Below are 57009 nucleotides of genomic sequence, written 5' to 3' on the forward strand. Positions count from 1 at the left end.
ATTCCTTGATTTGCACAACATGAACAAATGATGATTTGATTTGAACATGTACAAATTGTACGTAAGACAATAGGATCTTAATAATTAATTGAACAACTGCAAATGATAAAGAACACAATGCTCAGATGGTCCAGGGTGTGTTAACATTGTGTTATATTCTCCATTTCAGTGGTTTGGGTTTAATAGGTGTGGACCAACTGAAACACAAGCACAACCTCAGAAAATTGAAATGTGGTTTGTTTCTGGCCTTTTGTAAGTACAGTGAACAAGAACGTCTGAAATGACCACCTGATTAACTCACCTTGTAATGGGAGGAGACTGAGAGAGGTCAGTGTGGAAGGGAGGAACGATGGCAGGAAAGAGGAGGAGTCTCATTTTCACGATAACCTTTCAGCTGGCAAAGGTATCTTGAGAAGAGAAAGATCATTTGTGTCAGAGAGAAAGGTGGAGAATCCAAACAAACAAAGGATCTCTGTAACTTGGTTCTAATGTGAAGGCACAGTGGACTAACAGGCTCAGAGACAGGTAATAACCATGGCTTCCTCTCTAATCACTGTCATTATTTTGTAGATGAATACGCATTTTGTAAAAAAGTACTTAGTGCAGCATGAAACGGGTCAACTAATTTATTGAATGGCAAATTATTTTTTCCAGTACAAGATACAAGATACAAGATAATTTATTGATCATATGCAGGTTAACACAGAGTCAACAGTGCAATGAAATGCTTAGGATGAGAAGGACTGTTCAAACTCGCAGGAAGTACTAATAGCATGCAATAAAAATACAGAAAATATAAGCATATGTAAAAAAAAAATAATAATAATAGTCAGCAGTAGTTAGGTTGTAGTATTCACAGGTTGTAGTATTGTTCATATTGCACATAGTATTATTGCACATGACATATTGCACAGTTGTGTAGCAAGTTATTGCACAGGTAATAATAAATAGTAAAAACTGAGATGAGTTATGAAAGGTAAGGTGGTGACATACAAGATACAGTCACATTGATAACAGCAATAGACATATAGTGTTAAAGAAGTGGCTTAGTGCAGTGTTATTATCATAGTTCTGTGTTATTTAGACTTCAGTAGTCTGACAGCCTGTGGATAGTAACTGTTCCTGAGTCTTTTGGTACGGGCTGGCAGACTCCTATACCTCCTGCCAGAGGGTAACAGTTCGAATAGTCCTTTTGCGGGGTGAGTGTGATCCTTAATGATGCTGCATGCCTTACGCTGGCACCGACTGTGGTAAATGTCCTGGATGGTGGGAAGACTGCTGCCAGTGAGGTCCTCAGCTGTGCACACCACCCTCTGCAGTGCTTTCTGACTCTGGCTGGTGCAGCTCCCGTACCACACTGTGAGGCAGCCCGTCAGCACACTCTCGATGATGCACCTGTAGAAGTTCGTGAGGATGGTGGTGTTCGTGCCAAACTTCTTCAGCCTTCTCAGAAAGTAGTGTCTCTGCCAGGCTTTCTTAACCACAGTGTCTGCATGTACGGTCCAGGATAACTTCTCGGTAATGTGGACGCCGAGGAACTTGAAGCTGCTGACCTGCTCCACCTCAGTGTTGTTGATGTGGATGGGGGAGTGCTGACCTCCACGCTGTCTCCTGAAGTCCACTATCATCTCCTTAGTTTTGCTGACGTTCAGAGAGAGGTTATTCTCCTGGCACCAGCTGGTCAGTGATTTCACCTCATCTCTGTAGGCAGTCTCGTCATTGTCAGTGATGAGGCCCAAGATGGTGGTGTCGTCAGCAAACTTGAGGATCACGTTAAAGCAGAGCTTGGCTGTACAGTCATACGTGAAGAGGGAGTAGAGAAGTGGACTGAGAACACAGCCCTGAGGAGCACCTGTGCTGAGGACAAGTGTGGAGGAGAGGTGTCTGCCGATTCTCACCGCCTGTGGTCTGTTAGTGAGGAAGTCCAAGATCCAGCAGCATATGGACTTCTCCAGGCCTAGGGCAGTGAGCTTGGTGACCAGTTTGGAGGGGATTATGGTGTTGAATGCTGAATGCATTAGTAGTAAACTAGTAAACATTAGTAGTAAACTACTACTGCATTAGAATGCAGTAGTGTTTTTTCCACATCATGCTGCTCTGTGTTATATATATATATATATATATATATATGAGAGAGAGATATTCACCTATGTTCATAAGTAGTTGGACAGTGACAGAAGTCATAGGTTATACATGAGTTGTATTTGCATCTGTACAGATGAGACAGCCCCCTTCTTTTGCCAAAACACCATGGAAATGCTGACACACATCAGACGAGCCTACCAGGATCCAGGGAAAGGAAGCAGGTAGGTGGGGTGAAACTTCAATATCTCAGATATGCAATTTCATTATGAAATCACTCATACTAATCAATAATAAATATTTTGCTGAACAGTATATGCTTTAGGTCAGGGGTTTTCAAAGTGTGGGCAAGTGAGCTTCCCCTCAGAATAAATGAATAGCTGCCCCCCCACCAACACACATGCACACAATTTCAACATTTTGTGTGTTTCTTTTTATTCTTTTACACATCTTAAACACATTTTAAATATATTTATGTGTTTTTAAGGAACTGTCTATGCATTTACACATTTTACACCCTTCGTAAGTATTTTTTTTAAATATTTACGAAAATATATTTTTAAGGAACTTTCTATTCTTTCACACGTTAACATTTTAAACATGTTTAAAAAAAACTTTCTATTTGTCTATTTTGTACCTTTTGTCATATTTTAAACATCTTTTTTTAACATTTAAGCAGCTCTGTGTGTTTTAAACATCTTTGACATAACTAACACATTTTAACATAACTCACACATTTTAACTGTGAGGCACGCCTCACAGTTTGAAAACCTCATTTATCCGGGCTTCTTGGTTATTGAGATATACAAAAAAAGGTGTTTTCAGATCATGCTTTACTTTACTTTTGACCAAACTGCTCCAGAATCTAATCACCTTGAGGTATGACTATCTATGTAAGCAATATTCCCATCAAGTTTAAAAAAAAAGTTATTTTTCAGTTGTCCATGGGCACAAAAATGCAGGCACACCCACATGTGTGCACCAGTGCAAACACTCACTCACACTCATCTTCAACTGCTGAGTCCAATTAAGGGTCGTGGGGGGCTGGAGCCTATCCCAGCAGTCTTAGAGTGTCAGGTGGGGTAGACCCTGGATAAGACGCCAGTCTGTCGCAGGGCCACCCGGTGCAAACAAAACCACGCTAAAGCTGCTTCACTGACATGCAGTATAATTATGTACGTTACATTGTTTGGAAATATGAGTACACATGATGTGTAATCAGTCATGCTAATTATACCATATGAGGACATAATATGCAACAAAAGTCATTTTATTAATTCATAATTGATTATAATATTGACTGATTTTCAAAGATAGCAGCAATTACAACTTTAAGCAGTCTTAAAGACTAGATACAAAACATTTTGTAGCTAATTCCATTAATAAACTGTGTGGTACCAGTCTTCAGTAGATTACCATGTGATAGTCAAACTCTTAGAGCTCATTTGGCTTCTAAATTCTCATCATGTAATGTTTTGAACTTTGTTCTGTATTCCAGATATGTTGATGTTGTCTTGATCATGCAGTATTTTATGAGCCCATCCATCCATCCATCCATCCATCCATCCATCCATCCATCCATCCATCCATCCATCCATCCATCCATCCATCCATCCATCCATCCATCCATCCATCCATCCACATAATGCTTAGCACTTGCATCAGGCATTTTAGCTACATGGTGCATTTCTCCGGCCATTATCCAGCACTCAGATGCATCGTTCTTGATAATCCCAGCAACTAGAGAAGGCCAAGAGGACGTCCATGTTTCACTTGGCTGTGGCAGTAGATGGCTACTTTCAAAAGGTGAGGATGGACTGGTTGTCTGAGTGTTTGCTATCCAGGGCCCAAGAGGTTTCCAAGTTTTAAATCAGTGGCATCTGTAGAAGGCCTGGTTTGTCAAAGAGATAGTGACATATAAAATGGTGTCATCAGCATAAAAGTGAGCGTTAGAGTGCTTTACCATCCAGGCACCTGTGAACAGGCCCAGATCCAGACCGGTTTGGACCGATGCAGTTGCATCAGTCAAATTGTTTTACACGTCGTTCGTCATCGGTAAAAAAAAAAAAACAAACTCTTGAATAATCCCGAATAGTGCCGAACGTGTACCCGCGGTGAACACAGCTTTTTGGTGGTTTTCATGTCAACCTATAGTCCGTAAATTATACGGAGTTTCAGAGTCATACGGGCGTACAAATAAAGTCGGGTATTCAGGGTTTGGTCTGCAGTGGCTCTGTAATCAACCGTTTCTGCAGCGCGACTCCACTTTGAAGCCGTGAAGCATTGAAGCAATGCTTTGACTCTTTGATTCACCGCTCTTCAGAAGCAGTAAGTCCACTTCTTAACCCCTCTCAAAGCCATTAAAATATCATGAGTCACTTTTGTGTGGATTAAAGTCACTAACTGGGACTCTTGTCTTGTTGCAGTCAAGAAACGAGAATCGTCCTCCGTTCCGTTGTCACAGCTTCAAACGCTGCACGGCCAAGACAGAGTCCACTCAGAATTAATAACTTCAAAACGAATTGCCACTTTAAATAAAATGACACCTTTTCAAATGTTGTAATACAGACAAGAAACTACAATCGACTAAAACGTTTTTTTTTCCTCTCAAAATGAAATGTGCTGTATTTCTTTACAAATTACACCCTGAAGTGAAGCACAGCAGCTGCAGGAGCTCAGCTTAGATATATGGAAAGACATTCATGCCAATAATGTCTGAAAGGAAATGCTTTTGACAAAAACTACAGATTTTGTTTATTCCTATTTATGTCCAGAGATCAAGGATCCACCATGTAGAGTTTATTATGTCCAAAGTTTAAGGATCCAGTGACCAATTTATTTACTTTAAGACTCAATATGTTCAATTTCAATTCAATTTCAATTTAATCGGCTTATAAAGTGCCAAATCACAGCAAAATCTGTGATATGTGTACAATTGTGATGTATTTGTTTTAGTATATTTAGTCATGGACATGATGAATATTGTTACCTGCTGGACTGTTTCTAATTTTGATTGTTATCAATGGAAAATGTCTTCTGTGAACTGTCTGTATCTCAATATATTATTATTAAGAATATATGCAGTCATATTTTTATAGATTTTATCAACTGGAAAAAAATCAGATATAGATCAGGTATAATTGAAACATTTAGGCAATGAATTTGATCCTGTTTACAGTCAATTTTTGTTATAGTGTTGTTTTTTTAGGACATCATATTTATACAAATAAGAAGTGTTCACTATGGTCCATGAAGTATGATAAATATATTAAAAGAGGTGTGACAGCATATGTTGCACACAAATAAAATGAAGATTATTGAATAACAAGACACGTACGAGTTTTATTTTATCATTGGGCAAAAATGCATCTGTCAGATTTTCACTCTGGATCCAGCCCTGTATGAACACAAATATTGTGATTTGTTTATACGTAATCATGGGTCATGTGCTTTTGGGATCCCAAGCTTGTACTCACAGTGCACTTTCTTCTTCTTTTGATGACAAGCTGACATTTCCACCAAAGGCAGAAGTACTGTTGAAGTAGAAGTATCTGGTTACACTCATAGAGAGCAGTGTGGAGACACCTGTCACTGTGTGCCGAGGACAACCTGTTCTCCCCAAACAGGTTGGAAAGAGAGAAAGTGAGAAATGAGAGAGAGGTTTGGTGAATCAACCCATTGTCCGCTTCTGTGCGGCTTTCATCTGAATCCGGTCCAACCTCTCTAAGGAGAATGAAGCTCTTTGAGTTGATATCTTATTTCACAGCATTAGCTGACAGAAATAGTGAGAGATGGAAGGAAAAAAGAGACCCGAGGTTTAATGCTCAGTTCAGTATTAGGCAATTACAACATTTACTACTCATTTCAGCATTTCTGCGTGCTTTCAAAAACTGGGTTCTTCTCTATGAAAAGCTAATGCTGTTCTTTATCTTACCAGAGTAGGTTTGTCTCTGCCAAAACTGAGTGAGAACAGTAGATGCTGGGGCAGTCTGGATCCTGCATCCTCACCTGATCTGCTGAGTACCAGGAGTACATGTCGACCTGTACCTCTTAGACAAAGGTACATGCTGTAGCTGCATTTGGACAGATATAATCTGTAATCGGTTTTGCAACGAATAGTACCTTTGAGGGGGGGTCATATTATACAAAATCAGATTTATCAACCATATAGGGGAAACCGGGGCACAGTGGATCAGAAATGCTGTTTTGTGGCAGCATAAACACATTATGCATAGGTTTAGATCATTCTATTGTGGATTTAATACAGCAAATTATTGTTTATAAGGCTGTGTTATTTATTTCTCCCCAAGTGTAATTTGCTGGTGTTTAACATCAGTTTTAAAATTTTTGATTCACTGTGCCCCAGGTGCATGTGACACACATGAGTCATGTTATCAAATAGCTGATAGTCTGGAGAAGACATAACACATGCTCATCAGTTGGACGGGGTAGTCTTCTAACTAATAACAATTATTTTGGGCCACCTTTCCTCTGTTGTGAGAAATAAATACAAAAACACTGACATCCACAAAATTTACTTCTGATAGGAAAAAAACTGACTTCACTTGCCACTTAGTTTTACCCTTAATGTATCCAAAGACACTAATTTATAAGGGGGATGTCTTTATGCATAAAAATATGGCATAACTGCTGCAAACATATATGTAGCTTTGCAGATATAGTTACTGATTCACTGTGCCCCTTGATTCAGCATGCCCCGGTTTCCCCTACAGCAAAATAATGTTGGGTTTCATATTGCACAAACTCCCACAATTCTGGTTGTAACTGAAAGAACTCAGCTTCTTACTCACATGAGACTGATATGTACAGATGTGTTTAAAATAATAGTGTGTTTCAAGTGAGTAAAGATCAAAATCTTTATAATAGCTTTTATTTGCATACACGCAAATGCATTGCTAACACTGCACATTCTATTCCAAATCAACACATGAAGAAAAATTTGTCAAAATTATTACTTTACAGAAAGTGAAGAAAAAGTAATATTTGGCTGTTCAAAAAAAAACAAAAAAAACAGCAGTGTCTGCATTTTTCCTTCTGTGACCCTTATTACACCCTTACACGTAGCCTTTATTTAAAGATGAAGGCAGCAAATGTACATGCTGGTTGTGGTGCATGAAAATCTATGAAAATCTGAGTAAAATGCATCATTCCAGACACTGTTCAGAAGAACAACATACCCTTATTAAAAAGTTGTTCAGACAGTATAAAACATATAAAGAAGTGCAGAAAATGATAGGCTGCTCAGCTAATATGATCTCAAATGCTTTAAAGGAAATGTTTCACGTTTTTTAACGTCCGAGTTAGCAAAACAACATCAAAGCATTCATAATTGTAATTCTATCCGTGAACATGGATGTGGAATTTCTCCGTGACATTGTTTTTCACAGCCTACCTATTCACACAGATATATATATTTTTTTTCTGTCCATCCATCTGTCTGTCTGTGCTCAGCATGAGTCCAGTCCTGTTACTGCCAGAATCTTCAAATTCACAGGGAACATTCTTGGGACACAGACCTTGCACAAATTTAAAAATGGCTAACCTTGATCTATTTTAAGAGGTATTTTAAGAGGTTAAAAAGTCACCTTCTGTTTCATATTTTTATGTGATGATGAATCATGCAAATTATATATATATATATATGTGTGTGTGTGTGTGTGTGTGTGTGTGTGTGTGTGTGTGTGTGTGTGTGTGTGTGTGTGTGTGTGTGTGTGTGTGTGTGTGTGTGTGTATACAGTTGCTTGCAAAAGTATTCAGCCCCTTTGTATTTCACACATTTTAATTTGTTTATGGCATTTCAAATACAAAAAGTAAATCAAGCTTCTCAGCATAAAAATTTCTAAAATTATCTTCCTTAGACTCAAACTGAAAGTAAACCTCTACAACTTGATACAAATTAATTAAAAATATAAAAGTCAAGATGATGGGTTGCATAACTGGGCTCGACAATAGCACTGGTCCGATGGCCCGGCAGCCTTTTTTACACATTCCGGGCCACCACGGGCCAGTGAAGTTCATATTTCACTGGTCCGTACGGGCCAGTAAGAATTAAAATCGCTTTGGGCAAATTTATTAGTCTTACCGTGAAGAAATCTGTCAAAATACATGTAGAAATTGAACATTTTCGCTACATCGTCCGCCATGTTTGTTGTGGTAGCTACGGCGCATGGGTGGGGCCGTCTTCGTCTCTTTCCGCGCCATGTTCCGAACATTGCCGAAGTGCAGACGAACCTGCAGACAAACTTCATCTGCAGGAGCATCTTCTGATGTGGCGCGAATTTTGCTTCGACATCGACGCATCATTTTCGCTTACGCAAGATTGATCGCAGTGAATATTATGAATTTCTGATGAAGAGCTGGCTCTAGAGCTGCAAGAATTAGAAAATAAAATGGAGGAAGAACTCTCGTCTTTAAGGTCGAAGGACATGTTCCTCAGCCAGGATGAGGTTGATGAAGAGTGTATGGATGAGTGTTTGGGGCGTGAGAGGGTAGAAGGACGTGTCATGCATGAGGAGGACATGTGCACCAAATTATAAATAATCAAATCTCAAGAAACTGACTCAAGAGACTGTCATGGTTACTTGAAATAATTTGGAATAATTTGTCACAGAAATAAATTTGTACTGGTGAAATTTACTGGGTCAGTGCGGCGGCTGTCGGTTTGGTGCGGGCGTGAAAGTATGGGCCAGTGATATTTTCATCCGGGCCAGTAACATTCAAATTCTACTGGCCCTGTGGGCTAGTGCATAAATTGCCTTATTATCAAGCCCTGCATAAGCAATCAGCCCCTTTGGTACAGTACCTGTAAATATTCAATTTAATTGCCAGCTTTCTTCAAACAAGTCAGGGGATGGATACGTGAACAGAAATACAAAGAGTGTGGCACTCCATGGTAAATCTGTGTGGTCGATCTATGAAATTTTTGACATTATAGTTTCAGATAGTATTGCAATTTTCCAACTCTAATCATTATATTTTACTGTTTCACAGGGAATTGTGGCCAGCAGACCAAGAATAGCAATGTTTACAACTGCATAAGCATTGTGACTGATTCTTGATGCCCAAAGTAATGATAAATAAGAGGTCATGATTGTCACAAAGGATGACTGACGGGTTCATTGAGATTTGTGTTAAAATTATTAGCATTTTTGCTAGTCACTGGTTCTTCTATATTTGATCCTATAATTATCCTAATATAAGTCACTAAAATAGCTTGGTAGCTTGAGGGTTAAATAAGTCAAGAGTTCACATGAGACAAAACAAGTAAGTTTAAATATCTTTCATGAATACTTGCAGCAAGGCAACAACAGTCACCATACAGTAAAAAGTTATTCACTGGGCTCACACCCTCTTATATAGGAGGAGCATGATACTGTCAGTACAACATATCAATTATGCAGGCATGAATGGGTGGCTTCATCGGTTTCGGCATGTATGGTGAAACTGTCTCTAGAACACATCTGTTGTGCAGGCATCTATGTGTCATCTGGTTTCGGCATGCATGGATAGTTTTGTTGGGTTTTAAAAAATTAGCCTGTGGTGGGGTCACAGTTTGCACAACCTGCATCCAGAAAGACAATCAATAATTTCTTGCATAGGCACGATGAGTAATTCATGAGTGTCAGCAGTTTCTGTATGCAAAAACCATTCTGTTGCAAAGATGCTATGACAAGATTATACATTTTCCAGACAGCAAGATTGTTCTTTTTGGGTCTAGCAGCTGCAGACAGTTTGTCAAATGACCCCCAAAACTTGAATTCAAGCCACAGGATGCTGTGAAGACAGTGAAGCATGGTGCAACAATCAATCAATCAATCGATCAATTTTTTTTTATATAGCGCCAAATCACAACAAACAGTTGCCCCAAGGCGCTTTATATTGTAAGGCAAGGCCATACAATAATTATGTAAAACCCCAACGGTCAAAACGACCCCCTGTGAGCAAGCACTTGGCGACAGTGGGAAGGAAAAACTCCCTTTTAACAGGAAGAAACCTCCAGCAGAACCAGGCTCAGGGAGGGGCAGTCTTCTGCTGGGACTGGTTGGGGCTGAGGGAGAGAACCAGGAAAAAGACATGCTGTGGAGGGGAGCAGAGATCGATCACTAATGATTAAATGCAGAGTGGTGCATACAGAGCAAAAAGAGAAAGAAACAGTGCATCATGGGAACCCCCCAGCAGTCTAAGTCTATAGCAGCATAACTAAGGGATGGTTCAGGGTCACCTGATACAGCCCTAACTATAAGCTTTAGCAAAAAGGAAAGTTTTAAGCCTAATATTAAAAGTAGAGAGGGTGTCTGTCTCCCTGATCTGAATTGGGAGCTGGTTCCACAGGAGAGGAGCCTGAAAGCTGAAGGCTCTGCCTCCCATTCTACTCTTACAAACCCTAGGAACTACAAGTAAGCCTGCAGTCTGAGAGCGAAGCGCTCTATTGGGGTGATATGGTACTACGAGGTCCCTAAGATAAGATGGGACCTGATTATTCAAAACCTTATAAGTAAGAAGAAGAATTTTAAATTCTCTTCTAGAATTAACAGGAAGCCAATGAAGAGAGGCCAATATGGGTGAGATATGCTCTCTCCTTCTAGTCCCCGTTAGTACTCTAGCTGCAGCATTTTGAATTAACTGAAGGCTTTTCAGGGAACTTTTAGGACAACCTGATAATAATGAATTACAATAGTCCAGCCTAGAGGAAATAAATGCATGAATTAGTTTTTCAGCATCACTCTGAGACAAGACCTTTCTAATTTTAGCGATATTGCGTAAATGCAAAAAAGCAGTCCTACATATTTGTTTAATATGCGCTTTGAATGACATATCCTGATCAAAAATGACTCCAAGATTTCTCACAGTATTACTAGAGGTCAGGGTAATGCCATCCAGAGTAAGGATCTGGTTAGACACCATGTTTCTAAGATTTGTGGGGCCAAGTACAATAACTTCAGTTTTATCTGAGTTTAAAAGCAGGAAATTAGAGGTCATCCATGTCTATATGTCTGTAAGACAATCCTGCAGTTTAGCTAATTGGTGTGTGTCCTCTGGCTTCATGGATAGATAAAGCTGGGTATCATCTGCGTAACAATGAAAATTTAAGCAATACCGTCTAATAATACTGCCTAAGGGAAGCATGTATAAAGTGAATAAAATTGGTCCTAGCACAGAACCTTGTGGAACTCCATAATTAACTTTAGTCTGTGAAGAAGATTCCCCATTTACATGAACAAATTGTAATCTATTAGACAAATATGATTCAAACCACCGCAGCGCAGTGCCTTTCATACCTATGGCATGCTCTAACCTCTGTAATAAAATTTTATGGTCAACAGTATCAAAAGCAGCACTGAGGTCTAACAGAACAAGCACAGAGATGAGTCCACTGTCTGAGGCCATAAGAAGATCATTTGTAACCTTCACTAATGCTGTTTCTGTACTATGATGAATTCTAAAACCTGACTGAAACTCTTCAAATAAACCATTCCTCTGCAGATGATCAGTTAGCTGTTTTACAACTACCCTTTCAAGAATTTTTGAGAGAAAAGGAAGGTTGGAGATTGGCCTATAATTAGCTAAGATAGCTGGGTCAAGTGATGGCTTTTTAAGTAATGGTTTAATTACTGCCACCTTAAAAGCCTGTGGTACATAGCCAACTAATAAAGATAGATTGATCATATTTAAGATCGAAGCATTAAATAATGGTAGGGCTTCCTTGAGCAGCCTGGTAGGAATGGGGTCTAATAGACATGTTGATGGTTTGGATGAAGTAACTAATGAAAATAACTCAGACAGAACAATCTGAGAGAAAGAGTCTAACCAAATACCGGCATCACTGAAAGCAGTGATAGTTAAAAATAGTTAAAATTTTGTTAGCAAAGAAAGTCATGAAGTCATTACTAGTTAAAGTTAATGGAATACTCAGCTCAATAGAGCTCTGACTCTTTGTCAGCCTGGCTACAGTGCTGAAAAGAAACCTGGGGTTGTTCTTATTTTCTTCAATTAGTGATGAGTAGAAAGATGTCCTAGCTTTACGGAGGGCTTTCTTATAGAGCAACAGACTCTTTTTCCAGGCTAAATGAAGATCTTCTAAATTAGTGAGATGCCATTTCCTCTCCAACTTACGGGTTATCTGCTTTAAGCTGCGAGTTTGTGAGTTATACCACGGAGTCAGGCACTTCTGATTTAAAGCTCTTTTTCAGAGGAGCTACAGCATCCAAAGTTGTCTTCAATGAAGATGTAAAACTATTGACGAGATACTCTATCTCACTTACAGAGTTTAGGTAGCTACTCTGCACTGTGTTGGTATATGGCATTAGAGAACATAAAGACGGAATCATATCCTTAAACCTAGTTACAGCGCTTTCTGAAAGACTTCTAGTGTAATGAAACTTATTCCCCACTGCTGGGTAGTCCATCAGAGTAAATGTAAATGTTATTAAGAAATGATCAGACAGAAGGGAGTTTTCAGGGAATACTGTTAAGTCTTCTATTTCCATACCATAAGTCAGAACAAGATCTAAGATATGATTAAAGTGGTGGGTGGACTCATTTACATTTTGAGCAAAGCCAATAGAGTCTAATAATAGATTAAATGCAGTGTTGAGGCTGTCATTCTCAGCATCTGTGTGGATGTTAAAATCGCCCACTATAATTATCTTATCTGAGCTAAGCACTAAGTCAGACAAAAGGTCTGAAAATTCACAGAGAAACTCACAGTAACAACCAGGTGGACGATAGATAATAACAAGTAAAACTGGTTTTTGGGACTTCCAATTTGGATGGACAAGACTAAGAGTCAAGCTTTCAAATGAATTAAAGCTCTGTCTGGGTTTTTGATTAATTAATAAGCTGGAATGGAAGATTGCTGCTAATCCTCCACCTCGGCCCGTGCTACGAGCATTCTGACAGTTAGTGTGACTCGGGGGTGTTGACTCATTTAAACTAACATATTCATCCTGCTGTAACCAGGTTTCTGTAAGGCAGAATAAATCAATATGTTGATCAATTATTATATCATTTACCAACAGGGACTTAGAAGAGAGAGACCTAATGTTTAATAGACCACATTTAACTGTTTTAGTCTGTGGTGCAGTTGAAGGTGCTATATTATTTTTTCTTTTGAATTTTTATGCTTAAATAGATTTTTACTGGTTATTGGTGGTCTGGGAGCAGGCACCGTCTCTACGGGGATGGGGTAATGAGGGGATGGCAGGGGGAGAGAAGCTGCAGAGAGGTGTGTAAGACTACAACTCTGCTTCCTGGTCCCAACCCTGGATAGTCACGGTTTGGAGGATTTAAGAAAATTGGCCAGATTTCTAGAAATGAGAGCTGCTCCATCCAAAGTGGGATGGATGCCGTCTCTCCTAACAAGACCAGGTTTTCCCCAGAAGCTTTGCCAATTATCTATGAAGCCCACCTCATTTTTTGGACACCACTCAGACAGCCAGCAATTCAAGGAGAACATGCGGCTAAACATGTCACTCCTGGTCCGATTGGGGAGGGGCCCAGAGAAAACTACAGAGTCCGACATTGTTTTTGCAAAGTTACACACGATTCAATGTTAATTTTAGTGACCTCCGATTGGCGTAACCGGGTGTCATTACTGCCGACGTGAATTACAATCTTACCAAATTTACGCTTAGCCTTAGCCAGCAGTTTCAAATTTCCTTCAATGTCGCCTGCTCTGGCCCCTGGAAGACAATTGACTATGGTTGCTGGTGTCGCTAACTTCACATTTCTCAAAACAGAGTCGCCAATAACCAGAGTTTGATCCTCGGCGGGTGTGTCGCCGAGTGGGGAAAAACGGTTAGAAATGTGAACGGGTTGGTGGTGTACACGGGGCTTCTGTTTAGAACTACGCTTCCTCCTCACAGTCACCCAGTCGGCCTGCTTTCCCGGCTGCTCGGGATCTGCCAGAGGGGAACTAACGGCAGCTAAGCTACCTTGGTCCGCACCGACTACAGGGGCCTGGCTAGCTGTAGAATATTCCACGGTGCGGAGCCGAGTCTCCAATTCGCCCAGCCTGGCCTCCAAAGCTACGAATAAGCTACACTTATTACAAGTACCATTACTGCTAAAGGAGGCCGAGGAATAACTAAACATTTCACACCCAGAGCAGAAAAGTGCGGGAGAGACAGGAGAAGCCGCCATGCTAAAACGGCTAAGAGCTAGTAGCTGCGCTAAGCTAGCGGATTCCTAAAAACACGCAAAGTGAATAATGTGTAAATAATTTAGAGGTGATTCAGCAGAGGGAGTGCTTTAGTTAAGGCACGTTAAGATTACACTGGGGAAACAAATCGTTATCTAGATAACTAGATCAATCTAACTGCGCAGATTAAACAGCTAACAGATACAGCAAAACACCGCTGTGCTCCGGAACAGGAAGTGATACAATACCGCAGTGAGAGCCAACCACCAGTAGAGGCAAGCAAGAGCCATGATATGGAAATGTTTCTCATAATATGGTGTCGGCCTATTTATCACATACCAGGGATCATGAATCAGTTTGAGTACATCAAAATACAACCCCAATTCCAATGAAGTTGGGACTTTGTGTGAAATGTAAATAAAAACAGAATACAATCATTTGCAAATCCTCTTCAACCTATATTCAACTGAATACACCTCAAAGACAAGATATTTAATGTTCAAAATGATAAACTTTATTGTTTTTGTGCAAATATTTGCTCATTTTGAAATGATGCCTGCAACACGTTTCAAAAAAGCTGGGACAGTGGTACGAGGTCTGTTAGAAAAGTATCGGACTTTTTTATTTTTTGCAAAAACTATATGGATTTGAATCATTTGCGCTTGCATCAGCCAAGCTTGAACCTTCGTGCGCATGCGTGAGTTTTTTCACGCCTGTCGGTTGCATCATTCGCCTGTGGGCAGGCTTTGAGTGAGCACTGGTCCACCCCTCTCGTCGGATTTTCATTGTCAGGAAAATGTCTGAACGGCTGGAGCAGCGCTGCATCAAATGTTTCAAGAAATTGTGTGAGACAGCCAGGTGGAAACCATTCAGAAAATTCATCTGGAGTGAGGACTGCAAGACTGATTTCCACACCCTGAAGACTCATCTGTGTACACCACCTGTCCTGCAGAGTCCCGACTTCAGCCAGAGGTTTCTGGTCCAGACCGATGCATCTGCCCTTGGGATTGGAGCTGTCCTGGCCCAGGGTGCTCCGGGAGAAGAGCACCACCGTCCTGTATCTAAGCCACAGGTTGCTGCCTCGGGAGACCAGGTACTCAACTGTGGAGAAGGAGGGCCTGGCCCTGGAGACCGACCACCGTGCTCTGACCTGGATGAACTCCATGAAAGATCACAACAACTGTCTTGGTACCTGTCTCTGCAGCCATTCCAGTTCCGGATACATCATTGGGCCGGCAGGAACAACGTGGTGGCCGATTATCTCTCCAGGTTGACGGGCGGGGTCAACCTTGAGGAGGAGGAGGATACTATGACGGAGTGCTTGTAGCATTACGTCCCTCTCTGCCTTGTGTACCCCTCCTTCTCTCTCCCTCTGTGCCCAGGGACCGTGTGTGTTGGAGCTGTGGTCCTGATGCATATGCTGTGCTGTTGTTTTATGTACATACTGTGTTTGAGCCTCTTTTTCACTGTAAATAATGGCACTAATTGGAATTGCTGGCCACGAATAAAATACACTGCTGGAGAATTCTTGGACTAAGCCATCATTGTCACATTTTTAAAGTATTTTTGAATGGAATCAGTGACAGTCTACTAAATAGTGATGTATTGTTTCTGTTGGGGTGCCCAAATTTATGCACCTGCCTAATTTTGTTTGCACACTTTCTGTAAATCCTATAAAGTTCATTTCACTTCTCAAATATCACTGTGTTTATCTGCTATATGACATATTTAACTGAAATTGCAGATCCAAACAAGCAATGATTTATAAAGGAAAATCATGGAAATCATCAGGGGTGTCCAAACTTTTGCATACAACTGTAATTTGGGTTTTTTGTGCATTCTTGTAATGTACTTTTATTATTGGCATATATTATTTTATTATTTGAATTTATTTTGTTTAATGCTTTGATCCTGAGAATGCCCTTTAAAATAGTTATTATGATTATTATGGGCTTATGGGCTTATTATGACCTCAACCCTAAACTACTAACTACAACTAAAAATATCTAGATTGTGCTTAAAAGATGGGTCTGGGCCAGGAAGCCAATAAATTGAACTGAACTCCATTAATTTTGTTAAGAAGAACTGTCAAACAACTAGAATTCTGCCTCAAGTGTCTGGTCAAGCTGGAACTTGCTAAGGGACATTCAATAATTATTAGGTGTGCAATGGTACAAAATCAGGCACAAAGGTTTAGGTTTTGGTTGATTTGTAAAGTTTTGTTTGTTTGTTTTGGTACATGTCACACCTGTTTCATCTGCTTGGAACTTCATAAAAATCAAATTCTGTGGCTTCTATGATTTCTTTGGATAAAACCATTTTAAAATCATAACTGAAATGCCTTGCAGTGTTTGTTGCTAGATTAGATTTCATATTAAATTTGTAATATATATGTTTTTAAACACAAACATACACAGGACTAACAGGCAGAGATCAAAAACTGTGGTTCCTCAATCCTCATCCTGTTCAAGATTCTTCGCTGCAGCTCAGCTCAGCCACTCAGCTCCAAACATCATGGAACCTCTTCTGCACAACCAGACCCGTATGTATGAATCCCAAACATTCCCTTCACAAATGACCACTGGTATGTGATAAAGATATTCATGTAACAATCACAAAATACAGGTATTTTATACCTAATGTTGGACTGGATATATTTTTATCAGATAAGGGGGTTGTTAGTTTAACCTGGAAGAATACGAAAAGTGTATGTACCTGTTGTTTCAAAACAAAAATATTAAAATGTGGCTGAAAATTATTGTTTCAAGCAAATAATTTCAAAGAAAATCAGTGGAAATTAGATTAGGACTTCTCCCCAGCATATAGCAGTGCATGGCACAGTGCAATTGTCATTGCCAATTTCCACCCGATGCAGTTGTCATTTTTATGCCCAGTGCACACGTTCTTTAAATAGCAAGACTGATTGCACTCATCTGCATACCCACAGAAATGTTGGTCTTAAAATATGGTGTGGTCAGAGTACAGTGTTCACAGAGTTGGAGCATTACCATTGTTCTATTACCATATTACTCTATTGGTTTGAGATATTGTGACGAAAAGCGCCTCATTTTCGTCACGGCAGCACAAATTCAATCTAATTCATTCTGTGATGGCTGCACAAAATTAAAAGTGAAGTGGGGGGGTCGGGGTGGTTAGGGTTATGGTGGGGGGAAGGAGTAGGATTAGGTTATGGTTAAGGTTAGGGTTGGGGGTAGGAGTAGGGTTAGTAATAGTGAGTTAAAAAAAACCCAGACTCATTTCGTCACAGGAGCACGAAAGAAAACCGTGACTGGGGTGTACATCCACAACACACCCATGATTAACCCTCTGAGGTCAATGGATGTTCTGGCACAGCCAACTGTTTTTTATTCATGTTTCTATTAATAAATCAGTGACAGAAGGCCACAGAGACTTTGTTCAACCAATTCCTGAAACTACAGACTGTCACATCTACAGTAGTTTGAATCCCTTTTCTACACTATCTTTGCCTCATAGAGCCTGGAGAATGTCACATGGTTCTGTCTCTCTCTCTTTGCCTGACAGGCTCATTCAGAGACCACCGTCACTCTGTTCAGGAGTTAGACTTATTCACATTGCCACTGGCCCATGATAAATGCTTTAAAAAGCTAGTCCTGTCAGCCTGAAAACACTTGTTCCTTTTTATTTAGTCCTACAGGCAAAGCATACTGTCATTTAAAAAACCATGTGTGGCTATTTTCTATTTACAAGATCTACAAAACAAATATTTGTGGGCATTTCTGCATAGAGGGAAGACAGAAAACATCACGTTTGGAATGATGAGCAATTTTATTTTTCATTTATTTACACTGACATACAATTTCCTTCATATAATGGGCAACTTTTGTGAGCCAAAACTTAAACTTATTTCAAGCACCAAACCAGTTCATCCACATGGATAAAGGTGTATTTTCAATAAATGAATCATTTTAAAAAAATGCATTTCCTTTTTTTCAGATTTAGAAAATATTTCTACACAGTGTTCCTGATGAATAGGTAACATATATTCTGAAAGCTGAGATTGTTGTGAACACTTTGATATGCAACACATGGCTATTATACTTTAAAAAGTACCATAAAATGTGTATAACTGAAAGTCTGGTAAAATTTAGAAACTGTGTCTCTCTTTACAATATTAAATGTAACCCCTTTTCACTCTGTGCCTGACTCTGATGTCAGATTACACACTCTGAGAATAGCAAAATGGAGTTGGACACACTTCAGATGCACCTTAGACCATGCACCATAGAGGAATAAAACAGGGCTTGAGTTTTCTGATTATGTAACTGCGCAATAAAAGCTCCTTCTGTTTGCAGGACTGTTTTCTCATGAAACTACTCTTGAGAGAAAGGTGGGCTTTAACATAATAATAATAATAGCTATAATAATGATAATATTAATAATGATAATGGCATTTATTGTTAAACACCTTTATTTGTCAATTCATATTGTTTTATTTCAATTTACATTGTATAAATTAGAATATGATGCTGGTGCTTTTCTCACAGGGCTTCTTGCCAGCTTTGCATCCCAGCGTCCCTCCACATACACCCAAACGTTTGGCACCACTGGAAAATGGATCCAGACACAGCGTGGCTCTACCGTTTTTTAAGCACCACATTCCCCTACAGCCCATCAATCGTAGCTCTCTTTCTCCCAAAACCCGGCTAAGGAGAGAGAGGTCGACTTGCAGTAGCCCACGCTTTGGTCCTGTCAGCATTAAACATGGCAGTGAGGAAAGTGGCTCCAGCAGCAGCAGCACCCAGAGTTCCATTGATCTCGAGGATGAGACCAAGGAAGATGAGAGGGATGTGGACAAAAAAAGTTTGGAACTCAGCCTTTGGAAGCCCAGTGAAGATGGATTATTGAAGCAGTTGAAAGATGGCCTCTCCACTGAGGCTCACACTGACTACCAGCTTGCAAAGACACAGCAGAATATCAATGTTTTCACTCATAAAAGACTCAGCTGCCCGTTTCGGCATATTCAGTGTGGCGCGCCGATTACTCATTCAGACTCAAGAGAGACAAGTGACATCAACTTTGAACAAAATCAGGACACTGTACATGCCATTAAAGACACAGTGAATAATGATATATCTATTGCTTCAGATTTTAAGGAGAAAAAGATCAATACAGTGTGCACTAATGAGACAGATGGAAATACCTTTACTGTGAATCCTGAGCAGCATGTTGCTGAAGAAAACCATATAAGTGATCTGTATAATGTGGAAGAGGAAAAGAGAGCAGGAACAAACTCCTCTGACCACAAAATGACTTCAATCTATAAACTGCATGTCGACCAACTAGTCACTGACTGTGTAGATGGTGGCCAACTAAATATAATCAATGAGGAAAATCATATAGCTCCAGCTGTGAACTTCACCCTGAGAGGTGTAGCCGCTCATAGAGACAAGAGGATCCTTAAACCTAGCAAACGTGTCCCTAACAAAGTCATAATAAACAGTGTAAATGTAATAAAAACAAACATTCAAAGTAACAAGTCTTTCAACATATCGGCACACAAAGAAAAAAATCACAAGTGCAAAAACAATCTGAGGACATCCTCGGTTTCCACACAAGTCAGCACTAAGCCCAAGAAAAGCCCTGAGCCAAAAGTCAGTGGAGATGCCGGTTCCCATGACACCCCATCACCAAAAACAAAGGTTACAGAGGTCCATCATCCACACAGTAAAAATGCAAACTGTGATAAACTCATCAAAAGTGCCAAAGAGCAACCAGCAGTGACGGAAATGAAGAGTGTCCAGCAGCTGGACTTCATCACCTACAAAGACATGTTTCAGGAGATCCAGAGTCCAGATGAACGACCAGCTATCTATGAGATCTTTGTTGGCCCTGTTTATGAAAACCTCAGAGTTTTTGATTCCTGTGACAAATTCAGAGGCAGACACGTGAATTCTGCTCCAATCAAGAACACAAAAGTCAAACACGTGCCTGTGAAGCAACCGGAGAAAAGTAAAAGGAGAAGTCCAGTTGAGACCACGGTAGCATCATCCAAAAGTAAACCAAAACTTGTGTCATCCAACATGAAATCTCGCCTCACACCAGTACCAAGGAAGAGTAAAAACAAAACGGATACACCTAATCTGGACTGGAACAGAGAGGAGGAATTTCTTCTCAGCCAGGACCGTGAAATTTATCTCAACAATCCTCAAGAAGGAAATCATATGTTATCTATTATAGATGAGGCACCACTGAGATACGAGTCTGAAACACTGAAACCTGGTAATCAGACTATTGTTGTGACTGCAAGGCAGTGTCATGCTGTGAATTCTGTTGGCACAAAAACTCAAACAGGAACCCAAAACCAGTTGGTTCATGAAGGTGCAGCTTGTGACAGCCCACAACAACGCAAGATCAACACTTGGACCTCAGTTAGCAGCAGCGATGACACCATGTCTCCAGTGTACCAAAGGTTTCTGGACGAGGTGGGGGATGGGCCGCTTACAGATGACTTGCTCCAGTGCCTGGCTGAGGAGCTGATTTCATTGGATGAGCGAGATGTATCTACTGGTCCAAGATCTGACAACCTGGAAATGAACCAAAAGGAGCCCAGCAGAGAAGATGGGCCTCTGTTGGACAAAAATACAATTGCTAAGGTAAAACATGTGGTCAATGTTTTTATCATAATCACAATTACCCACATTGATGAGAATACCCATAAGAGATGTTTGGCTGTGCCAACAAGGCAACAATTCACTGTATTTGAATCTATACTGGATGATTTAGATTGTATTGTATTGTTTTAATCAGGATATATATGAATTGGATCACAATTACACTTGTATTAGCATTTATGTTTCATGGACATTATGCAATATTTCCAGAACCACTGGTTTTCTAAATGTAAAAAAAAAAAAAAAAAAAGGGTCCCTCCAGCACCACAGAGGTGTGTGCCTTGCAGACTCCCGCTTAAAGGGGATGACAGATAAAACTCTGATTGCATAGGTGTCAACCTGACTCCACACTCTAAAAAATGAACCGCTGTCTCAACAACAAAAAGTGATGTAACAATTTGCATAGATTTCTAAAGTTATTTCAACTTAACTAAAGTTATTTCAATTTAACTGGAGAAGTCTTGTAGCATTAACTCACTTGGCAGTTCAAATAACTAAGTTGAAGTAACTTAAAAAAAAAAACTCATTCAAATTGTTACATCAGATTTTCTCATTGAGACAGCAGTACCCCAAGAGGGTGCAGGTTTACTTTGCACCACCGGGTGATTTCACTGATTAATAGCACGCAGGATGAGTTCATTAGTAAGCGGGAGTCTGCAAGGCGCACACCTCTGTGGTGCTTATTTATTTTATTTTTTTTTTACATTTATTTAGTTGTTGGTTACAAAGAAAAATTGCATCCTCTTGGCCCTTCTGGAGTCAGGTTGACACCTATGCTGATTGGCTGATGATATACTCACACAGTTCTGCTAATTATAAAAGATAATGTTTTCATTATCAGATTAGCTTTTCAGATAACTTTGAAAACCATCATCTGACCAATTACCTTCTAATAGGTTGTGGTCCAATAATTTTTAGACCACTAACATTTTTGCAGACATAGCTTTTTGTAGTAGATACGCAATTCTATCCTCTACAAACAGAGAAGAGCTGGTTCTAAAAGAAACCACTGTATCTTCTGCAGACAAAGAAGAATTGCTCACAGAAAAGAAAAATAATAATTTCTTTTGACTCCATACTAACACACTGGCACTATCACCTAAGTCATCCAGTGGCGTACAGTTTTAACTTATGGTTAAACTAATTTTGGACAAGTTATTTAAATTGACATCACGTCTGTGGAACTTTTAGGACAACCTGATAATAATGAATTACAATAGTCCAGCCTAGAGGAAATAAATGCATGAATTAGTTTTTCAGCATCACTATGCGACAAGACCTTTATAATTTTAGAGATATTGCGCAAATGTAAAAAAGCAGTCCTACATATTTGCTTAATATGCGCATTGAAGGACATATCCTGATCAAAAATGTCTCCAAGATTTCTCACAGTATTACTAGAGGTCAGGGTAATGCCATCCAGAGTAAGGATCTGGTTAGACACCATGTTTCTAAGATTTGTGGGGCCAAGTACAATAACTTCAGTTTTATCTGAATTTAAAAGCAGGAAATTAGAGGTCATCCATGTCTTTATGTCTGTAAGACATTCCTGCAGTTTAACTAATTGGTGTGTGTCCTCTGGCTTCATGGATAGATAAAGCTGGGTATCATCTGCGTAACAATGAAAATTTAAGCAATGCTTTCTAATAATACTGCCTAAGGGAAGCATGTATAAAGTGAATAAAATTGGTCCTGGCACAGAACCTTGTGGAACTCCATAATTAACCTTAGTCTGTGAAGAAGACTCCCCATTTACATGAACAAATTGTAATCTATTAGATAAATATGATTCAAACCACCGCAGCGCAGTGCCTTAATACCTATGGCATGCTCTAATCTCTGTAATAAAATTTTATGGTCAACAGTATCAAAAGCAGCACTGAGGTCTAACAGGACAAGCACAGAGATGAGTCCACTGTCTGAGGCCATAAGATCATTTGTAACCTTCACTAATGCTGTTTCTATACTATGATGCATTCTGAAACCTGACTGAAACTCTTCAAATAGACCATTCCTCTGCAGTATGATCAGTTAGCTGTTTACAACTACCCTTTCAAGAATTTTTGAGAGAAAAGGAAAGGTTGGAGATTGGGCGTATAATTAGCTAAGATAGCTGCGTCAAGTGATGGCTTTTTAAGTAATGGTTTAATTACTGCCACCTTAAAAGCCTGTGGTACATAGCCAACTAATAAAGACAGATTGATCATATTTAAGATTGAAGTATTAATTAATGGTAGGTCTTCCTTGAGCAGCCTGGTAGGAATGGGGTCTAATAGACATGTTGATGGTTTGGAGGAAGTGACTAATGAAAATAACTCAGACAGAACAATCGGAGAGAAAGAGTCTAATCAAATACCAGCATTACTGAAAGCAGTCGAACATAAAGATATGTCTTTGAGATGGCTATGAGTAATTTTTTCTCTAATAGTTTAAAATTTTATTAGCAAAGAAAGTCATGAAGTCATTACTAGTGTAAAGTTAAGGAATACTCCGGCTCAATAGAGCTCTGACTCTTTGTCAGCCTGGCTACAGTGCTGAAAAAGAAACCTGGGGTTGTTCTTATTTTCTTCAATTAGTGATGAGTAGTAAGATGTCCTAGCTTTACGGAGGGCTTTTTTATAGAGCAATAGACTCTTTTTCCAGGCTAAGTGAAGATCTTCTAAATTAGGAGACGCCATTTCCTCTCAACTTACGGGTTATCTGCTTTAAGCTGCGAGTTTGTGAGTTATACCACGGAGTCAGGCACTTCTGATTTAAGGCTCTCTTTTTCAGAGGAGCTACAGTGTCCAAAGTTATAATAATAATACAAATTAATACAAAGAATAAGGAATTTCCTCCCTTCAGAGCACTTCTGGGTTTAAACAAAATAAAAACATTAAGTGAAAATTAAATAAAGAAAGAATAAATAAAGAAAGAAAGAGCACTGCTCTTAAAGACAGAGAGTAGACTTTGATGAATCTGCGTGCGCAGCAGTCAGTGCGTGTGTGCGAGAGACAAAAAAGCTTGAGTATCGATCTTTTTACATGAGGATTGTTCAATATCAGTATCAGCGTTGGTATCGATATTATCGATATTAGGATCGATCCGCTCACCTCTACTATCAATCAATCAATCAATTTTTTTTTTTATATAGCGCCAAATCACAACAAACAGTTGCCCCAAGGCGCTTTATATTGTAAGGCAAGGCCATACAGGGCAAAAAGAGAAAGAAACAGTGCATCATGGGAACCCCCCAGCAGTCTACGTCTATAGCAGCATAACTAAGGGATGGTTCAGGGTCACCTGATCCAGCCCTAACTATAAGCTTTAGCAAAAAGGAAAGTTTTAAGCCTAATCTTAAAAGTAGAGAGGGTGTCTGTCTCCCTGAACTGAATTGGGAGCTGATTCCACAGGAGAGGAGCCTGAAAGCTGAAGGCTCTGCCTCCCATTCTACTCTTACAAACCCTAGGAACTACAAGTAAGCCTGCAGTCTGAGAGCGAAGCGCTCTATTGGGTGATATGGTACTACGAGGTCCCTAAGATAAGATGGGACCTGATTATTCAAAACCTTATAAGTAAGAAGAAGAATTTTAAATTCTATTCTAGAATTAACAGGAAGCCAATGAAGAGAGGCCAATATGGGTGAGATATGCTCTCTCCTTCTAGTCCCCGTTAGTACTCTAGCTGCAGCATTTTGAATTAACTGAAGGCTTTTTAGGGAACTTTTAGGACAACCTGATATTAATGAAATACAATAGTCCAGCCTAGAGGAAATAAATGGATGAATTAGTTTTTCAGCATCACTCTGAGACAAGACCTTTCTAATTTTAGAGATATTGCGTAAATGCAAAAAAGCAGTCCTACATATTTGTTTAATATGCACTTTGAATGACATATCCTGATCAAAAATGACTCCAAGATTTCTCACAGTATTACTAGAGGTCAGGGTAATGCCATCCAGAGTAAGGATCTGGTTAGACACCATGTTTCTAAGATTTGTGGGGCCAAGTACAATAACTTCAGTTTTATCTGAGTTTAAAAGCAGGAAATTAGAGGTCATCCATGTCTTTATGTTTGTAAGACAATCCTGCAGTTTAGCTAATTGGTGTGTGTCCTCTGGCTTCATGGATAGATAAAGCTGGGTATCATCTGCGTAACAATGAAAATTTAAGCAATACCGTCTAATAATACTGTCTAAGGGAAGCATGTATAAAGTGAATAAAATTGGTCCTAGCACAGAACCTTGTGGAACTCCATAATTAACTTTAGTCTGTGAAGAAGATTCCCCATTTACATAAACAAATTGTAATCTATTAGACAAATATGATTCAAACCACCGCAGCGCAGTGCCTTTAATACCTATGGCATGCTCTAATCTCTGTAATAAAATTTTATGGTCAACAGTATCAAAAGCAGCACTGAGGTCTAACAGAACAAGCACAGAGATGAGTCCACTGTCCGAGGCCATAAGAAGATCATTTGTAACCTTCACTAATGCTGTTTCTGTACTATGATGAATTCTAAAACCTGACTGAAACTCTTCAAATAGACCATTCCTCTGCAGATGATCAGTTAGCTGTTTTACAACTACCCTTTCAAGAATTTTTGAGAGAAAAAGAAGGTTGGAGATTGGCCTATAATTAGCTAAGATAGCTGGGTCAAGTGATGGCTTTTTAAGTAATGGTTTAATTACTGCCACCTTAAAAGCCTGTGGTACATAGCCAACTAACAAAGATAGATTGATCATATTTAAGATCGAAGCATTAAATAATGGTAGGGCTTCCTTGAGCAGCCTGGTAGGAATGGGGTCTAATAAACATGTTGATGGTTTGGATGAAGTAACTAATGAAAATAACTCAGAACAATCGGAGAGAAAGAGTCTAACCAAATACCGGCATCACTGAAAGCAGCCAAAGATAACGATACGTCTTTGGGATGGTTATGAGTAATTTTTTCTCTAATAGTTAAAATTTTGTTAGCAAAGAAAGTCATGAAGTCATTACTAGTTAAAGTTAATGGAATACTCAGCTCAATAGAGCTCTGACTCTTTGTCAGCCTGGCTACAGTGCTGAAAAGAAACCTGGGGTTGTTCTTATTTTCTTCAATTAGTGATGAGTAGAAAGATGTCCTAGCTTACGGAGGGCTTTTTTATAGAGGCAACAGACTCTTTTTCCAGGCTAAGTGAAGATCTTCTAAATTAGTGAGACGCCATTTCCTCTCCAACTTACGGGTTATCTGCTTTAAGCTACGAGTTTGTGAGTTATACCAGGATAAATGATGCTTTCCTATAGCAGGGGGCAGAGCGCACAAAGACAGAAGCGCTGGCTCATTGGCGGTTTGGGTTTGTGGTCACCATTGGTTCTGTTAGAAGCTTTGGCAGTGTTTAAACTCAAAATCAGCTTCTTAGTAGTTGAGAGTGTATTTGAGGCCAAATTGAAAGTTATTGGTTATCTGTAGCTTCCGATAGGTTTTTAGGCAGTTTACTGGTTAAAAAAGGTAACTTTTCAGTTAGCTGACAGTTATCGAAGCTAACTTTTTGGTTAGCTGTGCCCACCACTGGATATACTGTCCCTATAAATTTACCATAACACGTCCTTGCATAATGCGGAGCATTAATCAAGCTTGTTTTTGGTTTGTGCTCAGGTTTGCAATGTGCATTCAGAGATGTTCAAAATGGATTTGTAGCCTTTGTTTTAGACCATATTCTGTAGAACCTCAAATGTCTGTCATCCTGACAGTTAACAGACATTTGTGGATAACATTAATAACTTTTGAAATAGGCTATTCATGATCACTGGTGATTGTAGCCTTTGGAATGATACTTTTTGATACCATTTCTGACACTCATGGCTGTCTTGTCTTAATCATGGTGGAGAAGAAACTAGAAACAATTGGATGACCCCTACAAAAAAGACATTTATCCAAGCTTACAAGCAGTATATCACTTTTCAGCTAAAAGTAAGTGAGTATCTTTTTTAGTTTACCTCTTCTTGTACTTACCAGATTACACTTATACTGACAAGTATACCCAAAAAATAAATGCAGAAACGTATACTGCAGAAAAAAACTTGGCGTATACTGAGAAATATACAGAAAAGTCTTGGTGTATACTGACAAGTATACAGAAAGCCTAATTATAGTTGGGTTATACTGATAGTATACAGGAAAGTGTAAGTACACTTGGATTATTTGACAACATGTAGTGGCTTTGACTTGAACCTATATGAAGTAAGTTTTTTCAGGTAACACATAAATCAGCAGTTGCAAAGCTGGACTTCATGGCCTCGAGTTTATGTAAGTAGGAACCTAACCAGAGGATCCTTGTTCAAATCCTGATCTGAGTGAAAAAATTACTGAAGTCCCTTCAGTAAGTGTACGTTCCTAAACTAAAAAGTGGGCTGCAAGTGTTTCCCTACTACCTATAAGTTCACTTGCACTGTAAAATAAAATTTAGATATTCCAATTTTACTACACTTCCCTTAAAGCATACTTACAAGTATACTTTTATAAACAAAAAAAGGACCAGTTTAACCCTAAGACGTATTAAAATTGTACTCTTACTATAAAGTACACTTAGGAAGTAAACTTGTGGTTTACCCAAGTTTATTTAATAAAATAAATATAGTTTTTTGTTTGCTTGTTTTTTGCTAGGGGGACCCCTTTTAGGCTGTAAATATTGGTTAATTTGGCTAATTTATGTCATATGAACACTGACAGTGAAGCATAGGTGAGTCTGACTTGTGTTGTATTTTGTTTGAGTGCCAACAACTCTCCAGCATACATTTTGACTGACTATAATATATATTCTAACTTAGTTTGAAACCAATGCAGTCAATTCTCTGCATTGTATTGCAGGTTAATTTAACAAACAATCCTACAATCCATGGCTGTGGGTCATCAATGGATGAAGCGATTGCATGGACAAAGGGGGAGGTACTTGGCAGAGGAGCCTATGGGACAGTGAGTAGACTAATTCTAAAAGACATACTATATTCAGAATCAGGTTTGCTGCATTCTAATGAAGTATTTGGCTTTGATTTGGCGCAGTTTGTGTAACATTAGTCACAATGGTGCAAAAGGTAGAACTAAAATAGATAAAAAGAAATGTACAACTCACAATCTTTAAAGAAAAAACATCACCCCCAATTCCCTGAGTGGTTGGAGTGCCTGATTTGTCATTGTCTTCAGTCATGCTTAAGATCCAGACTTTCAATGACACCCTGGACTTTGCCATCAGAAATGTAACACAGTGAAAGTGTTTAACTTAAGTCTTGGCAGGACACCAGTGTATCTGGGTGCTCATCCAGTGAAGTTGAGGGATGACTGAGAAGAGCTAATGGAGTCATGTGGTTGCTGGACAAAGGTATTTGGCAATGCCAGTATATCTGCAGGAAAACAATGGTTCAAATCTTTAGCGTCTCTATGCTTCTTGTGTCAGGGCTCTCTCTAAAGAATGGCACAATGGCAATATGCCATCATACCCACCATCATGCACAATCTTATTTTCCAAAGTTTGGCTGTTTCTTCCTTGTTTTCCCCAGTGATTTTGCTTAACTTTATCAAAATTTAGTAGTTTCTAGCCTTGCAGCATCACTTTTCCCTAAAGTCATTGTTTGGTGAAGTTTAGCAGATTGTTTAAATCTCACGATATCTCCACAATGTGAGATTGCAGGAAACCATCTCCATTTGTTTTTGAAAAAAGCAATATGCCTACTCTGGGCCTCCCCCCTGCATCACCATACCCTCCCCAGAGGTGTAACTCTATTTTGATTTCTTGGGAGAGTCCTGCAGTCTTAGTGTATGGTTTTGACCGTTGGGGTTTTACATAATTATTGTATGGCCTTGCCTTACAATATAAAGCGCCTTGGGGCAACTGTTTGTTGTGATTTGGCGCTATATAAAAAAATTGATTGATTGATTGATTGATTGAGAGACTTGGACTCTTATCAGTGCCCTAAGATGATGGCTGGATGTCTGGTTCCAGACGATCTGGACATCCATGTATCATCTAGCTGCAGGAGATATGGTGGATTCTTATTTTTGGGAGGCGGGCACAATGAACCAGTCAGGACCCAAGGCCATTCCATAGTGTGATGGATGGCACCAACACATGAGTCAACACCTGAACTGACCCAAACATCACAGCCTCTGTTATTTAAAGTACCACATCACTTAAAATGTCAGTTCACACACAAAAAAATACATTCTTACTTGCTTTTAGTACAGCCCAGTCTCACATTTTTTTTCATCCTTTTATCACAGGTTTTTTTTTAGCTCACTATTACTAACCCTACTCCTACCCCCAACCCTAACCTTAACCATAACCTAATCCTACTCCTTCCCCCACCCTAACCATAACCAGTCCCCGGACTCCCCCCCCCACCCCCCGCTTCACTTTTAATTTCGTGCAGCCATCATGAATGAATTAGAATGAATTTGCGCTGCCATGACGAAAATGAGGCGCTTTTCGTCACAATATCACGAACCAATAGATTAATGTATATTTTTTGCTGTTGAATCACTACTTACCGTGAGACTGGGTTGTTTAGTAATACCTAAGTACATATGCTACATGAACAGTCCAAGCATCACCACCACAAATATCTGTATTTATTTATTTATTTTAGTTGTATGCTCTCTCATCTATGTAACAAACAGTGACACAGATAAAGAAACTCACCGCTGTCTCCTAACCAGGTTTACTGTGGTCTGACCAACCAGGGTCAGCTGATTGCTGTGAAGCAGGTGAATCTGGATAATTCTAATCGTGAGGCCGCAGAAAGAGAGTACAACTGTTTGCAGGAGGAGGTGGAGCTACTTAAAACCCTGACACACACCAACATTGTAAGCTTCCTGGGGACATCACTTTATCAACATGTGGTTTCTATTTTCATGGAGTACATCCCAGGAGGCTCCATCGCAAGTGTACTACACAGGTTGGGTTGATTCAAAAGTACTTGTTTTAGAAATGACACCAATTAATGCAATGTTCCCCCAATCCTGGTCCATGGAAAATGTCCAGTGCTTTGGGTGCTGATGACCAGGATTGGGCAACACTTGAGTTAATGAAATGTGTTGTGCTGATGTCTTCCTTTCATCTCCTCTTTGTCTGCAGATTTGGTCCTCTGCCAGAGCGCATCCTAGTTCTATACACTCACCAAATCGTAGAAGGAGTTGCGTACCTTCATCAGAACAGGGTGGTTCACCGTGATTTGAAGGGAAACAATGTCATGTTGATGCCCACTGGTGTTATCAAGCTCATAGACTTTGGCTGCGCACGACGTCTCAGCTACCTTAGCCACACTGACAGCAACAGTGGAGACCTGCTCAAGTCTGTCCACGGCACACCTTACTGGATAGCACCAGAGGTAGTTATGGGTTTCAGGTTATGTTTGCTTATTAGTAGCCATCTGAACAGTTTCTCTAAAGCGGAGCATACAGATGTGGTCAGGACTATATATCCATCCATCATGGACATCAGCATTATGGCAATATTGGGATTTCAGTGATTTGAGCTGTTCTAATAAGCGCAGTGTGCATCTCAGGCCGCGTGGTGCATTATGGGTAGGCTAAATTGTTCGACTACCAACCCACAAGCTATGGCGGCGGAAAGCAGTGAGGAGTGCTGTGATTTGGATCATTTCAACCGCTGGAAAGTTGATGATTTAAAGTGTTTTTGTAAGCTCCGCGGATTGCCTGTTACAACTAGGACTACGTATGGCAGTGGACAGAAGTGGAAAGAAGAGTTGGCTGTGCTTGCGTGTGCTGCATCGTTACAGAAGTGCCGACAAAGGAGGAAGAAAGAGCCACTGTCAAAAATGACCAGTCCTTGTTGATAGTTGGAGACAAACAAATTTCTGACCCCTTGAAGGCAACTGACGTATGGTTAGACGAAGTCCAGAGACTGAAACTGTGGATATTGCAGAATATTTGCTAAGCAGGGATGAGAAATCGCTAGTCTGCTGGCTTCATAATGACAACAATGAAGTTGGGTCTCGCATATAACTTTTTTGGTGTTACGTTTGTTTTGATAAGTTGACAGACATACAATGATATGTGCATGCATGCAGTTTGTTTATAGAACAGGTCAATTTTACAATATTACGCGTCACGTAACCCAGAGTCATGACCCCGAGTCATGACGCAACATTACAGTCATAAGCCGGGAGTCCCGAGCAGCCGGGAAAGCAGGCCGACTGGGTGACTGTGAGGAGGAAGCGTAGCCCTAAACAGAAGCCCCGTGTACACCGCCAACCCGTTCACATTTCTAACCGTTTTTCCCCACTCGACGACACACCCGCTGAGGATCAAACTCTGGTTATTGGCGACTCTGTTTTGAGAAATGTGAAGTTAGCGACACCAGCAACCATAGTCAATTGTCTTCCAGGGGCCAGAGCAGGCGACATTGAAGGAAATTTGAAACTGCTGGCTAAGGCTAAGCGTAAATTTGGTAAGATTGTAATTCACGTCGGCAGTAATGACACCCGGTTACGCCAATCGGAGGTCACTAAAATTAACATTGAATCGGTGTGTAACTTTGCAAAAACAATGTCGGACTCTGTAGTTTTCTCTGGGCCCCTCCCCAATCAGGACCGGGAGTGACATGTTTAGCTGCATGTTCTCCTTGAATTGCTGGCTGTCTGAGTGGTGTCCAAAAAATGAGGTGGGCTTCATAGATAATTGGCAAAGCTTCTGGGGAAAACCTGGTCTTGTTAGGAGAGATGGCATCCATCCCACTTTGGATGGAGCAGCTCTCATTTCTAGAAGTCTGGACAATTTTCTTAAATCCTCCAAACCATGACTATCCAGGGTTGGGACCAGGAAGCAGAGTTGTAGTCTTACACACCTCTCTGCAGCTTCTCTCCCCCTGCCATCCCCTCATTACCCCATCCCCGTAGAGACAGTGCCTGCTCCCAGACCACCAATAACCAGCAAAAATCTATTTAAGCATAAAATTCAAAAAGAAAAAATAATATAGCACCTTCAACTGCACCACAGACTAAAACAGTTAAATGTGGTCTATTAAACATTAGGTCTCTCTCTTCTAAGTCCCTGTTAGTAAATGATATAATAATTGATCAACATATTGATTTATTCTGCCTTACAGAAACCTGGTTACAGCAGGATGAATATGTTAGTTTAAATGAGTCAACACCCCCGAGTCACACTAACTGCCAGAATGCTCGTAGCACGGGCCGAGGCGGAGGATTAGCAGCAATCTTCCATTCCAGCTTATTAATTAATCAAAAACCCAGACAGAGCTTTAATTCATTTGAAAGCTTGACTCTTAGTCTTGTCCATCCAAATTGGAAGTCCCAAAAACCAGTTTTATTTGTTATTATCTATCATCCACCTGGTTGTTACTGTGAGTTTCTCTGTGAATTTTCAGACCTTTTGTCTGACTTAGTGCTTAGCTCAGATAAGATAATTATAGTGGGGCGATTTTAACATCCACACAGATGCTGAGAATGACAGCCTCAACACTGCATTTAATCTATTGTTAGACTCGATTGGCTTTGCTCAAAATGTAAATAAGTCCACCCACCACTTTAATCATACCTTAGATCTTGTTCTGACTTATGGTATGGAAATTGAAGACTTAACAGTATTCCCTGAAAACCCCCTTCTGTCTGATCATTTCTTAATAACATTTACATTTACTCTGATGAACTACCCAGCAGTGGGGAATAAGTTTCATTACACTAGAAGTCTTTCAGAAAGCGCTGTAACTAGGTTTAAGGATATGATTCCTTCTTTATGTTCTCTAATGCCATATACCAACACAGTGCAGAGTAGCTACCTAAACTCTGTAAGTGAGATAGAGTATCTCGTCATTAGTTTTACATCCTCATTGAAGACAACTTTTGATGCTGTAGCTCCTCTGAAAAAGAGAGCTTTAAATCAGAAGTGCCTGACTCCGTGGTATAACTCACAAACCCGCAGCTTAAAGCAGATAACCCGTAAGTTGGAGAGGAAATGGCATGTCACTAATTTAGAAGATCTTCACTTAGCCTGGAAAAAGAGTCTGTTGCTCTATAAAAAAAAAGCCCTCCATAAAGCTAAGACATCTTCCTACTCATCACTAATTGAAGAAAATAAGAACAACCCCAGGTCTCTTTTCAGCACTGTAGCCAGGCTGACAAAGAGTCAGAGCTCTATTGAGCCGAGTATTCCTTTAACTTTAACTAGTAATGACTTCATGACTTTCTTTGCTAATAAAATTTTAACTATTAGAGAAAAAATTACTCATAACCATCCCAAAGACGTATCGGCTGCTTTCAGTGATGCAGGTATTTGGTTAGACTCTTTCTCTCCGATTGTTCTGTCTGAGTTATTTTCATTAGTCACTTCCTCCAAACCATCAACATGTCTATTAGACCCCATTCCTACCAGACTGCTCAAGGAAGCCCTACCATTATTTAATGCTTCGATCTTAAATATGATCAATCTATCTTTATTAGTTGGCTATGTACCACAGGCTTTTAAGGTGGCAGTAATTAAACCATTATTTAAAAAGCCATCACTTGACCCAGCTATCTTAGCTAATTATAGGCCAATCTCCAACCTTCTTTTTCTCTCAAAAATTCTTGAAAGGGTAGTTGTAAAACAGCTAACTGATCATCTGCAGAGGAATGGTCTATTTGAAGAGTTTCAGTCAGGTTTTAGAATTCATCATAGTACAGAAACAGCATTAGTGAAGGTTACTAATGATCTTCTTATGGCCTCAGACAGTGGACTCAGCTCTGTGCTTGTTCTGTTAGACCTCAGTGCTGCTTTTGATACTGTTGACCATAAAATTTTATTACAGAGATTAGAGCATGCCATAGGTATTAAAGGCACTGCACTGCGGTGGTTTGAATCTTATTTATCTAATAGATTACAATTTGGGGAGTCTTCTTCACAGACTAAGGTTAATTATGGAGTTCCACAAGGTTCTGTGCTAGGACCAATTTTATTCACTTTATACATGCTTCCCTTAGGCAGTATTATTAGACGGCATTGCTTAAATTTTCATTGTTACGCAGATGATACCCAGCTTTATCTATCCATGAAGCCAGAGGACACACACCAATTAGATAAACTGCAGGATTGTCTTACAGACATAAAGACATGGATGACCTTTAATTTCCTGCTTTTAAACTCAGATAAAACTGAAGTTATTGTACTTGGCCCCACAAATCTTAGAAACATGGTGTCTAACCAGATCCTTACTCTGGATGGCATTACCCTGACCTCTAGTAATACTGTGAGAAATCTTGGAGTCATTTTTGATCAGGATATGTCATTCAGTGCGCATATTAAACAAATACGTAGGACTGCTTTTTTGCATTTACGCAATATCTCTAAAATTAGAAAGGTCTTGTCTCAGAGTGATGCTGAAAAACTAATTCATGCATTTATTTCCTCTAGGCTGGACTATTGTAATTCATTATTATCAGGTTGTCCTAAAAGTTCCCTGAAAAGCCTTCAGTTAATTCAAAATGCTGCAGCTAGAGTACTAACAGGGACTAGAAGGAGAGAGCATATCTCACCCATATTGGCCTCTCTTCATTGGCTTCCTGTTAATTCTAGAATAGAATTTAAAAGTCTTCTTTCTTACCTTCTTATAAGGTTTTGAATAATCAGGTCCCATCTTATCTTAGGGACCTCATAGTACCAGCTTATAGTTAGGGCTGGATCAGGTGACCCTGAACCATCCCTTAGTTATGCTGCTATAGACTTAGTCGGCTGGGGGGTTCCCATGATGCACTGAGTGTTTCTTTCTCTTTTTGCTCTGTATGCACCACTCTGCATTTAATCATTAGTGATTGATCTCTGCTCCCCTCCACAGCATGTCTTTTTCCTGGTTCTCTCCCTCAGCCCCAACCAGTCCCAGCAGAAGACTGCCCCTCCCTGAGCCTGGTTCTGCTGGAGGTTTCTTCCTGTTAAAAGGGAGTTTTTCCTTCCCACTGTCGCCAAGTGCTTGCTCACAGGGAGTCGTTTTGACCGTTGGGGTTTTTACGTAATTATTGTATGGCCTTGCCTTACAATATAAAGAGCCTTGGGGCAACTGTTTGTTGTGATTTGGCGCTATATAAATAAAATTGATTTGATTTGATTTGATTTGATAAGCCGATGCACTAAAACGGCGGCACAGTTTCAGGATATTGACAAAATAAATGTGTGCAAGAAACTTACAATTTTAGTCCGTCTTTTACGTCTGTCTGGATCTTTCTTTTTCTTTGGCAAAATTGTGTAGAATGAACGGAGGTTTATGACCTCTTCTTCTCCTCGTCTTCTTCTTTCCGTCTTTGTTTGGACTCATCTTTGTTGGCTGAAAACACACGATTGCTTTCAAGCCTATAAATTCCGTTTGAGCATTTGAAAACAGCACAATGCGCCCCTGTCATTATTGTATGTGCCGCTTAAGGCTTAAAGCCTTTGAAACAATCCCTGTAAGCCTTAACTTTTACAGTCCACTAATGCTACTCTATATGAAATTCAATGGAAGTGGTGTGAGTGTGGTAGCTGGGATTTTTGCCCCCATTTGACCCACACATGCGCAGATGCGTTGCGCACTTCGTTTATTCTGTGGCGTAACAATTGGACAACAAACATGTTTAATTGAAATGCATAAGATGTTGTTAATTTTAGGTATTCTACCCAGACAGCAAATAGATCCACGCCGGATGTAGTCCAACATCTGGTACCAATCCTGAAAACAGATCCGGTCCAGACAGTTTTTGCACCCTGGCCCAGATCCGGCACGGCTCCACTTTACAGTTCTGGAACAGATCCGGACCAGATCTGAACTGGATCCGCAAAACACCAACCGTTTACAGACCATATCTGGCACAGATCTGGGACAGATGTGGTCCGCATCACAGCACCGTGGCAGGAACATGGGGCATAACGATAAGCAATTTTATCTGCACTCGGTAGAAACTATCCATTAGCGGTTGTAAACTCTGTATTCTGTAATCGTGATCATCACTGAGGCTTTTTTAGATGCTTATTGCAAAGCGGTTTGTTTCTTTACGACAATCAAGTTTTATAAGTCCAGGGACACTGATCTGTGTGTTATAGATACAAATCAGTTTCTTCGGATCCACGGAACTTACCCCTGTAAAACTTGTTCCTGCCACGGTGCTGTGATGCGGTCCACATCTGCCCCAGATCCGTGCCAGATATGGTCTGTAAACGGTTGGTCTTTTGCGGATCCAGTTCAGATCTGGTCCGGATCTGTTCCAGAACTGTAAAGCGGAGCTGTGCCGGATCTGGGCCAGGGTGCAAAAACTGTCTGGACCGGATCTGTTTTCAGGATTGGTACCAGATGTTGGACTACATCCGGCCAGGATCTATTTACTGTCTGGGTAGACATTGTCCAGCAAAATGTTGAGAACACTTGCAAATGGAGAAGGCCTAGTGGAAGCCAATATTTTACATGGCTGTGGCAGATGCAGTAGATGCCTTCTTTTGAGAGTTGGGGAAGACCCAGTTGTCTGCCTGGTTTGATTACTAGGTGATATGGCATTGCACCGCACCAGTGCATGGGCCCAGATCTGACCTAATCTTTGGTTTTCTGAAAACACAAGGTCACAATTATATATACAGTTCAACTAATATTTGTTTGAATGTCAAGTCTCATTTTGACCAGATGGTTGTGGTAGCCATGAAGAAGCTTTGGGAAGAAAATTATGTATATTTTTGGTGCTCTGTACTGATTTCAGAAAACCCAATATAAATTACAACTTGTGCACCACATTTTGGTGCAGTGCAGGTGGATCTGTGGGATAGGAGTTGGACTACTAATATACACAAGGGTTATGTATCAGGTGTGAACTTCAGGCTACCTCTGTCTGATCTTGTAAAAATACTTCATCATCTCAGTCCATCTAGTTGTAGCTGGGAAAGTAACCTATGATGGACTGGTGCCCTCTCCAATGTAAAACCCCAATTCCAATGAAGTTGGGACGTTGTGTAAAATGTAAAGAAAAACAGAATACAATGATTTGCAAATCCTCTTCAACCTGTATTCAATTGAATACACCACAAAGACAAGAGATTTAATGTTCAAACTAATAGATTTTTTTTGTTGTTGTTGTTTTGTGCAAATATTGCTCATTTTAAATGGATGCCTGCAATACATTTCAAAAAAAGCTGGGACAGTCCACCACTGTCTTACATCACCTTTCCTTCTAAGAACACTCATTAAGTGTTTGGGAACTGAGGACACTAACTGCTGAAGCTTTGTAGGTGGAATTCTTTCCCATTTTTGCTTGATGTACGACTTCAGCTGTTCAACAATCCGTGGTCTCCATTGTCGTATTTTGCACTTCATAATTCGCCACACATTTTCAATGGGCGACAGGTCTGGACTGCAGGCAGGTCAGTCTAGTACCCGCACTCTTTTACTATGAAGCCACGCTGTTGTAGCACGTGCAGGAATGTGGCTTGGCATTTTCTTGCTGAAATAATCAGGGATGTCCCTGAAAAAGACATTGCTTGGATGGCGGCATGTGTTCCTCCAAAACCTGGATGTACCTTTCAGCATTGATGGTGCCATCACAGATGTGTAAGTTGCCCACGCCATGGGCACTAACACACCCCCATACCATCACAGATGCTGGCTTTTGAACTTTGCGCTGGTAACAATCTGGATGGTCTTTGTCCTCTTTTGTCCGGAGGACATGACGTCCATGATTTCCAAAAACAATTTGAAATGTGGACGCATCAGACCACAGCACACTTTTCCACTTTGCGTCTGTCCATTTGAGATGAGCTCGGGCCCAGAGAAGGCGGCGGTGTTTCTGGATGTTGTTGATGTATGGCTTTCGCCTTGCATGGTAAAGTTTTAACTTGAACTTGTAGCGACGAACTATGTTAACTGACAATGGTTTTCTGAAATGTTCCTGAGCCCAGCCGGTAAGATCCTTTACACAATGATGTTGGTTTTTAATGCAGTGCCACCTGAGGGATCGAAGGTCACGGGCATTCAATGTTGGTTTTTGGCCTTGCCACTTATGTTTAGAAAGTTCTCCAGATTCTCTGAATCTTCTGATTATATTATGGACTGTAGATGATGGAATCCCTAAATTCCTTGTAATTGAACGTTGAGAAACATTGTTCTTAAACTGTTGGACTATTTTTTTCATGCAGTTGTTCACAAAGTGGTGATCCTCACCCCACCTTTGCTTGTGAATGGCTGAGCCTTTTGGAGATGCTCCTTTTTTACCCAATCATGACACTCACCCGTTTCCAATTAGGTGTATTAGGTGTTCTTTGAGCATTCATCAACTTTCCCAGTCTTTTGCTGCCCTGTCCCAACTTTTTTGAAACATGTTGCAGACATTCATTTCAATCGAGCAAATATTTGCACAAAAACAACAAAATTTATCACTTTGAACATTAAATATCTTGTCTTTGTGGTGTATTCAATTGAATATATGTTGAAGAAGATTTGCAGATTATTGTATTTTGTTTTTATTTACATTTTACACAACGTCCCAAGTTCACTGGAATTGGGGTTGTATGTTGTAGACTCTTATCAGTTTTATACCACAGTATCCGGGGATAAACCATGGCCTAAAGCCTCATCCCACTGAATAATAAGCCATGAATAATGAGACACGCATGGGTGTGTCAGCGATTATTTGAAGAATGATCCATGTTTTCATCTATTACATATCCGTTATGAAGAAGCCTCTATGTGCCTCTCTGTACCTCATGTGTCAGGTATCAGCCTCTAGTGAGCCACGACCAATCTGTCATTTGAGCCCCATGCATCCTTGAATGGCTGATGTCGCCGCATATAATCCACGTCAAGCTGCATATGATCCATGTAGTGCCAAGGTAACACGACGCTGGTGCACATGTAGGCATGGGTTTGGTCCAAACCTCCTGCTCTCCCACACTTGGTCATTTTAAAGTGTGCATTTTCAATTCACAGCATCCATTCAAGATGTTGTCACATTTTTTAAACACAGTCCAAAAATAGATGCTCCAGTACAGTGAGGCAGGTGTGCGCCATGCGCCAGGCTGCAGTTCACCTGTGTTCCAGAGTCATTTAATGTACCAGACCAGCTAGAACCAAACCACGGGTTCCTGGACAGTCACCTCAGCACTTCCTCTCACTGGACTTTTTTCTTCTGTGGCTTAACAGGCATTTTGACACCATGATCCAACTTTTAACTTTGTGTTTTTCCATTAATGTCAGTGAAATCGCTCTTTTGCACGTGAGCATTCTGTGTTCTTGGACAGCTGCGGCTTTAAATTAGACACCGTGATCCAACTTAACTGTGTGTTCAGGCATTATTGATTGCAAAATCACTCTTTTTCGAGCTGGTGTTTTGCGTAAATGCTCTTCTTGAGCACAAGTCATACGTCAGAGCGCACACACAGCGGAGGTCATCTGATCCATTAACAAGATGTTAAATCTATCATAAACATACTTTCACAGCAGCTTATAAAGAAGGAATGAACATGCAACTGTTTTACCAAGCTATTCCATTAAAAATAGTTACATTTTAAGCTGATCCAAAATATGTTCTCCACTTCATGGAGCAGGAGAGAGAGGGACAAAAGAGGTCCAGATGAAACAGTTCTCTGTGATTGCAGAAGTGATTTGAGGTGTTTTCAACATCCAAACTGACAGAAAATGATTAATCCGCTACAAAATAATTATTTTATATACAGCGTCCGCCACACAAAGCAGGTGGAATTGTGCGCAAGAGGGCTGAGCCAGTCCTAAACGGTCCTTGTAGCTGTCAGGTGCTCAGATAATGGGCTTTTAGCAGCCTTGTCCTCACCACAAACATGCCTCTATAATCCTCGTTAGTCCTTGTAGTAATTCGCAAACAAACTGCCTCACACTGTTGTTGCTAAATTTTGAACATCTTGAAATTAGCACCACGCTCAGAGATGAGCCTCGTTAACCGAATATACTGCCAGAAACTAACTAAATGACCCTGATCAAAAGTTTACATACCCTGGTAATTTTGGCCTGATAACATGCACACAAGATGACACAAATGGGTTTGAATGGCTACAAAAGATAACCATCCTCAGCTGTGATCTGTTTGCTTGTAATCGTTATGTGTGTATATAAGGTCAGAGGGTTTCTGGGCTCCTGGCAGACCCTTGCATCTTTCATCCAGTGCTGCACTCACATTTCTGGTTTCTGAGTCATAGGTAAAGCAAAAGAATTGTCAAAGAAAAGGCTACTGAACTATATAAAACAGATAAGAGACATGAAAACATATCCAAGGGACTGAGAATGCCAATCAGCACTGTTCAAACTCTAATTAAGAAGTGGAAAATGAGGAATTCTGTTGGAACCAAACCACGGTCAGGTAGCAACAACTGCAAGGAAAATATTTTGGGGTGCAAAAAACCCCACAAATAACTTCAGCTGAAATAGAGGACTCTCTTTAAAAAAGTGGTGTGGCTGTTTCAAGATGCACAAGATGGCGGCACTTGAAGAAAAATGGGCTGCATGGTTGAGTGGTCAGAAGAAAGCTACACTCAACAAAAATATAAACGCAACACTTTTGGTTTTGCTCCCATTTTGTATGAGATGAACTCAAAGATCTAAAACTTTTTCCACATACACAATATCACCATTTCCCTCAAATATTGTTCACAAACCAGTCTAAATCTGTGATAGTGAGCACTTCTCCTTTGCTGAGATAATCCATCCCACCTCACAGGTGTGCCATATCAAGATGCTGATTAGACACCATGATTAGTGCACAGGTGTGCCTTAGACTGTCCACAATAAAAGGCCACTCTGAAAGGTGCAGTTTTGTTTTATTGGGGGGGATACCAGTCAGTATCTGGTGTGACCACCATTTGCCTCATGCAGTGCAACACATCTCCTTCGCATAGAGTTGATCAGGTTGTCAATTGTGGCCTGTGGAATGTTGGTCCACTCCTCTTCAATGGCTGTGCGAAGTTGCTGGATATTGGCAGGAACTGGTACAACGCTGTCGTATACGCCGGTCCAGAGCATCCCAAACATGCTCAATGGGTGACATGTCCGGTGAGTATGCCGGCCATGCAAGAACTGGGACATTTTCAGCTTCCAAGAATTGTGTACAGATCCTTGCAACATGGGGCCGTGCATTATCCTGCTGCAACATGAGGTGATGTTCTTCAATGTATGGCACAACAATGGGCCTCAGGATCTCGTCACGGTATCTCTGTGCATTCAAAATGCCATCAATAAAATGCACCTGTAGAAGTTCTTTGTCCATAACAGACGCCTGCCCATTCCATAACCCCACCGCCACCATGGGCCACTCGATCCACAACGTTAACATCAGAAAACCGCTCACCCACACGACGCCACACACGCTGTCTGCCATCTGCCCTGAACAGTGTGAACCGGGATTCATCCGTGAAGAGAACACCTCTCCAACGTGCCAAACGCCAGCGAATGTGAGCATTTGCCCACTCAAGTCGGTTACGATGACGAACTGGAGTCAGGTCGAGACCCCGATGAGGATGACGAGCATGCAGATGAGCTTCCCTGAGACGGTTTCTGACAGTTTGTGCAGAAATTCTTTGGTTATGCAAACCAATTGTTTCAGCAGCTGTCCGAGTGGCTGGTCTCAGACGATCTTGGAGGTGAACATGCTGGATGTGGAGGTCCTGGGCTGGTGTGGTTACACGTGTTATGCGGTTGTGAGGCTGGTTGGATGTACTGCCAAATTCTCTGAAACGCCTTTGGAGACGGCTTATGGTAGAGACATGAACATTCAATACACGAGCAACAGCTCTGGTTGACATTCCTGCTGTCAGCATGCCAATTGCACACTCCCTCAAATCTTGCGACATCTGTGGCATTGTGCTGTGTGATAAAACTGCTCCTTTCAGAGTGGCCTTTTATTGTGGGCAGTCTAAGGCACACCTGTGCACTAATCATGGTGTGTAATCAGCATCTTGATATGGCACACCTGTGAGGTGGGATGGATTATCTCAGCAAAGAAGAAGTGCTCACTATCACAGATTTAGACTGGTTTGTGAATAATATTTGAGGGAAATGGTGATATTGTGTATGTGGAAAAAGTTTTAGATCTTTGAGTTCATCTCATACAAAATGGGAGCAAAACCAAAAGTGTTGCGTTTATATTTTTGTTCAGTGTATTACTACACAAATGCCTCACAAATATCTCACTTACAATACGCCAGACTGCACAAAGAACAAAGTCATTTGGAGTAATGAGACCACAATTGAACTTTTTGGCCACAACCATAAACATTACATTTGGAGAGGAGTCAAAAAGGCCTATGATGAAAGGTACACCATTCCTACCCTGAGACATGGAGGTGGATCGCTGATGTTTTGGGGATGTGTGAGCTACAAAGGCACAGTAAGCTTGGTCACAATTGATGGCAAGATGAATACAGCATGTTATCAGAAAATACTGGAGGAAAACTTGCACTCATCAGCCCAGAAGCTGTGCATGGGACGTACTTGTATGTTCCAACATGACAATACCCCAAAACACAAGGCCAAGTCGACCTGTCATTGGCTACGGCAGTATAAAGTGAAGGTTCTTGAGTGGCTATCTCAGTCTCCTGACCTCAATATCACTGAGCCACTCTGGGGAGATCTCAAACGTGCAAGACAGCCCAAGAATTTAAAGGAACTGGCTTTTTGCCAAGAAAAATGGGCAGCTTTACCATCAGAAAAAATACGTAAAGAACCTCTTCCACAACTACCACAAAAAACTCCAAACTGTCTTTGATGTTAAAGGGAGCAACACACTGAATTAAGAACTGGTGTATGTAAAATTTTGATTTGTGTCATTTGGGCAGTTTCTGTTGTCAAAAATGACTAAAGAATAAAAAATTATGCCAGGGTATGTAAATTTTTGAGCACATCTGTATGTTGTCTACAGCATTAGCTCCTACTAGGGCCATCCTTAAAGACCATTTATGATCTACTCATGTAAGAAGAGTCAACTCACCTAAATGACGGAAACCGGGGCCACTTGACTCCAGGAGGGGGCCACCTGGCTCCAGGAGGAGGCCACAGGGGGAGCTCGCAGGTGAACGCCTGGTGGCCGGGTCTACAACTGTGGGGCTTGGTCGGGCTCAGCCCAGAAAAACAACACAGTATAGTATATGTATAGTGTAGTTTCTTTTTTATTACTTTCTGCACAACTTTCCTTCCCTTAGGTTATCAATGACACGGGGTATGGCAGGAAGTCCGATATATGGAGTGTGGGCTGTACTGTGTTTGAAATGGCAACAGGAAAACCACCACTAGCACACATGAACAAAATGGCTGCCTTGTTCTACATCGGGGCAGGAAGGGGGTCAATGCCCTCCTTGCCAGATAAGTTCTCATATAAGGCCAAAGATTTTGTGAGAAATTGCTTGACAAGGTGAGTCCTCTTTCTCATTTGTGGCTCAAATTGTAATGTACAGCATATTTTGCTGACTGTAAATGCCTGACCTTGACGTCACCTCACCTCACACATCGACCGGTTTGCAAAACATTCAAGGACAAAATTTAATATTTTCCGATTTACAAAGTGTCTACCATTCTTCTCTCTCCATTTCAGTGACCAGAGACTGCGGCCATCTGCAGACCAGCTGTTGAAGCATTCATTTATCTTCGGACACAAAGCTGGAGGGAGCGCTTGGGAAACACAGATAAAACAGTGCTGTGATCATCCAGAGGGACTGTGTGTTTAAACAAGGAATTCCACTAAATGTTTCTGAATACACAGGACAGCTAATGACTTTACAGACGATTAGTCTTCTCGAACAGTACATTTCTGAGTGCTCAGGATTTGAACTGCTCCAGAACCCTGTGGGACACAACACAACAAAGTCGATTGAAATAATAAGCACTTTTATCTGTAGATCATAAAATATACATTTCTACTGTGATTTTTACTGTGATTTACAACATGCCAAGCAGTCAGGTCCAGGCTACTGCCCACTTCATTTTCGCGCCTGACCAGAGACTATTGGTATTGAGACCAAATGCCAATCTCCAATTACAGTCATCTTTAACTGTACAATGTTGACAAGACTTTTCTGTCTGTGGTCCCTGTCCCTTTTTAAAGAGACTGATCAATTGCCATCTCAGCTCTTTTCTTGTTGTTCGACCAGTTAGTCAAGAAACAAATTTGGTCTTGATTTGCAGTCTGTTGAAGATAACTGTAAATATGAAATAAAAAAGAACTCTGCCAGTGAATGAAACTATAATTAGACTGGGAGACGAAAATAATCAACGAAACGGAGTAAAAATATTACATATTACTGAATCTATTGTTACTGTATTCACATTGCAGTATGTTGCATAAGTCCAAAAACGCATCCCCTTACCAAAAAGTAGTATATGCAAGTATGTTTCAAGTATACTTCTAGTTTACTTTTTATATACTTATAAGTACTATTTTTTGGTAAGGGTCACGAAGAGGAACAATAAGCATGTCACATTTATTCTTGAAACAAAACACGACCACTTCATGTAACAAGAAGCAAAATTTAATTCTTGATAATGCAAACACTTTGGTTTCAAGTGGAAGCTAATGGGCTAATTACTGTTTTTGTATGAAGCATGAAGGAGTCAAGTGTAAACTACTTAATGCAGCCACTGACAAAAACGTACACGCAGAGCTAAACATGCATACATTTACCTTAGTAAATGTAAAAACTTAAAAAAAAAAGACGATACATAAAAACAGCCTAGCCATCCTCCTCAATTGCAGTTCTGACTGTACCACAAAGTGTCAACAAGTCAATGTGTTAAGTAGCATGAAGGTTATTCCAGTCTTTATTCAAGCGCAGTCTTTCACTTTGACAGTATGATTACCTCCACCAACGAAGTTGGGTGGAGGTTATGTTTTTGCCCCTGTTTTCTGATTTGAACAGCTTGGAACCCACAATTTTTCATATCTTCTTCTTTGTCTTTCGGCTGTTCCCGTTAGGGGTCACCACAGCAGATCAATCGTTTCCATCTCACCCTGTCCTCTGTATCTTCCTCTGTCACACCAACCACCTGCATGTCCTCTCTCAGCACATCCATGAACCTCTTCTTTGGTCTCCCTCTTCTCCTCCTGCCTGGTGGATCCATCCTCAGCATCCTTCTCCCTATATACCCTGGGTCCCTCCTCTGCACATGTCCAGACCATCTCAATCTCGTCTCTCTGACTTTGTCTCCAAACCGTCCCACCTGAGCTGTCCCTCTGATATGTTCATTCCTAATCTTGTCCATTCTTGTCACTCCCAAAGAGAATCTCAACATCTTCAGCTCTGCCACCTCCAGCTCTGCCTCCTTTCCCCTTCACTCTTGCTGATATTCTTTGGTCACAAATCACTCCTGCCACCTTTCTCCACCCACTCCACCCTGCCTGCACTCTCTTCTTCACCTCTCTATCACACTCTCCATTACTTTGAACAGTTGACCCCAAATATTTAAACTCATCTACTTTCACCACTTCTACTCCTTGTAACTGCACTATTCCACTGGGCTCCCTTTCATTCACACACATGTACTCAGTCTTGCTTCTACTGACTTTCATTCCCCTTCTCTCCAAAGCATATCTCCACTTCTCCAGACTAGACTCAACTTGCTCTCTACTCTCACTACAGATCACAATGTCATCTGCTGTCTCAATGTCTCTGTCCCTTTGTCTGGCCAATCGGTACAAGTCCTTTTCTCCTTCCTTACTATTCAACTTCTTGTACAGCTCGCAATATGCCTTTTCCTTTGCTTTTGCCACTTCTCTTGTCGCCTTACGCCGCATCTCCCTGTACTCCTGTCTACTTTCTTCATCTCTCCGACTATCCCAAAACTTTTTCGCCAACCTCTTTCTCCTTATGCTTTCCTGGACCTCTTCATTCCACCACCAAATCTCCTTGTCTTCCTTCCACTGTCCAGATGTCATACCCAGTACTGTCCTAGCTGTCTCCCTCACCACATCTGCAGTACTTTTCCAGTTGTCCAAAATTGCTTCCCCTCCAACCAGTGCTTCTCTCACCTACTCGCTAAATTTCACACGTCTTCCTCCTTCAGCTTCCACCATCTGATCCTTTGTTGAGCTCTCACTCTCTTCTTCTTCTTTACCTCTAGTCATCCTACAAACAACCATCCTATGCAGTCTAGTGACATTCTCTCTTGCTACCACCTTACAGTCTGTAATTTCTTTTAGCTTGCATCTCCTATAAAGAATGTAGTCCACCTGTGTGCACCTTCCTCCACTCTTATATGTTACCCTGTGCTCCTCCCTTTTCTTAAAGTAGGTATTCACCACAGCCAGTTCCATCCTTTTTGCAAAATCAGCTACCATCTGTCCTTCCCCATTCCTATCCTTGATACCAGACTAAGGTTAATTATGGAGTTCCACAAGGTTCTGTGCTAGGACCAATTTTATTCACTTTATACATGTTTCCCTTAGGCAGTATTATTAGATGGCATTGCTTAAATTTTCATTCTTACGTAGATGATACCCAGCGTTATCTATCCATGAAGCCAGAGGACACACACCAATTAGCTAAACTGCAGGATTGTCTTACAGACATAAAGACATGGATGACCTCTAATTTCCTGCTTTTAAACTCAGATAAAACTAAAGTTATTGTACTTGGCCCTACAAATCTTAGAAACATGGTGTCTAACCAGATGCTTACTCTGGATGGCATTACCCTGACCTCTAGTAATACTGTGAGAAATCTTGGAGTCAATTTTGATCAGGATATGTCATTCAATGTGCATATTAAACAAATATGTAGGACTGCTTTTTTGCATTTGCGCAATATCTCTAAAATTAGAAAGGTCTTGTCTCAGAGTGATGCTGAAAAACTAATTCATGCATTTATTTCCTCTAGGCTGGACTATTGTCCCTTAGTTATGCTGCTATAGACTTAGACTGCTGGGGGGTTCCCATGATGCACTGAGTGTTTCTTTCTCTTTTTGCTCTGTATGCACCACTCTGCATTTAATCATTAGTGATTGATCTCTGCTCCCCTCCACAGCATGTCTTTTTCCTGGTTCTCTCCCTCAGCCCCATCCAGTCCCAGCAGAAGACTGCCCCTCCCTGAGCCTGGTTCTGCTGGAGGTTTCTTCCTGTTAAAAGGGAGTTTTTCCTTCCCACTGTTGCCAAGTGCTTGCTCACAGGGGGTCGTTTTGACCGTTGGGGTTTTTACGTAGTTATTGTATGGCCTTGCCTTACAATATAAAGCGCCTTGGGGCAACTGTTTGTTTTGATTTGGCGCTATATAAATAAAATTGATTTGATTTGATTTGATATCTACCCATTACCCACCGCCGATGCTCCTGCTCTTACTTCCCTTCCAATTGGTCTCTTGCACACACAATATGTCAGCCTTTCTCCTCTCCATCATATCAGCCAGCTCTCTCCTTTTACCAGTCATACTACCAACATTCAAAGTCCCCACTCTCATTTCCACCCTATAGTTTTCTTCTTCTCCCGCTGTTCGTGTCAACGTTTTCCTCCTCTTCTTCATCGTCTTCGCCCAGCAGTAGCCCAAGTTGGGGCTCCAGCACCCTGTTGGGCAATAGCACCGGTGGCGGACGGTGTTAACCCGGGCCGCGACCGATCCGGTATGGGAATTCAATTCTGAGTCTGCATAGTTGGGTTGGCTTGTTTTACGCTGGATGCCCTTCCTGATGCAACCCTCCTCATTTATCCAGGCTTGGGACCGGCACTCAGAATGTACTGGCTGCACACCCTGTGTGGCTGAGTTAATTTTTCATATATTGTTATTAAATTTTTAGAGGATTCACATCTTGATCAAAGGTCAAAGGTTAAAGTCAGGAAAAATATTGGAAAAATCCCTTTAATTTATTATATCTCAATCAAAAGTGCCTCAATCAGTGTAATTTTTCTGTTATTGATTTAACTACACCACCAAAATTGGAGGTGTAGTTAACCTGTTCACATGGAGGTTCCAATTTTATGCCTGTTTGTCTATCTTCCAGTCAGTTAGAAACCAAGTGCCTAAAAGCAATGACAAACTGCACAGCAGAGATAGCCAATGTTCGGTGAAAATTATCTGAAAAGGAATTAAGAAACAAAAAAAACTGGAAAAACAAAATCTCACAACACCACAAAAAACTTTGATTCAAGTACATGAGCTAAATACATAATCCTGACATTTTATGACATCTCATTTCACAACACAGTGCAGAGTAGCTACCTAAACTCTGTGAGTGAGATAGATTATCTTGTCAATTGTTTTACATCCTCATTGAGCACAACTTTGGATGCTGTAGCTCCTCTGAAAAAGAGAGCCTTAAATCAGAAGTGCCTGACTCCGTGGTATAACTCACAAACTCGCAGCTTAAAGCAGATAACCCGTAAGTTGGAGAGGAAATGGCGTCTCACTAATTTAGAAGATCTTCACTTAGCCTGGAAAAAGAGTCTGTTGCTCTATAAAAAAGCCCTCCATAAATCTAGGACATCTTACTACTCATCACTAATTGAAGAAAATAAGAACAACCCCAGGTTTCTTTCAGCACTGTAGCCAGGCTGACAAAGATTCAGAGCTCTATTGAGCCGAGTATTCCTTTAACTTTAACTAGTAATGACTTCATGACTTTCTTTGCTAATAAAATTTTAACTATTATAGAAAAAATTACTCATAACCATCCCAAAGACATATCGTTATCTTTGGCTGCTTTCAGTAAGTCTGGTATTTGGTTAGACTCTTTCTCTCCGATTGTTCTGTCTGAGTTATTTTCATTAGTCACTTCCTCCAAACCATCAACATGTCTGTTGGAACCCATTCCTACCAGGCTGCTCAAGGAAGCCCTACCATTAATTAATGCTTCAATCTTAAATATGATCAATCTATCTTTATTAGTTGGCTATGTACCACAGGCTTTTAAGGTGGCAGTAATTAAACCATTACTTAAAAAGCCATCACTTGATACAGCTATCTTAGCTAATTATAGGCCAATCTCCAACCTTCTTTTCTCTCAAAAATTCTTGAAAGGGTAGTTGTAAAACAGCTAACTGATCATCTGCAGAGGAATGGTCTATTTGAAGAGTTTCAGTCAGGTTTCAGAATTCATCATAGTACAGAAACAGCATTAGTGAAGGTTACAAATGATCTTCTTATGGCTTCAGACAGTGGACTCGTCTCTGTGCTTGTTCTGTTAGACCTCAGTGCTGCTTTTGATACTGTTGACCATAAAATTTTATTACAGAGATTAGAGCATGCCATAGGTATTAAAGGCACTGCGCTGCGGTGGTTTGAATCATATTTATCTAATAGATTACAATTTGTTCATGTAAATGGGGAGTCTTCTTCACAGACTAAGGTCAATTACGGAGTTCCTCAAGGTTCTGTGCTAGGACCAGTTTCATTCACTTTATACATGCGTCCCTTCAGCAGTATTATTAGAAAGCATTGCTTAAATTTTCATTGTTACGCAGATGATACCCAGCTTTATCTATCCATGAAGCCAGAGGACACACACCAATTAGTTAAACTGCAGGAATGTCTTACAGACATAAAGACATGGATGAACTCTAATTTCCTGCTTTAAAATTCAGATAAAACTGAAGTTATTGTACTTGGCCCCACAAATCTTAGAAACATGGTGTCTAACCAGATCCTTACTCTGGATGGCATTACTCTGACCTCTAGTAATACTGTGAGAAATCTTGGAGTCATTTTTGATCAGGATATGTCCTTCAATACACATATTAAGCAAATATGTAGGACTGCTTTTTTACATTTGCGCAGTATCTCTAAAATTAGAAAGGTCTTGTCTCAGAGTGATGCTGAAAAACTAATTCATGCATTTATTTCCTCTAGGCTGGACTATTGTAATTCATTATTATCAGGTTGTCCTAAAAGTTCCCTGAAAAGCTTTCAGTTAATTCAAAATGCTGCAGCTAGAGTACTGATGGGGACTAGAAGGAAAGAGCATATTTCACCCATACTGGCCTCTCTTCATTGGGTTCCTGTTAATTCTAGAATAGAATTTAAAATTGTTCTTCTTACTTATAAGGTTTTGAATAATCAGGTCCCATCTTATCTTGGGGACCTCTTAGTACCATATCACCCCAATAGAGCGATTTAGACTGCAGGCTTACTTGTAGTTCCTAGGGTTTTTAAGAGTAGAATGGGAGGCAGAGCCTTCAGCTTTCAGGTTCCTCTCCTGTGGAACCAGCTCCTAATTCGGATCAGGGAGACAGACACCCTCTCCACTTTTAAGATTAGGCTTAAAACTTTCCTTTTTGCTAAAGCTTATAGTTAGGGCTGGAAGGTGACCTTGAACCATCCCTTAGTTATGCTGCTATAGACTTAGACTGCTGGGGGGTTCCCATGATGCACTGAGTGTTTCTTTCTCTTTCTGCTCTGTATGCACCACTCTGCATTTAATCATTAGTGATTGATCTCTGCTGTCTTCCACAGCATGTCTTTTTCCTGATTCTCTCCCCTCAGCCCCAACCAGTCCCAGCAGAAGACTGCCCCTCCTTGAGCCTGGTTCTGCTGGAGGTTTCTTCCTGTTAAAAGGGAGTTTTTCCTTCCCACTATCGCCAAGTGCTTGCTCACAGGGGGTCATTTTGACCGTTGGGGTTTTCCTATAATTATTGTATGGCTTTTGCCTTGCAATATAAAGCGCCTTGGGGCAGCTGTTGTTGTGATTTGGCGCTATATAAATAAAATAAAATTCTAACAGGATTTTGACCTTGAAATTTTTTTCCACGGTAAAAATTTGTGTAATTGGAAACTACTGTTGGTGGAGGTTCGCACTCTACGAGCACAGTGCTCTAGCTTATTAATTCAATTTATTCTTATATCCAGCATGTCAGCATGATTGACATACACTGTCAGCTGTGGGACCTTATATGTAGACAGATGTGGGGCTTTCCAAATCATGTCCAGAGTACAAACCAAGCATGAAGTCAAAGGAATTGTCGGCAGACCTCTGAAACTGGATTGTTTGGAGGCACAAATATAGGACAGGGTACAGAAACATAGCTGCTTTGAAGGTCCCAATGAGCACAGTGGCCTCCATCATCCGTAAATGGAAGAAGTTCAGATCCATCAGGACTCTTCCTAGAGCTGGCCGGTCATCTAAATTGAGTGATCAGTGGAGAAGGCCTCAGAGAGGGAGGTGACCAAGAACGCAATGGTCACTCTGTCAGAGCTCCAGCATTCCTCTGTGGAGAGAGGAGAACCTTCTAGAAGAACAACCATCTCTGCATCAATCCACCAATCAGGTCTATATGGTAGAGTGGCCAGAAGGAAAGGCACATGGCAGCCCACCTGAAGTTTGCCAAAAGGCACCCGAAGAACTCTCAGACCATGATAAACAGAATTCCCGAGTCTGATAAAACAAAGATTGAACTCTTTGACGTGAATGCCAGGCATCGTGTTTGGAGGCAGGCACCCAGAGATAAAAGTAAGCCGGAATGAAGTGGTACGCCATATCAGGAAGAGATATACAGTCCTGTACAGCCAGTATGCAGGGGTACGCCTCGGAAGAGCAACTTTCACCCCTGCAGCATCGTGCCATGTTTGCATAAAACAAGTTTAAAAGACAAAAAAATGAAAGATGGCAGGTTGAATCTACACCCCCACTGAAGAAGAGGAAGACTGTGGAGGGTAAAAATGGGGCCATCTGCGCTCTGGACTCCAAACGCGCACACACTGACGCACACACACATGGATCGCCTCCCGCTGGAGTGGAGCACATGATCGGGGTTAACACACACTTAAGGGAAAACTTCAGTACAGACAAAACTGGCGTGGTTGTTATGTTTTATTTATTTTATTTGAAAGTTTTGTGGTGCTGCACAAAAGCGCAAAAAGTGCTTTTGGTTGCTTTGCAATGGTTGGTGGTGGTGATGCTTACAAAGTTGTTTTTGTTGTGTTTAACAGAGATGTGTGGGTCTTCCAGGAAAAAGGCTGCGTTTTATAAAAGAACAACAGTTTTGCATATACAGCACATCCACTTGCTGCTCATCAACACCAACAGCATCTGCTCCACCAGAGGCAGATCCAGCCATTTATAGGGGCTGAGTCCCCCTACTGGTTCCTCCAGACACCACAGATCCCCCCCCCCCCCCCCCCCATTAAATTTGGCACAACTGTGTAAACTGTGTAGCTATAAATGACTGTTCTGTTTGACAAGAGCCTGTGTTTCTTTTCATGTCGCTGTTTCACTCTCCACTGGTTTTGGATTTTACCTGCCAGCAGAGGACAGATCACGAGACAACACACAAATACTTGGCCTTGATCCACCAAGCTCATGAGTGCAGCTCAACTGGAAGGTGTTGGACAAAGTAATCCTGTTTGCGCCCTAAAGCTGATAATAATCGACTTCCCCTGTTGAGCATCTCTGTCCAATGCTGCAGATGGGTTAAGAGCCGTCTTTAATATCTTTAATATGATGCAAGTGCGCAAAATTGTAACCGCTCACTTTTACTGAATACTTTTACTTAAAGTACATTTTATATGAAAAATTTACTTTTAATACTAAGCAGAGCAAATGTCAGATACTTTAAGACTTTTACTCAAGTAATATTTTTAAACAAGACTTTAACTTTTCCAGTCATTTTTTGGTAAGATACTTATACTTTCACTCAAGTATCACTATAAGACTGATTTTAGTGCGCCAAACCGTCTGGGATCCAGGGGAGGAAAACCAGGACCAATTGAGATACAGCAAAAATATGAATTTTTTTTTTTTTTTCATTGCATTGCATCAGTGTTAATATGCCTCCATGGTTTGCCAGTTCCTAAGCATTTTGGGGCAAGGTTCACCTAAAGTGACCTAACCCTAAATAAAGTTAATTGGGGGGTGGTAATAGTTGGTTGTAGAGCCTTTAAGTGGAGTTCTCCCCATCATTTTGACATATAAAAACAACCACGCTTCATGAAAATGTCAGTCATTTTCGTGTTGGGGGCACAAATAAAACGTGACTGGGCTGGAAATGCCATGTAGTTAAGCAAAGCTAAGTTTTCTCTGCTTGAATAGCTACAAAATGCTATAAGATTTAGTGTAAGCTTATTTGTTGATTGAGTTACATACGTTCATGTTGGCTGCGTTATCATTACCCCTCAAATCTGCTAGGGGCGCTGTCACCTATTGTTGAATAGGCAAATAATGGTGCTCAAAATGCATGCGCAGCGAAGGGAGGGCATGCCAATCTTTAGGGGGGGGGCGGGTGTGTCGGCGACACCGGCACTGAGCTTGTGGCATCATATTCAAGAAGACTTGAAGCTGTAATTGCTGTGAAAGGTGCATCAATAGAGTATCGAGCAAAGGGTGTGAATACTTATGTACAACTGATTTATTTTTAATTTAAAAAGAAAATTCATGTCATAATGAGGTATTGTGAGTAGAATTTTGACAAAGAATGAATTCACTCCAAAAAAGCGCTGTGATATTTCCAGATGCACTGTAATCATTGATGTTGATGGAAATCAGAACTATTTCTCTGAAAAGACTGGACACTTGTCATATCAAAATACCCTCCAAGAGACGCAGTAGTGTTCAGAATAATAGTAGTGCTATGTGACTAAAAATATTAATCCAGGTTTTGAGTATATTTCTTATTGTTACATGGGAAACAAGGTACCAGTAGATTCACACAAATCCAACAAGACCAAGCATTCATGATATGCTCACTCTTAAGGCTATGAAATTGGGCTATTAGTAAAAAAAAAAAAGTAGAAAAGGGGGTGTTCACAATAATAGTAGCATCTGCTGTTGACGCTACAAACTCAAAACTATTATGTTCAAACTGCTTTTTAGCAATCCTGTGAATCACTAACTAGTATTTAGTTGTATACCACTTTTTCATGATTTCTTCACATCTGCGAGGCATGGAGTCAACCAACTTCTAGCACCTTTCAGCCGTTATTCCACTCCAAGATTCTTTAACATTCCACAATTCATTCACATTTCTTGGTTATGCTTCAGAAACAGCTTTTTTATGTCACCCCACAAGTTCTCAATTGGATTTAGGTCCGGGATTGGGCAGGCCACTCCAAAACATTAATTTTGTTGGTGTGGAACAAAGATTTTGCTCGGTTACTAGTGTGCTTGGGGTCATTGTCTTGTTGAAACACCCATTTCAAGGGCGTGTCTTCAGCATAGGCAACATGACTCTACAAGTATTTGACATATCCAAACTGATCCATGATACCTGGTATGTGATATATATAGGCCCAACACCATAGTAGGAGAAACATGCCCATATCATGATGCTTGCACCACCATGCTTCACTGTGAACTGTGGCTTGAATTCAGAGTTTGGGGGTCATCTCACAAACTGTCTGCGGCCCTTGGACCCAAAAAGAACAATTTTACTCTCATCAGTCCACAAAATATTCCATTTCTCTTTTGGCCAGTTGATGTGTTCTTTGGCAAATTGTAACCTCTTCTTTTATTTAACAGAGGGACTTTGCAGGGGATTCTTGCAAATAAATTAGCTTCACACAGGCATCTTCTAACTGTCACAGCACTTACAGGTAACTCCAGACTGTCTTTGATCATCCTGGAGCTGATCAGTGGGTTGAGCCTTTGCCATTCTTGTTATTCTTCTATCCATTTGATGGTTGTTTACCGTTTTCTCCACGTGTGTTTTTTTTTGTCCATGTTAAAGCATTGGAGATAATTGTAGATGAACAGCCTATAATTTTTTGCACCTGCGTATAAGTTTTCCCCTCTCCAATCAACTTTTTAATCAAACTACGCTGTTCTTCTGAACAATGTCTTAAATGTCCCGATTTCCTCAAGTCTTTCAAAGGGAAAAGCATGTTCAACAGGTGCTGGCTTCATCCTTAAATAGGGGACACCTGATTCACAACTGTTTGTTCCACAAAATTGACGAACTCACTGACTGAATGCCACACTACTATTATTGTGAACACCCCCTTTTCTTTTTTTTTTTTTTACTAAAAGACCAATTCATAGCCTTAAGAGTGTGCATATCATGAATACTTGGTCTTGTTGGATTTGTGAGAATCTACTGGTACATTGTTTCCCATTTAACAATAAGAAATATACTCAAACCTGGATTATCTTTTTAGTCACATAGCACTACTGTATGTCAGTAATCAAGAAGAATATAAAGAATAAATGTAGCTTTTCCACATAAAGGCCAAAAGAGGGTTGCATCTTCTGTCCTAATGATGCATTTATAGGCTCACGTAAAGAGCAAAACATCCATCAATTGACTTGCAGAGTATGCAGATGGTTAAGCACTGATGCTTCACAGCAAGAAAGGTTGTGGGATCGCTTCCCACCTCTTCTGTGTGGAGTCTGCATGTACTACCTGTGTCTGCATGGGTTTCCCACAAACAAAAATGTGCTGTGGACCATCGACCAGAGACAAGTGGACATTACTGATGGCTATAATCTGGCTTTTTACATCACTGTATGGTGGGTGTACATGAACTTGCACTGTCCCGTCACAAATAAAAAAAACATGTTTAATTGGGTCTACATCAGGTCTGTAGTATATGAAGTGACAACAGTGGCATAACTCCTGTACACCACAACAGGGTGGGGACAATCGAGATGTGCTTACAGTAGATTTTCTATGTTAAGTCATGGAGCTTTGCTGCCAGTTTTATTTAGACAAGTCAGGAAATGGACAACATTTTGAGGCATTGAATGTGTTGGACTTCATTGTCAATCATGAAGCAACACAAACAGCACAATATCCTACAGTAAATCTGTCTGGAGTCTGCACTTTTCAAACTGCCCACGCAAGATGTTTAGTGAAGGAAGTCACTGAGACAGTAACTAAAGTTGTATAACACAGTAGTTGTAGGATACTGTGGTTGAAGACATTACATTATGTAGTGTAACACGTGCGTGCTGCACCATGCAAAGAATTTCAATACACAAAAACTGACAAAGCTAGGATTTGACTGTTAAATTTTGTGTTCGAAAGAAAAATGTTCTCTGCGCCACTCAGTCATCCCGTTGTGTAACTGGCAATGCTAGTCTCCTCAATACATGGTTACTGATTTGATAACCATACACCAGGTCCCTTTAATATAGGTGCCACTCATCTCAACAAAGCCACATCATACTCAATGGCCTGGAAATGTTCATGTATTTATCCTGACTTGTCTAAAGAAAACTGGCTAGAAAAGTTTTTTTTTTTTTTTTTTTTGCCATCACCTAAAATTAAAGCTTAACCAAATACTTCAGGTCTCTGAAAATAGTTGGATTTGTTACAAATGACTAATTCCTGAATAGTTACCTTTGTTAAACCACTTGCAATGAAGCTGAAAATCAACGCAAGCACATCTCGATTACATAATTTCAACTCAACTGTGGTGGCATACAGACAAAATTACACAGACATGAAGAGGTCACTGGCCAGCTACATATGGACCAAACAGTATGTTACAGCGTGTATTTTTTGTTACTTTGAAATGTACACAAGATATTCTGCCACAAAGTTTTCGCTTCACTATAAGCTACTGAGTAGCTGCATTTGGCTCTATTCAAATTTTATGGATGGCACCGTTAAAAAAAATACTAACTCAAGAGGTTGGGGTAGCAAAGACCACATGACTTATTCAAAATAAAATTGTAGAATTTAGAATGTTATATGGTAGCGGCAATGCTGGAGTTTATTAATAATACTTAAAAGAAAAGACCGATTCACACTAGCTTGTGCACATCTTCTGTGTACAACCGAAAAACTCGAGTCAAGTACACCCCCAACCCCCCCCCCCAAAAAAAAAAAAAAAAACCTGAACCTCATCAGGTACTTTGCACAGAACAAACAGGAATAACACACGCTAGGCAACAAGGGACTGAAGACAAGACATTAAAAGTAGAGTTTAACAAATGAGACCAACATGAACACAGAGGACAGGTACAGAAACATAAATGCGCAATGGTACAACTGAATGAGGACATCAATAACAGAAATGCTTAATCAGAACATTACAACTCCTCCAGACTTCGAACAAACCCAAAAGGCCACAGATGTATATTGCCACTCAGTCACTGTTCTGACAATTCTTCCTGGGACTACACCCAGAAGTTGTCTTATTCTTCTTCACAGTACCCTGTTAATAGAACAATACTTACATATATCTTCTTTGCATACTAACATCTACAGGGCCTTTTCAACAAATGTACTACAAAGCAAAATGGTTTCAGGTAAATTAGTTTTT

General features: G+C 40.5%; 1 protein-coding gene across 2 annotated transcripts; it reads left to right on the forward strand.

Moving 5' to 3' along the window:
• Positions 1-433: 433 nt before the first annotated feature.
• On the forward strand, positions 434-43610 carry map3k19 (mitogen-activated protein kinase kinase kinase 19). Of its 2 annotated transcripts, none has more exons than XM_034186679.1 (11): positions 434-525; positions 2219-2306; positions 6020-6142; positions 16660-16784; positions 18577-18611; positions 18769-20877; positions 27730-27834; positions 29572-29810; positions 29990-30242; positions 43039-43247; positions 43428-43610. In XM_034186679.1, exons 2-11 carry the CDS (start codon positions 2251-2253, stop codon positions 43558-43560), a joined length of 3387 nt encoding a protein of 1128 aa, XP_034042570.1. In that variant the 5' UTR covers positions 434-525; positions 2219-2250; the 3' UTR covers positions 43561-43610. The 2 variants fall into 2 exon arrangements, with proteins under 2 accessions (XP_034042570.1, XP_034042572.1); XM_034186681.1 differs by having other exon boundaries at positions 6020-6103; positions 16654-16784.
• Positions 43611-57009: the final 13399 nt, after the last annotated feature.

This window comes from Thalassophryne amazonica, chromosome 14, assembly GCF_902500255.1.
Source record: "Thalassophryne amazonica chromosome 14, fThaAma1.1, whole genome shotgun sequence".
Lineage (NCBI taxonomy): Eukaryota > Metazoa > Chordata > Actinopteri > Batrachoidiformes > Batrachoididae > Thalassophryne > Thalassophryne amazonica.

Coding starts and splice junctions, on each gene's coding strand:
- map3k19 (XM_034186679.1), top strand. CDS start 2,251: ATGGAAATGCTGACACACATCAGACGAGCCTACCAGGATCCAGGGAAA. Junction 16,785..18,576: donor TCTTCTGCACAACCAGACCC/GTATGTATGAAT, acceptor TTCTGTTTGCAG/GACTGTTTTCTCATGAAACT. Junction 30,243..43,038: donor CTTACTGGATAGCACCAGAG/GTAGTTATGGGT, acceptor TCCTTCCCTTAG/GTTATCAATGACACGGGGTA.